Genomic DNA, 72,089 nt, shown 5'->3' with positions numbered 1-72,089 from the left:
TCAGTCAAGCCAATGCTACCTTATTTGGATGGAATTCCAAAAAAATGTCACGGAAAGCACATGCAATTGGTTAAGTCAAAAGAGACAGAAGCAATGCTATATCTTAGTACTGTTTAAAGCTGAGCGGCTGATGACATGCACAAATATAAGGTCACAGTACATTTATCAGCAAATTTAGCATCCATCCACTTTTTGAGACATTATCTTTCAGTGTAGAATCACCATCAGCATTGAGTGGAAGGTGGAAGCCAACCGTTAATAATAATTCTTTGCTTTTATATAGCGCTTTTCTCACTACTGAAAGCACTGAGCGATTGCAGGTTAAGGGCCTTGCTCAGGCACGGTGGTGCAGTTAGGAGATCCGGGTTCACTTCCCGGGTCCTCCCTGCGTAGAGCTTGCATGTTCTCCCTGTGTTTGTGTGGGTTTCCTCCGGGTACTCCAGTTTCCTCCCACAGTCCAAAGATATGCAGGTTAGGTGCATTGGCGATCCTAAATTGTCCCTATTGTGTGTGTGTGTGTGTGTACTGCGGTGGGCTGGCGCCCTGCCCAGGGTTTGTTTCCTGCCTTGCACCCTGTGTTGGCTGGGATTGGCTCCAGCAGACCCCCATGACCCTGTAGTTAGGATTTAGCGGGTTGGATAATGGATGGATGGGCCTGCTCAAGGGCCCGACGGAGCAGATTCACTTTTGGTATTTATGAGATTCGAACCAGCAACCTTCTGATTGCCAGTGCAGATCCCTAGCCTCAGAACCACTGTCCTTCACAGGGCACACTCAGACCGAAACTCATGGATTGTAGGAAGAAAACACTAACAGGCTATGGCGTTCTGAAAATTCAGTTATCAGCAAGGATTTTCTTCTAATTAATCAAATGGGTTTGATCAAAAATCTGCAGCCATTGTGGACCTCTTGGACTGAACTGTAGCACCCTTAATGTAATACTACATTCGACTAAAACTCCTAACTTTGCAATTAACAACCTCTAATTCAGAAAATGCAAAGAAAGTGCACCCCAAACTTGGAGTTATTACTCACTAAGTTGGGTCTGGTGTCTTGAGTCTGAGTTTGTACGATTTCAAATTATGACATCAATCCAATATGGCAGTGTACACAGTGAATATTAAGTACAGTTACATTGTTTATGTTTAATTTGTTTATTACAAGAATTTACTTTAAATTGTCCTCACAGGTGGCGCAGTGGTAGTGCTGCTGCTTTGCAGTAAGGAGACTGTGGAAGATTGTGGGTTCGCTTCCTGGTTCCTCCCTGTGTGGATAGCGCTTTGAGTACTGAGAAAAGTGCTATATAAATGTAATGAATTATTATTATTATTAATTAATATTGAGAAGTTAAACTTTGACATTGCCGGCACTAACGTTAATGGACTAACCGATGTAAGCTTAATGTGCGCTTCTGTTCATACATTGCAATCAATGACTACAATACAATACATGTTTAGATACAATACAACACATACAGTGACTGCTTTGTTCAGCTGTTTTATGTACTGGGAAGACATGGGCCAAAGATAATGAAGTGCAACGTTTTGCTCCTGTTAGTATATGTGGACAGCAGCATGAATTTGTTCGTTGATCTTGTCACACACGTGCAAGTAGGGGACAGTTAAAGGGCCTGAGTAATAGTAATTCCATGTCAGACCAGGGGGCGGCAAGGTGCACTAGCTGTCTTTCTCAATTCCTTGCAGACCATTCTTGGGAAATCCCACACGGTTCCAGTGCCTCTGATGATGTCACTTCCAGTCCCAAAGACATCACTTCTGGGTCCGGCGCTATTGATGTCATCACTTCCGGTCCCAAAGATGTCACTTTCAGTTCTATCCCCGATGATGTCACTTCCTACATGGGCCTTTAAAGCTGCCATCTTGCCTCCACATCAGTTCTGTTTAGGACTCAGTCTTGTGAATATCTCATAATTATTTCAAATCCTTATTTGCAGCAAAAGGCACATTATATGGGAGGCTGCCCTAAAGCTAAACAATTCTTGTGATAATCTATACAGGAAGCATGCCAATAGCATAAAAACCTTTTTTAGCCATGGCAGAATACCTTTTGCGCCTTTCCTGCCCTTCATCCTCTTCTTTGATCCAGACTATGGAGCATTTAGCATTTGTTCCTTTCATTGGAGGCACCCATGTTTACTTTCCCACTTAATTAGCGTAAAACATGTAGAGGTTACAAGTGACAAATTTGCGACTTCCCATTTGCGCCATATGATGAATATAGCATACATACATTGTAGGACTTCAGGGCCTTGGAGAGTGCTGAATGTTTGCCGAGAACATTGAGCAAGTCCCGTTGAGTCCGCTTTGCCTTGGGATTGGCAAAATCATGAAAATAATCAGGAACTTTACAAAATCAGCAAAATGCATTGAATTCAAAGGGGAAGTAGAAACAGAACTACTTTTGAGTGGATTATAATGGTGCAATGGTCTTTACATTGTTACTGAGGACTAAGGAAACTTCTGCCAGCTATGCTTGAATTATTGTGGCCAGCAATGTTACCTGAGCTGAGGCAGCAGTGCTAACCCCTGTGCACTGTGTTACCCTGACATATAATAGAATTATAAATCAGAGCAGCAACCCTTCTTGCAGACTGTGGCAGATAGGAAGCAAGAATTCACTAAGGCTTGCCACCCACAGATTCAATAGCAGGTAGTCACTTCTCTTGAACCAAAACCACATTTTTTTTTTCCCATGTCACACATCTGAATTAAAAGATCACCTTCCAGGTTCATCTGAGGTATGTAGCACCACCCTGGGATGAGAGGATGTGCCGTTGCTAACTGCGTTATCTCCCTTTCCTTTAGTAGTGCTGCCAGTGATGGCCCCTTCTAGTTCGACCCCTATAAATCCCGGGAGCCTCCCAAAGGAAGCATTTGTTTGTGGACCGAGCCCATTGCAGGACATTGTTCCTCTGAAAGATGAGATGACTACTTTAGCCTAAAAGAGGCTACATATTGTTGTTTTCTGTTCAAGCCTTTTTGTGAGCATTAGTTTTTGCTTTAGAGTCCCAGTTGGTTAAATGGGACATCCCAGTTCCAGTTAGCATCCCAACATTTCTTTTTGGGCTATGGAGATTCTTTCACCCGATGACACCTCATACTTTTGCCCATTCACTGCCACTGCTACCAAATAAGCAGAACACTAAGGTACATGGATTCTTTACTCCTTCTGTTTGCATCAACTACACAATACTCTGGGTAATACTATTAAACAGGTATGCTCACGTGTTTATTACACACAGGTCCATAAAAATTAATTTATAAATTAATTAATTAATTTATAAATTTATTTATTTAGTGCTTTGCAGGATGCAGAAAGAGAAAAATGACAAAATATATTAAAAAATAAAATTAAGCAATACTAGTTAACATAGAATAAAGTAAGGTCCAATGGCCAGGGAGGAGAGAAAAAAAAAAAAAACTCCAGACAGCTAGAGAAAAAAAATAAAATCCGCAGGGGTTTCTAAGGCCACGAGACCACCCAGTCTCACCTAGACATTCTACTTAACATAAATGACCTCAATCAGTCCTCATGGTATTCAGGGTTCACATGAAGAACTTAATGATGATAGTCATGTGGACTTCTGGCCTTTAATCCATCAATGTAGCGACATCACGGTGCTTTGATCGGGTTGTGGTGGTGCAGATCAGCACCGTAGAAAACCAGAAAAAGAACTGCAGAGAAAGTAGGAGTTAGTACGGATTTTAGAGCCACCATGAATTACCATATTGATAATTAAGTGCATATACAGAGTATCAGAATTAAACTAAAATGAAACTATCAGAAAGCCATGTTAAAGTAATGTGTTTTCAGCAGTATTTTAAAGTGCTCCACCGTATCAGCCTGGCAAAGTTCTATCGGTAAACTATTCCAGATTTTAGGTGCATAACAGCAGAAGGCCGCCTCACCATTTCTTTTAAGTTTAGCTCTTGGAATTCTAAGCAGACACTCATTTGAAGATCTAAGGTTACGATTTGGGATGTAAGGTGTAAGACATTCTGAAATATAAGATGGAGTGAAATTATTTAAAGCTTTGTAAGCCATAAGCAGGATTATAAAGTCAATTTCTAAATGACACAGCATTTCTCAGCATCTGGCAATGTTGTAAGAGGTCTAACTTTTGCTATATTTCTTAAGTGATACAATGCTGTCCTAGTAATCTCATTAATATGTGATTTAAAATTCAGGTCAGACTCAATAGTTACCCCTAAATTATTTACCTCCATCTTGACTTTTAATCCAGATGCATCAAGTTTATTTCTAATACCCTCATTATATGCATTTTTGCCAATCACTAAAATGTCTGTTTTCTCCTTATTTAGTTTAAGAAAATTACTACTGATCCACTCAGAAACACAAGTAAGACATTGTGTCAGTGAATCAAGAGAGTCGGGGTCATCAGGCGCTATTGATGAATACAGTTGTGTGTCGTCTGCATAGCTCTGGTAGCTTATGTTATGCCCCAAGATAATCTGACCTAATGGAAGCATGTAAATCGAAAAGAGCAGTGAACCTAGGATAGAGCCTTGTGGAACACCATATAGAATATCATGTGTCTTTGAAGTATAATTACTACAACTAACAAAAAAATTTCTACCTGCCAGGTAGGACACAAACCAATTTCAGACCCTGCCAGAGAGGTCCACCCATTGACTATGGTGATTTCTAAGAATATTGTGATCAATGGTATCAAATGCGGCACTCAGATCTAAAAAGGATGAGAACAGATAAACTGCCTCTGTCTGCATTAACCTGCAAGTCATTTACTACTTTAACGAGTGCAGTTTCTGTGCTGTGATTTGTTCTGAAACCCGACTGAAACTTATCAAGAATAGAATGTTTATTGAGATGGTCATTTAGCTGCATAATGGCTGCCTTCTCTTGGATTTTACTTAAGAAAGGCAGGTTAGAAATAGGTCTAAAAGTTTCAAAAGCGGAGGAGTCGAGATTATTTTTCTTGAACAGGGGTTTAACTGCAGCAGTCTTAAGACAGTCTGGGCAGACCCCTGTATCTAATGACGAGTTTGCTATGTCAAGAACACTATCAATTAGCACACCAGATACTTCTTTGAAAAAAAGACAATCCCTTAAACATTTTTTATACTTAAATGTATTTGCAAGTTTCTTGTAGCCCCATACTATCAGTGCTATTTACTTGGAAGCTGTTCATCCAGGCATGGGTTACTATATGCTCTGTGATGTCATGCTGGCCTCAAAAAGCATCATGGAACATTATGAAAAACAAAGTTCCTCTAAACTGGCTGCACAGAAAATATTTGGCAAACAAGGCCACTGGCGAACACAGCATGTTCACTGTGAGCAATGAACGAATTTCTCCGATCAATGCTAGTGACCGATTGCATTTACTCGATTCTGATTTGCTTTATGGCAACTTGTATCATTGCTTTAACTTTCATGAAAAAATAAAGATAATTTATAAATACAGAAAAAAGTTAACTTAATAATGCAAGCATTAACAAAGACATTTTAAACAAAATGAGCCCTCGTATGCGATTTGTTATTTCATTTCTTCTCTTTTACTTTTCAGCACTGGCCTTTTTGTGCTCATCATGTAAAGTTGTTAGTTATGTTAGTGATGGACTTGTGTCCACTCAGCGTTAGTTCTTTCCTAAATCTTTGAGCGATTTTGATATACTTCAGTTTCCCACAGCCTCTTAATGAAAATTGGGATTAAGAAAATCAATAGGTGAGTGGATGATTTGATCAATAGATGAAGGGATAGAAGGATCAATCAGTGGATCAATGGATGGCAAAGAGGACTGTTTGACTTATGTTAGGTAGATTGCCCAGAGGGGACTGGGCGGTCTCGTGGTCTGGAACCCCTACAGATTTTTTTTTTTCTCCAGCTTTTGGAGTTTTTTTTTTTGTTTTGTTTTTTCTGTCCACCCTGGCCATCGGATCTTACTTATTCTATGTTAGTTAATGTTGACTTATGTTTATTTTTTATTGTGTCTTCTATTTTTCTATTCATTTTGTAAATCACTTTGAGCTACATTTTTTTGTATAAATATGTGCTATATAAATAAATGTTGATTGATTGATTGATTGATTGATTGACTGAATGGATATTTTTTCTCCATGCTAGGCAAGGTTATTATCTTTGTAGTAGCACCTAGGACTGGGCCTTTATTTTTAGATGAACCATTTTAGATTGCTTTGTGTTTATTATGGTATAATGTTGGCCCCAGAGCAGCCACCATTGAAGTTATAATAATAATAATAATAATAATAATAATAATTCTTATACTTTGCACAGCCTAATAGATCACAAGTAAACCTGGAGCGCCCAAGGAAAAGTTGGGTTTGTGGTTGAGAAAATGACCCTCTAACTCATAACCAAGGACTTCAGCAGAAAAAGCAGTTTAGTAAAACTTGGAAGGATATTTTTATTCTCCAATCATGAATGGGATTAAACACACAGACTTATGTATCAGTCTTCATTATTAAACAAATTGCATAATTCAAAGACTGACTCATTTTCTAAATACTGTACCATACTTTGCCCAATTAGTATTTTTTTCAGTTTATATATAGTGCAGTACAGTATAAATCATGAAGATGAAGCTCAACAAACTATACTTTATCTGCTCTCTTACACTTTATGTCTTTATCAGTCTGTCACTTCACTACTGCATAAAAAGTAGGTCAGTTGAAGCAAATCAGAAGAGGTGATGTGGGGAAACATTATGACAACATAGTCAAAGAATTAGCAAAGATTTGTACATTCAAACTGTTAAATAGTTGCATGAAAATGCTACATGACTCGTCCCTCAACACGCTATTGCATGACCACACACACGTGAGAAAACTCAAGAAGCAATTGCAAAACCAGATTGGAATGTTTTCTTCATTCACCCTACAGCCCAGTTCTTGATCTTTCAGATTTGCCCCTCTGCAGAGTTCAGAAAGGTGCCTGCCATTCATGTGAAAAGCTTTTGGAGATGATGACAACAAGGTGTGGATGTTAGAGGGCGCTATTGCCCCATGAAACCCAAGAGACAGATGCTCTGGACACAAGGATAAAAGTCAATTTTTAATAATGCCTTCAAAAGACCCCATCAACCAAATACAGTATAAACTAACACAATAAATACAACAAGTTTCTCCTTCTCTCCTTCCAGCAGCTCCATCACACTTCCTTCCAACTCCAGCTCTCTTGCTGGGTCTCCACCAGCCCTTTTTCATAGTCCTTGACCCAGAAGTGCTTCTGTCCTTCTGTCCATGTGATTCATCAGCACTTCCAGGTCAGATGGATAATTGGATTTTCTTCAGCCTGGAAGTACTTCTGTCCTTCCATTCTCATGACTTGGGAGTACTTCCAGGCTATATGGGAAACAGAAATCCTGCAGTGTCACCTGGTGGCACCCAAGGTACTCAGCAGGGCTGTGAATCCAAACTCCATCTCCCATAGTGTCCTGCGGGAATCCGGCGCACCGCAATGGTGCAGGGAAGTCGCCATCTAGTGTCCTGGGTGTTTTGGCCGGGTTGAGCTGCCAGTCGTCCATCACAAACTTTACTGAAGAAGTGAAAATGTGGCTGTGAGTGTGGGATTCAGAAAGGTACAAGAAGGGGCTGCACACTCCTGTATTTCACTTACACAAGTCTGTTTACTTTGACAGATATGATAGAGAAAATCAGATATATACAGTATAGTGCTGTAGTACATGGTATAGTATTGTACAGGATATACTGAATTGTATCTTCCTTGGAGGTCAGCATTTTTATGTTCTACATAAATGTTGGTTTAGACAAGAAAATATTGAAGTTACTCAATATCATATATACTGAATATCCATTGTAATCCAGCTAAATCAGTCATTAAGAAATGGAAAGAATTTGGCAGAGCTGTAAATCTACATAGACCAGGCTGTCCACGAAAACAGTAAGCATGCAAGAAGAAGATTAGTGAGGAAGGTCACCTAGAGACCTAAGAGAACTGTGTACGAGTTGCAGGCTGTAGTGGTTTAGACTGGAGAGACTCTGCAGATAAGAACTGTTGCCCATGTGCTTCACCAGTCATAGCTTCATGAGAGATAAGAATGCACTTGACATATCAGCCGGAGTTTAACAGAAGGCACATGGAAACTCTGAAGTCTACTGGTTCTAGGGTCTGATGAGACCAAAACCAAATGACTAAATGTCATGTCTGAACACTGCGCATTATCAAAAACAAGCCACCATTTCCACCATGAAGCATGGTGTTGGCAGCATCAGACTGTGGGGATGCTTCTGTGCAGTAGACCCTGGAAGACTTGTGAGGGTATAGGAATGTAGCAAAACAAGAGAAATCCTGGAGGAAATCTTGACGCAGTCTACAGGAGACCTACACCTTGGACAAAGGCGAATTCATGTCTGTAAAGACATAATTAAATTTAAATTTAAATTTAAATAAGAAAGTATACTGCAAATTTAAGGTAAGGAAGACAGAGGTTTCAAGACAAGGTGGTTCTACTCAATTATCATGTGGCCACAGAGTGGAATTGTGGCAAGGAGTCAGACGTTACAAGTATTTCATTGTACTTTGTATATGTGACAGTATTACAGCTATTACTATAACTAGTAATTAATAGTAATAATAATAATAATGTACTCTGTATATATATACTGTATATATATAAAATCCTAAGCCTAAAAGTGCAACGATTTTATGTGATGTTTTTTATGTCATTTTTTGTCATTCTTTAAATCGAGCTTATTTTAAAACCTACATACCTGTATATATGTTTGGTATCATTCTTTTCAGAATTTATCAAACTTTAATGTGATGTTGTTAGATTTTTAGATTCTTATTCAGTCAGTCAGTCATTGTCCAACCCGCTATATCCTAACTACAGGGTCACAGGGGTCTGCTGGAGCCAATCCCAGCCAGCACAGGACGCAAGGCAGGAACAAATCCCGGGCAGGGCACCAGCCCACCATAGGGCACACACACATACACACCAAGCACACACTAGGAACAATTCAGGATCGTCAGTGCACCTAACCTGCATGTCTTTGGACTGTGGGAGGAAACCGGAGCACCCGAAGGAAACCCACGCGGACACAGGGAGAACAAGCAAACTCCACGCAGGGTGGACCCGGGAAGTGAACCCTGGTCTCCATACTGCGAGGCAGCAGTGCTGCCACTACGCCCTAGATTCTTATTCCATTTTTAAATTCTAAACTAAAAAATATCAAGAACTCACGTCCCGCGAGACAAGACTTTGTGCCAAGAGATTTAACTATGCCCAGACAACAGACAAAGAGTAGGACAGCTGCTGTACAGGCTTTTAAATATTTGAAGCGCTGTGTGAGATTGAGATCACGCGGCACGGCAGCAGCAGTAACCCAGCAGCTGATTGAGTAAAGAGGAGGTTAAAAAAAAAATGTATTTGTTTCCCATTGTTTAAGAGGGGTTTTCGGAGGAGCCCGACCACGAGGATACGTGAAGTGGCTGGCTCATGCTGGGGGTTGGCAAGCAAAGTGCAGGGGTGAAGCCCTAGTAGCCCAGTAAGTCGAGCTTTCCAGTGACAGGGCTGCCCTTTGTCACGATTCTGAGCAGAGGATAAGGGTCGGTGAAGTGGCTGGCATGTAGTACATGCTGGGGGGTTGGCAAGCAAAGTGAGCAGGGTTGTGAAGCCCTAGTGAGGGAAGAATAATACAGGCGGATCGGTGCAGCGTCCGCGTGATGCAGGCTCTGCATCGGTCTGTCGGGGTGATAAAGGAACTAATAATAATAATAATAATAATCCTAATGGTCATGAGCTATGGGTAGTGACCGAAACACAACTGGAAAGGAACTACATTAGTTTTACTTAATGCTACCAGCCGAATATCGTTAGGCAAGGCGCTTGTCCTTCTCAGGATTGCACATTGAGTTTAGCTGTGCATATCTCAGAATGAATTGAAACGAGGCTCATGAGGATACATTTTATTTATGTTTATTGTACGTCTAGTGTCAAGCAAATAGACAGCATATCAGACAAAAACTATGCCACTCATGTTCTCTGGACAGCTCATTGAATCAACCATTTTATGTGAGAGCTGATTCCAAAGTAACAAATGCATGTTCATTATCCTGTCCGGCAGAAATAACTGTATATCAAAAGCACTAGACAGCGTGATTATTTATGAGTGTGTTTATTGCTGATTGCTTTGATCACGATGGAAATTAAACCATTAACACTTTAAGGCCTGCAGTCATTCCCAGTGCAAAGTAGAGTAGTTAGCCTTTCAGCCTCACAGATCCATGAAGATTCTTGATTAGATTCCCAAATTGGTCACTTGGTTGCCAGGTCCATGTCAGGTTCCTCACAATACAGAAATGGACACATTAGGGTGATACCATTTTTGACTGTAAATCTCCACTGCAGCCCTGTAATAGGATAATGCCATTTGGGGGCATATTTCTTATTTTAGTCAGGAATATATTATTATGACAGTTATATTTGGCTGACACATTTATTCCAGGTGATTTACAAGATAAGGACACATTACATCTGTTTGCAGATATTTTGTTTAAATTGCTGACGCCTGAGCAGGATAAATGACTTGTTTAGAATCATACAGTTAATCACTGGCTGGAAGTGAACTGGCAATCTTGGGTTTGTAACTCAAACAAAAATACAAAAATTCAAATCACTTCCTGAAATCAAACTTTTAAACGGTGATGGACAGCATAATTTTTAAAAATTGTCCAAAAATAGCCCTCTCTTGTTGTCTTTCTCTTACCGTCTCTCCCACTCGCTGGTTGCTTGCTATGTTGGGTTTTTCCTTTTTTTTTTTTTTAATTTTAACTGCTAAATTGGATCAAGAGCTTACAGATTAAATAATCTCTTTTGGAGATAGTATTTCCACGCTGTCATAATCACCACCATCCGAGAGGGCTGATTTAATTTAGGTAGTGGGGCTCCCGGGAAATTGGATTAGAAATGATTCAAGATGACTTGCTCTTCTCAGCTTCTTCAAGCTACAAAACTGACTAAAGATGAGTCTAATTGACCCGTATTACAAAATCCTTAAGTGTTTGGGATTCCACTGTGATATTGACAGGAATGGAGTATCATGAAATTTGAAAAAGAGAACGGGCAGGCACATGCTGTGGCTTCTGGTTTTAGATGGAAATGATCTGCCTCTCTCTTCCCAGTGGGAGGAAGGAGACTTTTCTTTTGCATTTTCCCATTGTGAAGCAAGAGGATACTAAATGTTGTTCAGTATGATTGAAGGTGTTGGGGCTTTCACACTGCCTCCTGGGACCTGGCTTCACAAAATGATGTTGCCACTGCTATGTGGATTATGCACACTCTCCCCATATCCTGGTAGGTTTTCTCCAAATGCTTTAAGATTTTCAAATCATCATGGTGTGTTCTTTTCAGGCCCATTTTAACTCTCACCCCATCTACCCAGGTTTGAAAAACTTGCCTATTATGATACTGTACTTTTCATTACCAATTATGTTAGACCTTTGGAGCTTTGCCATGAACCTCAAGCTATCAGACAGTCCCCTTTTCCAGACGGCCATAAATTATTTGGCAATTATGGTGTAGGTGCCGCTTGGATAATAAAATGGAGAGAATTTATTTCAAGAAGTGGTGGGAATACCTAAGCATGCGTTACAATTGATCTTCATGTTTCTGCCAATCTGGAATGGGAAAGTCTCACAAAGTGGAATGATACACTGTTTGTCATGGGACATTCCATTAGAATGTGACCCAAATAGTCATTTCTCTGGATCCAGAAGTCCTTTTCTTGGCTGTATTTTCCTGAAGTTCAGCAGGTGCACAGGTAGGTAAGAAGGATGCAGCCCCTTGGATTTCATTGACTAAAGGGTGGCATGAGGGACTGTGAAGCAGTCAGCGCTGCTCCTTTCCTCTGTGAGTCCAAAAGTGCACATCTTATTTATTAATGTGTCAACTTTGATTTGGTAAGCTGCTTTACATACAAATGAATGGCTTGCGATTATCTCCAAGAGATTTATGATGCCTTGGCGCTTGCCGGGAGGAGGCTGTCAGCGGCCCGCCGGCCTTGTCAGAGGAAAGGGCTAATAGACCACAGTGTTCAACTGGAGCTGTAATGGGCTCCATTTTGCCATTTGTCATATTCCACTTCCAGACATAAAAACTTGTCTGCCTGCATAAACCTGTAAGATTTACAAACAACAGGGAAGGGTCCTCTCCTGGCTTGTTTTTGGATATTAGTCCATTACAGTGGAGCAGTGAGGCCCTGCAGAAGAAATCTTGGGAGCGATTTAATCATGAAAAGTTACAGCCTGGGCTGCCTTCACAATATATTATAGCACACTGCTGTCCTGCAATATGTGTTTGTAATTGTCTTAGAAATGCCTCTAAACACTCCCATTACAAAAAAGCTTTGAAATATCAGGACCAAGCTTGGTGATGTTGTACAGTTCTCATGGCTGCCACAAAAATATACCTGAACACTTCTTGCTTGGTCAATAAGCCATCCTGTTCACATTTTCTGAAAGAACTACAAAGAATAGATAGATAGATAGATAGATAGATAGATAGATAGATAGATAGATAGATAGATAGATAGATAGATAGATAGATAGATAGATAGATAGATAGATAGATAGATAGATAGATAGATAGATAGATAGATACTTTATTAATCCCAAGGGGAAATTCACAAGAAGTGCTTATTGTCACTTAGTTGGGTGAAAAAGACAAAAAGGGTCTCTCTGGGCATCTGGCAAGCGGGTAAGAATATGGGCCTGTATTGGAAAAGGCAAGCCTTTGCTGCCAAAATTTTGTTTTTGTCCAGATTAAATGCTTCACATAGAGATATATTATACCAGCAAGAATTTCAATACTTAAGAGGAAACAAACTGAGGACATGTGATAATAACTTCTATAACAGAATGCCTAAATTCTTGACAATTTTTATCATCATTGTTCTCAAGCAAACCTAATGGTGCGGGGAGCACTGTAAATTGTGGTGGTGCTGTCCACATTGCATGTCCAACCCCAGCCAGAAGGTGGCATTCCAGTCTGACAAATGCATAACTGTGTACAAAAAGTATAAACTCAAGCCAGACTAAAATTGCATTTTTCTGTGCAAGACATTGAAGATCTACAGATAATGGATGAGTGACAATAATGGGAACAAGAATAAGAAGTAAAGAGTGGGCATGTGTTCAAAGACCAAACTGGATACAGTATAAAATTTGAGATTTTTAAAGTAATTTCTTTATAAGAAACTAGTAGGCTTTGCCCCCTGCTCGCTTTGCTTGCTCCCCTCCCCATCCCCCCCACTGCCAGTGCTACGTGCTGTTGTGAAAAGGGGGGCTGAACATACCCCAAGGAGATGCGGTCGCTCTTCCAAAGCCCCCTCTTAAATGGTGATACAAATAGTTTTTTTTACCTCCTCTTTGCTCTCAGCTGCTGCCGTGCTGCGTGATTTGCATCTCGTGTGGCGCTTTGAACGTTTAAAAGCCAGTACAGCAGCTGTCCTTTTGTTTCACTGCCTTGTCTCTCTTCTCGCCCAGACATCCTCAAACACTATTTAATCTCTTTCCGCTGTTCTGTTATTTCACCGAGTAACATTTTCTGTTTGTTTGCGCTAATGCGATCTTTACTATAATTTCTTTAAGACTTTCAAATTTTCCTACTTCCACTATCTCTAACCTGCTCTGCATGTGTACTGCACCAACATTTTTGAATTCTTTACGACATTCTACTTTGTCTTTTTCCGTCCCCGGGCATGGTTAAATCTCTTGGCACAAAGTCTAGTCTCGCGGGATGGGCTGATTATTACTTTCCTTATTTTCAGAATTTGCACATAGATTATTTTTGTTCTTTTTTGCTTTCTGTTCTGCATTCTTTTCTCTCCAACGCTTTTGGGTCTCTTTTGTGACGCGCTTCTCTTTCTTCTTCACTTAGTCATTGATGTGTCATCTAGAGCGTATAAAATTTTTAAGATCTGAGAGCACAGGAAGTGTGTCCGAGAGGTTAGCTGACCGTGGTCTTGTTTGAAAATGGTTGTAATTAGGGCGTGACTTGCAAAAGTCACCGTCTCACAGGACTTGCTTCCAAAGTTTTTAAGTATGACGTGACTTGACCGTCCCACGGGATGCGAAAGTGTCCCTCTGTCTCTCTTCAAAAGATCTCATCTCGTCGCAGGAAAAAAACGTCTCTTCTCTTCCAAAGATTTTTTTATAATAGAGAGATATCATTAAAGGGTTGATTTATTTTCTTCCGTTAAGGGTTGCCACAGCGAATCATCTTTTTCCATATCTTCCTGTCCTCTGCATTAAGGTAAAAAAAAATATGCAAACTATCACTGAATTAATCAAATTGTGAGAATTAATGGCTAGGTGGATGGATTTTGAAATCCTGGTTATGTTTTTGAATCATCTGGTATGTTATTGTTGTTGATAGGTTTCTGTAAAGACACCCTGACATACTGAAAGTCTGGTTGACTACACCCAGAAATTATCTTATGAACAGTGGCAGCCCATGGTTCCTTTAAGATGACATCATAAAGTCTGGTGACAAGTGGCCTCCATCTTGAGGACTGTCAACAAGTCGCCAATCTTTCCTTAATGTTTAGTCTCTGTTGGTAACTTTAAGGAACAATCTGAAAAGCAGGCTGCTCTCAAAGGTGAATTTCTCTCTGCTGATGTTCTTTGTTTAGCCAACTATTAACATTGTCTTGAGAAATGGTGGGACTTGCGTTGCGCTGAAGGGTACTTTTATAATAATGATGATGTTAATTATTCATCACACCTCCCATAAAAGGCATAGCAAGAGAATGTCTGCAAGCTCTGAGACTATCATTCTGCTTTAAAGACCTGAGGACTGGCCTCGGATGACTACTTACTCTGAAATGTGCCTACCTTTTAATATAAAAAATAGATTTTCTGAGCTAAATTTGCAATTTTATTCCAGCAACACTTCTTCAGCATTAATATATATTAATGACCTGTTTGATCCACTTGGCTTATTATTTCATACAAGGCACATCGAATGCTAACCTGGAATAATTCTACAGTGATAATGTCACTGTCACAAATCGTGAGGAGAACACAATCCAGCAGGGCTACAAAAATGTTACATTGAAGTCCTGGTTGTTAATGTAGTTTACTGCTGCCATTTTGCATGTAAACAAATGTACAGCTCATATATGTTGTGAAAGCTGGCCCGGACACACACAGACGGACATCGTACGTTCACCCAACACACGTTTATTTTGCAAATATTTACAATGCACAAAACCCAGTGCCTCTTGCACCAATCCCCCAAAGTGCAGGCCTCTCAGTCTCTGTGCCTCTCTCTTGGCCACCTCCCGTCCTCCCTCCAGCTCCGTCCTCTTTCACCCGACATCCGCCGATGACTGGAGGGAGGCGGTCCTTTAAATGGGAACCCGGATGGGCTCCAGCTGCTTCCCGGCATTCCTCCGAAGCCACGCCCCAGTGTGGCGGAAGTGCCGGTTGCGCACCCGGAAGCCGTCCGGGTGTCGCCCCATCGTCTTCCCCCCAGCACTTCCTGGTGTGGCGGAAGTGCTGGGCTCCCGGGACATTCAGGCACCGGGGCGCCGCCTGGCGGTGGCCACGGGTCCTTACAGGGCTGGGCTTCCAAGCCCTTCACCCGAAGCCCCCAACATAACCAGGACGGAGGCCCCCTTGCGGTCTAGAGGAGGCATAAGCCCTCCTCCGGTCCTCCTGGCCATCCGGCCGGGGACCACAATGTATATGTATGATGTTTAACCTGCTTTCAGCCCTGCAAGGAGGTCCACCAACCTGCAGGGAAAACTTGGGTGTTGGTGGCAGGTGTCACACACATGCGTTTGCGAGTCAACCAAAGGGACCAGAAGATGCCAATTCCACACAAGGCCAGGGGACAATGGGTTGTACTAAACCTCTCTCTTTTCTATCCACAGATCAAACACGAGAAATCCTACCTGTGTCCAATTACAGTTTGAGGACATCACTTACTGTCCCGGCACTTCTGTCACTTCTGGTTCAGCCCCAATGACATCACTTCCCTTGAACAGCCTTAAAACCCTTCTTCCTCCATGCTTGGACAGTTCTGTTTTGGACTCTAACCTGTACAAATTGTACTTGAATTTAAGCCTTTTGCAGCCAGGAAAACTATACGGGTGGCTGCCCCAAACCTTAATTGAATGTCCAGCTATTTCTTTCTCTCAGGACTGGCACTCCAGCCACTTTAAAAAAAACTCACATTGTTCCAGTGTGGTGCTGAGGTGTCACCTGCTGAACTCAGGTCCCTGTCCAGTTGGTTCATCATGTGGTGGGTGCGGCAACGTGCTATAATCAGCGCATGCAACCAACTTCCTCCTCCTCCTCCTTCATATATTGTTAGAATATTGAATGGGAGGGCAGTGATGAACAACTTTGAGGTGGATATATCAATTTTGGTTTGATTGTTCTAGTTCATTTTTATTTAAGTTGACTCCCACACAAATAAAGTTTTTATTTACATATTTAACAACGTCCATGTTTTTTCCAAATCCTCACCTCAGTATCAAAAGAGATGAAAGTCACAGCAGCCAAGAATTCATCCTCTGATGGTCTTTAATGCTCCTTCCCGGTTCCGTCCAGCTTCTTGCCCCTCCACAGAGCACACAGTGAGAATGATTGAGTTTCTTTCCTTGGGGACAATGCCATCTATCATTTAGTTGTCCCACTTGCTTACCTTCACTGCAACTATGAACAGTTTACTTGCTAGCATTTTATACGATGTCAAGAATCAAAAGCACTCAGTATATTATCATGTTGACGAGTGGCTTGTGTTGATGCCAATCATTTATTTTCTTTTTGTGTTATAAGGCTATATGAAGTACTAGGTTGTTGTACCGTGTTAGCCATTATGAATGAAGGCTATATGAATAGAGATAGACTAGATAAACAAATGTAATTACAGTATATACTCATGGATAGTTCTCCCACAGATAAGTCGGGGCTTGAATTTAACATATAGTTTCTGGTATTTTATAATGTCGGTTGTATAAGTCATATGCGTAAAACACATGCTATTGGTACAAGGGATTATGATATGCTAACGCCCACCTGAGAGAGTAACCACGGAGCACACAGCCTTTTTTTTCTATGTGTTGTGCCTACGTGACCACACGGTAATACCTGAACTATTCGGAAGGGATGTTTCCACTGATTTGTGTTTTTTGTATCTCACACCCTCATAAACTTTTATCATAGAGCAACACTTACCTACAATAGAACGTTCAGTCAGAAGAGAATATGAAGCTTGTTTTAAATTAAACATACTTGAAGTAGCGAAAGAGATTGGAAACTGCGCTGCTGTTTCAAGACCCGACTTATATGTGAGTATATACGGTAGCTAAAATACAATATTATATTATATTTATAGAGCTAAATCAGCTAAACAAATGTAATTAGCTAAAATACAATATATTATTATTACTATTATTATAGTATAACATAAAATCACCATATAATACACTACCATGGCTGTCTGTTTGTCTGTCCAGGATTTTAAATCACCTGTAGCTCGCAAAACGTTTGAACTATTGACCTAAAATTTGGTACACATATACTACGTGATGTCTACTATCTGCATTCGGAGTGATGAACGACCTCCAAGGTTATTTCGCTTTTTTTATTTTCATTTTATTTTATTATAGAATCAACTCTCGGCAGCAGAGCGGTCGTGCAGCCCATGCCTATGGGCGCCGTTCTCATTCCCTACCACCTTCACCGTCACTTCCTCTCCCTCTTCTTATCATAAATCATTCTTGAGGCAGATTGAAGACTTATGTGCTAGCTTTAGTGAAAAATTAAAGAAAACGTACTAAGTAATTACAACACAAACACTGACTTAATCAGTCTTAACACGAAAAGACGCCAGCAAAAGAAGAGAAGAAGTGGACCGCTAGAGTGGAGAAAAGAAGAGCTGCTCCGGAAGCAGCAAGCGCATCAACCTCTGAGCAAGCGAATGCTAAACGTACAGAGAAAGAGGATGAAAGTTAGGAATGCTCAAGTCAAATGTATTCGTGCAGTTACTGGTATAATATATATATATATTGTCAGGGATGCCAGGGGCCATGACCCGGCCGGGACGCCAGGAGGGACCGGAAGAGGGTCAGAGCCCTGCCTGGATCACGTGGGGTTTGCCTTCCGGGTTGCTTTGGGGGCCACGGGTCAAGGGCATGGAAGCCTTTCCCTGTAGGGGCCAGTGGTCACCGCCAGGAGGCGCCCCGATGTCTTGGAGACTTGTTGCCCCAGCACTTCCGCCACACCAGGAAGTGCTGGGGGGAAGATTTATGGCGCGCCGGAGAGCAGCCGGGAGGACAGCTGGCACTTCCGCCACGCTGAGGCGTGGCCATAAGAAGATTGCCGGGAACACCTGGGGCTCATCCGGGTCCTCTATAAAAGGGGCCATCTCCATTCATTCGAGGCGAGAGTCGGGTGGAAGGAGGACGAGGCAAGAGGAACTGTGGAGGCGGCCCGAAGACAAGGCATTGTGGCCAGGACTGAGTGATTGGTTTGGGGTTTTGTGCACGTGACTAAGGTCTGTGTGACCATTGGACTGGGTCTGAGTGACCTTTATTGTAAATAATTGTGTAAAATAAACGTGTGGTGGTTTTAAGACAACATGTCCGCCTGTCTGTGTCCGGGTCAAGTTCATATATATATATATATATATATATATATATATATATATATATATATATATATATATATATATATATATATATATATATATATATATATACAGTTTGAAAGAGACAACATGAGAAAAGAGGGGAAAAGGTGTACGCAGAAAAATGTCTGGTCAGACAAAACTGCCATGTAACTAAATGGATTATCTCCGTGACCCAACCAATAAGAAGGAGCTTTTTGATTTTTTGACAAATAAGATTGAAGAGTTCAAGTGGTCACCAGAAAAAAATATATATGTCACATCAGGACATGCTGTTTCAGTTCTTGGTTCTGGTTCTCCCATGAATGACTGCAACCACGAGGAGGCTAACACTCAGAATGTTGAACATGTACAGTATGCAATGGAAGATGGGTGCAAAAAGTGTCATTGTGCGAACTGTAGACACCGATGTAGTAGTCATCCTTGCAGGGATATTTCATGACCTAGTCATCACACAATCTGCTGCTGCTTTGGCACAGGCAAGAAGCACAGATTTTACCACATTAAAGAAATATGTGCAAGCTTGGGTGAGCCAAAGTCAAGAGCATTGCCTGTGTTCCATGCATACTCCTGCTGCGATACAACTTCAGCTTTCACTTGGTAGAGGTAAGAAGTCAGCTTGGCAGGCACATGATGATGTCACAGAGACATTTTTAAATCTTGCCAAACATCCATTTCAGCAGTTGACTTCTGATTGTATACAATTCAAAACACTTGAAAGACTGACTGTTATCCTGTATGATAAAAACAGCCCTTTGATGTCTGTGAATCAATTAAGAAGACAACTCTTCTGTCATGCAAACTGATCAACGGAGAAACTGCCACCTACACCGGACGCACTACTTCTGCATGTACAAAGGGTTGTATATCAGGCAGGAATCTGGACAACAAGCTTACAAACTGACTAACTGATTCCTTCTCCATTGGACTATGCATGGGTGACAGAATCAGGATCATGGGTGCCACAATGGTCCACTCTCCCTGAAGTCTCCAGGGCCTGCAGTGAGCTGATCAAATGTTCCTGTAAAGGCGATTGCACCAGATGCAAATGCAGTAATGCAAATCTGGACTGCTCGCCACTGTGTAAATGCATGTGCGACAAATAGAATTCATCTGAAAACTATTACATAGTGATGTAATAATTTGTTATTGATTTGGTGACTCCGTCAAAGACTGTTCAGTTTCGAGTTTCGCTTATCTACGTCTGGTTTTTTTAGTGCACGGACAGTACTTTTTGGGTCATTTTGACAACAATTTTCATTGCTATCGGTAAATCTGCAGTTTTGTGGTTTATTCAAGTATTTGTGAATGACTTGGTGATTCTGTCAAAGACTTTAAAGTGTCAAAGTCTGGTTCTTTTAGTGCATGTACGGTCATTTTTGGTCATTTTCGAAACAATTGTCATTGATATCGGTATATCTGCAGTTTTGTGTTTTTTCAAGCAATTTTTTGGGCTCCTAGGCTAAAATTCTTTCATAGACCCTAATGATTAGCCATGCAAAATTTGGTGCTCTTATCTGCTCTGTAACGGTAATCTCACTAAGACACCACACTAATAGAGATAGATTAGCTAAACAAATGAACTTCATGGACTGAATGGTCTACTCTCATCCATCAAGTTTTTTATGTTCCTATGTAAATCCCATCTCCTGTAATAAATGACAACAAATTCCCAGCAATCCCAGTGTCGAATCTGGAGCTCAAGTGTGTTTAACTCACACTGACTGCAGTTTTAGAAGTGATTTCTGACAGATGGTCTTTTCAGTTCCCCAGCAGTGTCATGTCTGGTTTACTTTTGGTGGCACAGTGGTTAGCACTACTCTCTCTTGGATCCACTATGCTCAGTTCAAATTCCATGACTGGTCATTGTCTCCATAGAGTTTACAGGGGCTGCCTGTGTCTGCATGGGTTTTCCCCCAGCATTCAACAGCTTTCCTCCCACCTCTCACAACACACAAGCAAAGTAGGTGAATTAGCAGTTCGAAATTGTCTGCTTCCATTCTTCCACAGTAGGCTCCTGCCCTGTCACAACCCAGAATTTGATTAAATGGGTGTCAGAATGTTATGTCATGTTATATTTTATACTAGGCTATGTGGTCAGCTTACAGCTTTCTCTTCATTTTACCGTAAGTGGGATTTTTATTGGGGTCAGTAAGTTCTACAACTAAATAAAGCAAAGTGGCAGAGAAGAACAAGGGAGCTGAAATATCATGGCCAAATTCAATTTTTACAATGCATAGTGGATGCACTTTGTATAAATATTGTGGGTGCCTATGTGAATAATGTAATAAAAATTTAGGAGAGAAGAGTTTGAATGCAGTGTGGGGCATTGATGGGCCAAGGAATCCAAAATCGAATGCCATTGACCAAATTTGATCCTGACATTTCAGAGCAGCTCCATAGGTGGTAATGCATATCAGACAGATTTTCACAAATGAAGACTTGGCATTATCAGGGACAATAGAAGTTTTACAATACATAGTTATTCATTTTAAGGCTAATATTAATTACTTGGTATGAATCCACTTTATTTTTTTATATTGATAAGGAATTCAAGTTATGTGTCAATATTTAGCCCTTGATTTGTAAGTATTTTCCATCTTAGTCTCTCCTGGCACAACATCAGCTACATTTACTTTCTTAATAGCTATGAACAAAACGTCTCCGCTCAGAAACACAAGACCGGTTTCTCTTTAAATAAATCCATTGAATTCCGCTGGCCTCGGCAATCTGCTTCATCTGTCTCCTGTGCAAACTGCCTGAGCCGCTACAAAGGTGAGACTTGAGCAGAAAGCATTCACTGGAGAATAAATCTGGAATACAAAGCCGGTGGAACAGGAACAATTGAGGCTCACGGTGATGAATAGAGGCTTAAACACTCAACGCTTTGTGAAGAGGCGTGTTGTCTCACTGGAGCGCTGGCTTCTTAGCAAAGCTGTCAAAACTGTATTTATAATCTGCTACCTGGAAAAAACGAGGCACGTCAATTTGAGGAATATTTAATGATGGGATCATATGGCATTAGCCACCACAGTTTAGCTCTGGCATTAGAAGCCAGCTACATTATTATACAGATGTCAAATGTTGAGACTTGTTACTTCTGTTAACAAAGGCAGCCAGCTATAACAATGATCTGTAACATTATATATAGTCAGAGTGAGAGAGCTACAGGAAGGGTCAGTGGCTGAACTGGACGAGGCTAAAGCTTGCTTTGCTCAGATTTACATTAGGAACTGCACGTCAGGGTTAGAGTAACAGTAGTTCTAAACTGGGAGGTGAGAAAGTTGTCAAGTTAGGGTGTTGGGATCTGAACTAAGGGGTAAAGGTACATGATCGATGTCACTCTGGAGGAGTTAGAGTCTGAAGAACCAGCAAACCTTCTCTGAACCACATTTGAGGTTCAAGATCTGAACAAATGGATGAGTTGACATAATCATTGCCACAATGGAAGGGTCCGCGTCTAAACTGGAAGGTGAGGAAAGAGTCAAGCTGGGGTGTTGGGGTCTTAATTGAAAGTTAAGGAAACTATACTGGTATTTCACAGGAGCAACTGAAGGATCAACAAACCTTCTATGACCCACACATGGGGCTCAAAAAGGATGAGGAGACATAATCAGTGTCACAATGAAGGTGATGGGGTCTAAACTGAGGGATGAGGAATCATGATCACTATGCCATGGAGGAGTTATGGTCTGAAGGGTCAGTAAACCTTCTTGGAACCACACTTGCAGCTCAAGGTCTGAACTAAAGGATGAGGAGACATATTCAATGTCACACTAGAGGAGTCAGAAAGGTAAAAAATACAGTGAAAACCAGCAACTAAACTGGGGAAGTCAGAAAACTTCAAAATGGGCGTAGGAGTTTGAAAATGAAGGTGACACAATTTAACTAGAGGCACAATAGGAAGGTGAGATCAGAGTCAAGTTGGGTTGAGGGGGTCTAAGAGAGAGAGAAAAAGAGGTTAGGAGCATGCACTGATACAGCACATTGCTGCACCCACCACATGACAAACTAACTCAGGATTCCAGATTAGGGCCTGAGTGCAGCCATGCAATGGGTGACATCTCAGCACCACACTAGTTCAGATGGAATGTGAGGTTTTGTGCGGTGGCTGAAGTGCCAATTCTGCCACCAACCCCCAGGTTTTTCCCTACAGATTGAAGGGTCTACATGCAGATTAACATCATACCCAGAACGGAGCAATTGCAGGTCAAGGGCCTTCGTTGGCCCAACGAGGCAGAGTCACTTTTGGCATTTACAGGATTCGAATTGGCAACCTTCCAATTGTCAGTGCAAATCTCTAGCCTCAGATCCACCACTCCACCCATCAGGGGGTCTAAACTGAGGGATAAAGATAAATGGTTATTGTCACACTAGAGGGGTTAATATTGGAACAAAGGGATAAGTAGAAATGTTCAGTGTCACACTGTAGGAGTTTGAGTCTGAAGGATCAGCCAACCTTCTCTAAGCCATACTGGGGGCTCAAGGTCTGAACTAAGGGATGAAGATACATAATGTGTGTCACGCCAGAAGGGTCAGGGTCTAATCTGAGGGATGAGGAAACATGTTTAATGTCACACTGAAGGGGACAGGGTCTGAACTAAGGGACTGAGGAGTCATGATTAGTGTCAAACGAGAAGGCACAGGTCCTGAACTGAAGGATGACAAGAGATGATCAGTATCACAATGGAGTGATCTGTGTGTGAATTAGAAAGCAAAAAAAGAGAGTGAGAGCCAGCAACTAAACTGGGAAGTCAAGAGACTCCCTGAGTGTCAGACCGGGGATAGGAGTCTGAAACTGTAGGAGAGACCATCTAACAAGAGGCACATTGAGGAGGTGAAAAGAGAGCCAAGTTGGGGTTTGAAATCTGAAATGAGGATAAAGAGAAATGGTCATTGTCACACTAGAGGGGTCAATATCTGAACTGATGGATGAAAAGAAATGATCAGTATTACTGTGAATGGATCAGGGTCTAAAATGAGAGATGAGGAGACATGATCAGTGTCACACTGAAAGAGTTAGGGTCTGAAGGGTCAGCAGACCTTCTCTAAGCCAGACTGGGGACCCAAGGTCTGAAGGAAGGGATGAAGATACATAATCAGTGTCACATTGGAGGGGTTTGGGTCTGCTCAGAGGGATGAGGAAACATGTCTGATGTCACACTGAAGGGGACAGAGACTGAATTAAGGGAGTGGGAGAACATGTTCAGTGTCAAACAAGGAGGGTCAGGGTCTGAGCTGAAGGATGACAAGAGATGATCAGTGTCACGCTGGAGTGGTCCGTGTCTAAATTAGAAACCAAAAAAAAATACAGTGAGAGACAGCAAATAAAATGAGAATTCGAGAGACTTCCTGAGGGTCAAACCAGGGGTAGGAATCTGAAAATGGAAAAGAGAACATCTAAGTAGAGGCACATTGAGGAGGTGAGATAAGAGTCAAGTTGGGGTGTCGGGATCTAAACTGAGGGATAAGCAGACATGGTCAGTGTTACTGTGGATGGGTTAGTATCACACGCAAAGGGTCAACATCTGAGCTCAATGGTGAAAAAATATAGCTACAGCCAACAGTTGAACTAGTTAAGTAGGAGAACTCACACTCAGGGTAGGAATCTGAATATGGAAGTGAAGAAATCAAAAAAGAAGAACAAGGCGAGGATGCCTGATCAGAGTCACAGTGGTCAGCTGAGGTCTGAAATGGGAGGTGAGAAGAGATTAATCTGAATCGTGTTGGGGTGCCAGGGTCTGAACTGAGGGATGAGTAAACATGATTAGTATCACACTGGAGAGGTCAATGTGTGAAATGGAATTTGTAAAAAGCCAGGAGCTGAACTGGGAAGTCAGGAAGCCTCCACAGAGTCTCACTTTGGGGTGAGTGTGGGAGTCTGAACATGGAGATGAGAAAACATAATCTGAATTGATAAACAAGGAGACATGATCAGTGTCACACTGGAGGGGTCAGGGCCTGACCTGATGGATGAGAAGACATTGTCATTGTCACACTGGAGAAGTCAGGATTAGAAAACCTGCTCTGAGTCACATTAAGAAAGTGAAGGTCTGAAGAGGCAGGTGAGAAAAGCTCATAAAGTTCAACTTAGCATGCCAGTCTACATTAGGGGGTGAGAAAACATGATGGAAGAGACAGCGGGAGTCAGGAGCTAAACTGAATTGGGAGACCAGGACATTTCAATAGAGTCACACTGGACATATAGTGGTAACTGGAAAGGGAGAAGACATGATCAGTGACCTTCCTGGGGGGTCAGGGTCTGAAAAGGGGCACAGGGAACCTGCACACAGTCACAGTTTCAATGATTCAACAATTTTATTTAAGTGCCCATTTTAATCAAAAGTATCTAAAGCACTTTATAATACATAAATGCAAAATAAGCAAAATAATGACAGAGCATAAAATAGGACCATGGTGCTCAAACCAAGAACAAGTCAGGCTATAATAATTTACATGCCAAATCAAATACATATATCTTTCATTTAGATTTAAATAGGTTGAAATGATAGAAATTGTCTAAGTAAAGGAGATAAATATAGTAATTCCAGAGTTTCAGATCAAAATAATTCAAGGCAAGGGCTTCTAAATTTTTATATCTATGAATTGGGATAAACAATAGACGAGCATCAGCAAAGTGAAGGGAATGCCTTTGAATAAAAGGAATAATTAAATCTACTATCATGTTCGCTTCCCGAGTCCTCCCTGCGTGGAGTTTGCATGTTCTCCCCGTGTCTGCGTGGGTTTCCTCCGGGCGCTCTGGTTTCCTCCCACAGTCCAAAGACATGCAGGTTAGGTGGATTGGCGATTCTAAATTGGCCCTAGGGTGTGTTTGATGTGTGTGTGTCCTGCGGTGGGTTGGCACCCTGCCCAGGATTGGTTCCTGCCTTGCGCCCTGTGTTGGCTAGGATTGGCTCCAGCAGACCCCCGTGACCCTGTGTTCGGATTCAGCGGGTTGGAAAATTGATGGCTAACTATCATGTAAAGATTTAAACATCAACATTAAATTTATGAATAGTATGTAATGATCAATGGGAAGCCCGTGCAGATTAGAAAGTAATGGGTTAAAACTCTCGTGTAATCGTGTGTGTCAGTAAGCGAGCTGCTAAATTTGCTGGGATCCAAAGCAGAACATTAGGAGACATTAATTTAGACATACTGGTATTGAGTTCTCAGCTAAGAGATAAGAAAACAAGTTACAATGGCACAGTGTCAGTCAAAGCCTATATGAAGCCCTAGGTAGAATGTCCGAATCGCATGGCCTTTTAGTTACCAAAACGGCATCCCTTGTTGTCTGTAATGTGGACAGGAGGGTCAGGGTGGAGCATACAGGTCCAGAGAACAAGCCATTTTGACTTAAATTATTAGCACCCCTCTGGTTATGGCACCCTGGGCAGTTGCCTATGTCGCCTAATGGATTGATTGGCCCTGCATGGAGCCATGTACAGAGTGACAATGAGACTGAAATAAGAGGTCAGAATTCCTGCAGAAAGTCAGATTTGGGGATGGTGGCTTAACCTTACAGGTCATGAGATGTGAACTGAGTCACAGTGTAGGGATCAGTATTTAAACAGGGAGTTAATAATACCTGCTATGAAGCACACTGGGGGTGTGCAGCCTATGCTGGGAGGTGTAAAAAGCTACATTTAATCAAATTGAGATGCCAGAGTCAGAACTGGAAGTGTGCAAAGGTATGATCAGAGTAACAATGAGAGTCATTGCCTGAACTAGGAGGTGAAGAGACCCTGCTGTAAGTCACATTGAGGATCAGGGTGTGAGCCAACCTGCTCCAAGTCACATCAAAGGTCAGAATATGAGCTGATCTGCTCCAAGTCACATTAAAAATTAAGGTGTGAGCTGATCTGCTCCAAGCTACGTCAAGGGTCTGTGCATGAGCTGATCTGTTTTGAGTCACAGTGAGGGCAAAGGTGGGAGCTGATGTGCTCCGATTTGCACATCAAGCATAAAGGTTTGATCTGATCTTCTCCAAGCCATATTGAGAACCTGTGTGTGAGCTGATCTACTCCAGGTCACATTGAGGGTCAGGGTGTGATCTGCTTTGAACTACACTGAGGGCTAAGGGGTGAGTTGATTTGCTCTAAGCCACATCGAGGGTCAGAGTTTCACCTGATCTGGATCAAGTCACAAAAAAAGCCTGGATGTGAGCGGATCTGCTCCAAGTCACATTGGGGGTCTGTGACGATGTGGGTTCTGGCTCCACGCTCCCTTTGATATTTGGGAACCCTTGAACCCAACACCGTCGATAATGTTACCGAGTGAGCTAGTCAGTGGAGGCAAATAAACACTTGAGCAAGGGGTGGTGCAAAAATGAGTAGTGCTTTTATTTAAAACTGTCCATCAAAGCAAAACACTGTTCCAATAAATAGTGCAGTTCATTCAATATCAATAGAAAAAACAATCCTTTAAAAACCAGAGGTTAAAATCTTCTTATGGAAGCAGTCTTAAAAAAACAACAAACAAATCCGGTGTATCGTTTATTAGCGTCTCACCTGCTTATCCCGTATGGGCCAAGCAGCAGGCAAGACGCTCTCTGCAGCTGCCCTCCTCTACACTTTCACGAGACTGGAGACCTCCCGATCCCTGGCTCCGGTATGGCACTCATCCCAGTCCCGAGACTTGATGTCCACCAATGACCAGGGCGCACATTGGGGACTCCACCACCAAGCCTCCTGACTTCCGCTGCCTTTCCGCGGCTTCTCTGCGGCCCGTCGCTTTCACCTGATCACTCCCGCTACATGGTCGCTCAGCGGGAGCAACCTCAACTCAAGCGCCTGGGTGTCGGCCTAACACCCAGCTTCCTTGCAGCTGCCCATGAACGCTTGATCGCACGCTCACCACATGCACGCTCCACGTGTCTGTCTCTCCTGCACCGCATGCTTCCTCGCTCCCTGTAACCTCCGTCCTCTTTCCTTTCCTTTTTCTCTCCGATCGTTTCTTACACCTCCCCACAACCGACTCGCACTTCTTTTTAAAACGTGAGGGGCCATCACAGCTGTAGCATTAGCCACGGGAGCAATCACGAATGTGGGCAGTTCCTCACCTGTGCACACGGTGAGAAACGCCCACATCGACGACTGCCCCGCGGCTCGCTACAACATCGCCCCCCCCTCACCAAGCCGCCTCGGGTGCGGTAATTATTTAAAATGGCCTTTTCTCAACGAGCTGTGGACCCATAACACCACAGGGTCAGGGTATCAGCTAATGTGGGCTGATCTGCTCTGAATCACATTGAGAGCTAAGGTGTGAGCGGATCTGCTCCAAGTCATATTGAGGGTCAGGGTGTCATCTGCTTTGAACTACACTGAGGGCTAAGGGGTGAGTTGATTTGCTCTAAGCCACATTAAAGGTCAGAGTTTCACCTGATCTGGATCAAGTCACAAAAAAATCCTGGATGTGAGCGGATCTGCTCCAAGTCATATTGAGGGTCAAGATGTGAACTAGCAGGTGTAACCATTTTCTGGATTTATTTCTCTGGCCTATTAATAACTCCACAGGACATTGGACAGAACGGCTCAGAGTCATACAAGATGTCAGTGGGCTGAACAGATAGGTGAGGAGACCTGCACAGAATCACCATGCTGGTAACTGGGTGAACTGGGAGAGAAAGAGTGCTGCTTAAAGTTAGTGATGGTCAGAGTCTAAAGTAGAAGACTGTAGGGTTTATCATCTGAACATGGGAAGTGAGAGGCCTGCTGTGAGTATTGCTGGTAGTTATCTCTATATGTATATAAAATCCAACGTCTGTCTGTCTGTATATCTGTCCGCTTTTCACAAGCAAACTACTTTAAAGATTTAGATCGGGTTTTTTTCTATAATTTGCTAGAACATTCCGGTTGATTTTGTGACTTCTCTCATTGCGCTTTGTGTCATAGTTTGCTTGTAGTACTGATTTATTTCTGTGAATCTGAGACACACGCAGCGGGCCGAGGGAAGGGGGGCAGGGCCCTCCTCACTGACATGCCAACCTCGAGGCGTTCCTTACCTCCACTTAGCTAGCGAATGAGAGAACTACTTAACGGATTTAGAATGCTGTCAAAACAAAACAATGCAATTCCAAATTACCAGATATGACTTCTTCATTTGTCATTTTGTTCCATGTCACTGTGTCCCTTTATTCACTTGTCCAGTTGCATGTGTGACGTGTTTTTTAGTTAGTCAGATGACTGGCACAGCATGGAGTCAACAAGAGAGGCAAGTGTCTGGTGGAGTGGTTCACTCTTATGGAGTCCTTTAAATGTTCGTCTGTCAGTCTTGTTCTGAACTTTGACTTCATGACATTCATGTCAGACTCACAGAGTTATGGAGAACCAAACAAAGCAGACATTTTCAGAGCTGCTTGGTGAAGATTCTTATAGTTATCTGGCTCTGCTAAGCTCCAGAAATGCTGAGAATGCTGTTGAGACACATTATTTTGAAAGTTTACTAAAATATAATATATGAAGTCCAATGTCTGTCTGTCTGTCCGCTTTTCATGAGAGATTTCGCGACTTCTATCATTTCACTATGTATCATAGTTTGCTTGCGGTACCAATTTATTTGCTCCTAACCAAGAAACACGCAGCGGGCCGAGGTGGGTGGAGGGGATGGGGGAACGGGGGTTACCCTTCCTCACTCACTCTCCAGCTTCGGGGCGTGTTCCTTAACTCCGTTTAGCTAGCAAACGAGAGGACAATTGAATTCAACTTTGTTTGATATTTAAAATAAAGTGTTACTTAGCTCTTGATGAGTTTGAGTCCGGATATTCTCTTAAGTGTATGCCACATTGAAAAGATATATTGCAATTCAGATTATGGATCGTGATATTTTTGAAAGATCGCCAACCCCGAATTTAACTAATCCAGTTTTCAAATTAATGATTTGATTCATTAACCCTTTGGCGAGCTACTTGGAAAGGGGTTGCGCTCGCAAGCGACTGTTTGGAGACCCCTGGTCTAGACAGTCTCAAGCAAGAAACAAATTCCCTATCCAAGGAGCAGATCTGCAGATGCGGTCTCAGTTACAGAGGCGGGAGGTGAGCAGGCTTTCTCAGGATCTCACAGAGAATCGGAGACTGGGATGGAACGCCTGCTGTATTAAATCCCCGGTCTTACTGGGAATTTTAAAGCAGTTTAAGTGTATACAAGGCAAAGTTTGCACTAGATTAGAGGCGGCTTGTCAGTCTTTTAAGCAGTATATTACTTGTTGCCGCTGAGCATAAGGAAGAGATTCTTGACTTCCTGCTGTTCTTCAGTAACAGAAGCAGGGTTGCTAGTGTCGCGGGCACAAACAGTTTTCAGCTATTGTGTTTGGCGTATTAAACAGCTCTTTCTGGAGAAGTGAGCTGATAGTACCGTAAAAGCTGTTTCCTGGGAAAAAAAATGTATGTTTCATTGTCGAGTCATTAAAATAATTGTGCGTCTTTCTGCAGACAGCAGAATAGATTCCACTGGGATGGCAGAATACTTGGCCTTGGCCTTGGCCTCGGAGCTCATCCGTGGTCACTAGTGGAGGTCGATGCTCTCATTGCCAGGCAGCGTGTGCGAGTTTTGTTCTCGCCATGAGGCCAACGGCGCTACCGTCAGAATCGCAGACAGGGTGAAAGTATCCTGCTCTCTGCACATCTCCCCACAGGCTGTACTCCTTTGTACAGAAGAAGTTAATGAAGCATTTGAGGAACATGTGAGCAGTGACCTGCAGTTGAGCAAAAAGAAAATGTGAACAGCTGTTATTGTTTCCAGTTTCTGGAGTTCAGCATATGGGTTTTAAAAGATACTCTTAGCCTGGAGTTTAGCCAAGACTGCAAAACTGCTTAAGTGTCGGTGTCTGTTAGCCGCATTTAACTTGTAAATTGCAACTGGGGGCTACATATTGAGTAACAGCGAGCCGTTGAAGGACTTCAGGATGAGAAAAATGACTTGAGGTCACAGCTTCATTCTGCAGGCCACTTTCTGCCAGATAGAGTTGGACATAATAGCCTTGACTTGAGAGGCATTTAAACAAAGATGAACTTTAACAATTTTAATCCACTGGCCCACCGACCATTCATTCATTTTCTTAAATGTCTCAGTAATAAGGAGCAGCACTGGAGCGTAACCAGTCTGAAGTGGGCATAAGGTGGCTGCATAATTTAAACGGGATAAAACAAAATCCCAAAGAATGCCAGCACAGCCAGAGAAACGCAAGACAAAATGTGACCCATCAGCTCACCACAGAAAACTGGAATCCATAGGGAAATGATAAAGAGAATGTGCAAGTTGATAGTAAACTAGATCGACATAAGCAGAGTGTTGTAGGTGTTTAAAGCTGTGGACTTCAAACGTTGAAGCTGTGGGTTCAAATCATACTACTGACATGTGTGACCATGAGCAAGTCACTTCACCTCACCATGCTCTAACTGGGAAAAAAAATAAAAGAAATGTAACCAATTGTATATAAGATGTTGTACACTGCATTGAATAAAAGTGTCAGTCGAATAAGTAACTTGAAATCTGGAATGAAAGCTGTGGGCTAACTGCTGTGAGGTACCACTAGAGTAGACTATCTGAAGAAGCGATTTTTGTTATGTGGGGCTTTCATAAGAAAAGGTACAGTCTCCATATTGAATAAGGTGCAGGCTTCTCCTCCTTTCCCTTGGTAGAAATTTTGGAGTTGGCATGGAGGGTTTGTAACTAATATGAAAGGAGAGACAGGAAGATGAGCACTGTGTTTAGGGACAAGGCAAGCTGCTCTGCAGATTTGTCAGGACTTTAGTTTTCACTCATCACGTCTTGTGGCTGAGTCTGAGATGAGCCCAACACACACAGGTACAATATTTTCTATTGCCTCTCATTTTTTATTCTGGAAATTGAGTCTTGTTCAAAGCCGCCAATATATGGGACCTTAAATCACTGCAACCTATTGCCTCCATGTGTGGTACAAATTAACACACCAGGGGGTTTTAAATAGCAATATAAAAATAACAAGCCGTAATAAACCAAGCTGAATGACCTGTTCTCATTAAAACATTTTGTTCTGTTCTTGTGTTTAGAGAGAGGCCACTGCTGGAAATTCTGCACTACACTATAGTCGGCTTGTTTTGCAAAATACAACTCTGGCTCAAAACACAACATATAGAAAAACGTTGATTAGTCAAAAGAAAGAAAGAAAGAAAGAAAGAAAGAAAGAAAGAAAGAAAGAAAGAAAGAAAGAGGGTCATATGCTTTGCTATGAAGGGCACGACATCAGCCGTGAGCAGCGGGTCCAGATATCCAGAAGGACGCTGATGTCAGCTTTAAACTCTCATTTATCATTGGAACTGCCTCCGTTTTGGCACCTCGGCACATTACACATTTGGCATGGCTTTCCAGATGATTTCTCTAAATAATGAGGCGCTCGTGAATAGCATGCTGCCGCGATTGCCTCACCGATTTGTTACGTGTCACTTGCTTGGGCTGGAGCGTCGATTTCATACGCGCTCTCGACTCTCGTCCAGATGGCAGAGGCGGTTAAGCGCGTCTCTGCTCGTGTGTGCCCGTCAACCTGTCCTGACGTCTAAAGATGAGGGTGCGCGCACGTTGAAGAACGTAGGAGGTTTGACAGACGACAGGAAACTATATCCAGTCCGTTAAGCTCGTTTGTTTAACTAATATATAAGACGTCTCAATATCTCATCCAGATCTTTCTTTAAGGTTGTCATGCTTTATGATTCAACTACATGACTCGGCAGTTTGTTCTAAATTTCCATAGAAATACTTTGCATATTTTTACGGGTGTCTCATCGTGTCATTCTGTGCGACTGTGGGACGGTATATTATGAGTGAGTGCGCTGCTCTTGAACCTTTACTTCTGGGTCGTTATGAATGAATTGGTTGGTCCAAACTTGCGCAAAATCCTGTCGGTATAGCTCCTCACGACCGTACACATTGTGTTAGAGTTGGCCAATGGATGGCCGGCATTTTATAGATTAATGTGCTCATGTGACCCCAGATGTGAGCACTTGGAATGCGCTGATTTATGAAATGGCTTTGTGCGGAAGTGCGCACTCAATGTGCAAACCTCAAATCAGCTGATGCTTACGTAGCTATTGTATTCAATTACAAAACGCATTCACCTTCATATTTGTGTTAAATACGATCACTATCTGTTTCTGATAACTGCCGAATATGGTCCATTGCCCTTTTTTGTAATATGGTTAAGTGCATCGTGAGCAGTGAAAGCGTACCCATGTTAATGCCAAGTGTAGAGCAGGTCATTGTTTTACGTGGCATCTCTTTAGCCTGGTAAGACGTACCGTCCAAGGCACTCATTCATGGCACTCTCATGATCACCCCATTTAGTATCTGCTGTAGGATTTCTGGCTCCCTAGGGATGGCTATAAATGGCACTTCCAAACCTTCTATACACAGTATCTTGGAGTTTTGAGGGCACTGTTCTATATTTTACGTGGGGATCCTGGGGTTGGTGGAATGTGTGTGTATAGTATGTGTGTATGTGCATATGTGTGGCAGGGGTCCCCCTTGATGTTTCCAGCCAGCCAGGTGTATGTATAAGGAACAGCAGGCTGATTCGGAGGGGTGTTGGTCCTTACTTTCATTTACAGTGCACTGAGAAATGTATATTACATTAAGCGGTTGAGGTCTCCTATATGAAGTTTGGGCATTTTTACGTTAGGTATGCAATGTTTGAAAAAACGCTGCTCCCCTAAAACTTTTGCCTCCCTAGGCAACCCACCTACTTCAACTAAATGGTACATAACACTCTGAAACCTGAACATCCCTGTTTCACATCACTTTGTGGGAAAGAAGCTTATATGTTGACAGCACTTGGCACAAGGCATAGAATGAAAAATACCTGGACTGGGTGCCAGTCTACTGCATGACCCACTCATGTACCAGGGGCCAACTTAGAATTGCCACTTTACTTAACCTACTTCCCCCAGGGATGTGAACTACAGTACACTCTTCAAGAGAATACAAGTATAGCTCTTTCATGGCACTTTACTGGGTTGTGTAGTTCCTTATGCTGTAGACGTACTGATTGGCAAAAAAAAAACATTTAATTCTGGGAAGTATCCTTTGAAAATGACATTATTTCATAAGGGTTTAAAACAGGTTACTTAGATAGATAGATAGATAGATAGATAGATAGATAGATAGATAGATAGATAGATAGATAGATAGATAGATAGATAGATAGATAGATAGATAGATAGATAGATAGATAGATAGATAGATAGATAGATAGATAGATAGATACTTTATTAATCCCCAAGGGGAAATTCACATACTTCAGAAGCAGCATACTGATAAAAAACAATACTAAATTAAAGAGTGATAAAAATGCAGGCATAACAGACAGTAACTTTATATAATGTTAACGTTTACCCCCCACGGATGGAACTGAAGAGTAGGATAGTGTGGGGTCTCCTCAGTCTGTCAGTGGAGCAGGACGGTGACAGCAGTCTGTCGCTGAAGCTGCTCCTCTGTCTGGAGATGATCCTGTTCAGTGGATGCATTGGATTCTCCATGATTGACAGGAGTCTGCTCAGCGCCCGTCGCTCTGCCACAGATGTCAGACTGTCCAGCTCCGTGCCTACAATAGAGCCTGCCTTCCTAACAAGTTTGTCCAGGTGTGAGACGTCTTTCTTCTTTATGCTGCCTCCCCAGTACACCTCCGCGTAGAAGAGGGCGCCACAACCGTCTGATAGAACATCTGCAGCATCTTATTGCAGATATTGAAGGACACCAGTCTTCTGAGGAAGTATAGTCGGCTCTGTCCTCTCTTACACAGAGCAACAGTATTGGCAGTCCAGTCCAATTTATCATCCAGCTGCACTCCCAGGTATTTATAGGTCTGCACCCTCTGCACACAGTCTCCTCTGATGATCACGGGGTCCATGAGGGGCCTCCTAAAATCCACCACCAGCTCCTTGGTTTTCTGGTGTTCAGGTGTAGGTGGTTTGAGTCGCACCATTTAGCAAAGTCCTTGATAAAAATGTTTAAAGTCTTTTATAAATGTTGACAAAACAGACATCTTTAATATATAGTTAGTGATCTATCAGGATATAACAGGTTCTATAGAACATATCAGGAAAGTTTGAACTCACCCTGTGTTACTGTATATGGCAAGTCATATTAAAATCACAAATGCATTGGTATTTCACAAATCCATTATCATGGCTCCTTATGAACCTGTGAGTGATGTAAATTAATAAGGGTTCTCTCTAGAACCTTCATGTGGATGAATCTTCTGGGAGCCACAAATGGTTCTTCTAAGACAGGGGTCTCCAGCTCTAGTCCTGGAGGGCCGCAGTGGCTGCAGGCGTTTATTCTAACCCATTTCTTAAATTAATGACCAAATTTTCTGTTAATTAACTTCTTTTGCCTTAATTTTAATTGACTTAAGACTCAGTCCCCTTAATTATTTCTTTTTTACTTTATTAGCAGCCAAACAATAATGAGATACAAAATGAGCCAACACATGACTAGCACCCTGTGTCCATCAAAGAAAGGAGAAGGTCTCAATAATGTTGATCTGCTCATATCAGAAAAAATATTATGACAGTGTTCTTAGGAAAAAGAAAATCAAGATTGGGAAATGACTTCTGTGGCAGAATGAGAACACCCGAAAGCCATGGAATTAAATAACCGGTGTAATTAACAAGAAGAATCGACCTCTAATGAAGAGACAGGTTGGTGTCTGAAGCCCCAACTTAGATGGTCATCTGTTGGCTCACCTTGCATCTAATTTCTATTTGGGTGCCAAAAATGAAGAGTCTTAAAAAAAATAAGTCAACTAAAGTGATGGAAAAAGAAGTCAAGTAGCAGCAAAAACGAGTCACTGATTAAGAAAAGAGAATGAAGACCTGCAGCCACAGTAGCGCTCGGGGACTGGAGTTGAAGACCTCTGCTCTAAGACACCACTATGAGGCACTAGTTTGGCACCTTTATTTTTACGAGTGTAACTGGTTTATAAAAACCAAGTGAAAACATGTCAAACACACCCCGACAATGTCTGGGAGAAGAATTTGAGTCGAGGGCTCCATAAAAATGAAGTAGCAGGGCTAGTAATACTCCTAATAGAATGATCATATTCTTCAGGGATTTGCAATCCTTACTAATTTCTACTTTTCTTTGCTTTTTTTCATGTCTTCTGTGCACCACTTCCACGTGTCCGAGGCTCAGTGTAGCCGCCTGTGATGTCCAAATAAACACAAGGCACTTAACAGCATCAAATTCTCCAGGATGGAGCCTGGAAACGATGAGGAATGACTTAAGTATGGGCAGAATGACCATGGGGTTTAGGTGGGTGGAACCTCTGCTGATTTTGCTTTTTTTTTCTTCAGCTTATCTGGATTTTTTTTTTTTCTGATCCCCTGGCCATCTGACCTTATCACTGAACTTATTTCTAGAGACTTCCATCCATTTTCTAACCTGCTGAATCCGAACACAGGGTCACGGGGGTCTGCTGGAGCCAATCCCAGCCAACACAGGGCACAAGGCAGGAACCAATCCAGGGCAGGGTGCCAACCCACCACAGGACACACACAAACACACCCACACACCAAGGCCAATTTTAGAATCGCCAATCCACCTAACCTGCATGTCTTTGGATTGTGGAGTGCCCGGAGGAAACCCATGCAGACACGGGGAGAACATGCAAACTCCACACAGGGAGGACCCGGGAAGCGAACCCAGGTCTCCTAACTGCGAGGCAGCAGCGCTACCACTGCGCCACCGTGCCACCCTTCTAGAGACTTACAATACAATATTATATATGACCAGTAACGGCGCACTGCACGATAACATGCAGTGAATTCACTTGACTTGAGCATTCCCAGTTTTCATCCTCTTTTTCTATATGTTTAGCGTTCATTTGCTCAGAGGTTGATGTGCTTGCTGCTTCCTGAGCAGCTCTTCTTTTCTCCACCCTAGCGGCCCGCTGCTACTCTTCTTTCGTCGGCATCTTTTCGCGTTAAAACTGATTGTCAGTTTTTGTGTTGCAATTACGTTTTTTCTTAATTTTTCACTTAAGATGGCACTTAAGTCTTCAATCTGCCTCAAGAATGATTTAAGATATGAGGAGTTAGGGGAAGTGACGGTGAAGGTGGTAGGGATGAGAACGGCACCTGTACACATTGCCACACAGCTGCCCTGCTGGCCACTGCCGAGAGCTGATTCTACAATAAAGAGGAATAACCTTGAAGGTCAATCATTAACTTGAAAGCAGATAGTAGACGTCATGTAGTAAATGTGTACCAAATTTCAGGTCAATAGTTAAAACGGTTTGCGAGCTACAGGTGATTTAAAATCCTGGACAGACAAATGAACGGCGATAGCGTATTATATATAAAGATAACTGTACTTTTCTACTAATTATTTATCTATGTATGTTATGTAAGCTCATACTTATTTGTTTTTTATTTGTTACTCATTATTATTATTATGATTATTATTACCTAGTTTAGTTTATTTTTCTTTTCTTGTAATTATTTCCTTGACAGCTTGTAATGCACTTTGAAATACATCCTGTGCTATCAAAGTGCATACATGTTGTTGTTTTGCTGTTTCTGGTGCGATTAGGACAGGCTCCAGCTCCCCATGACCCTGTAATCAATTACCTGCTCTTAGAAAAGCTGTGGCGGACTGACATAATGACCACAGCAAAATATCTGTTGCTTACACACAGCACATTCTCCCCGCGTCCGCGTCGCCTTTTCTCCAGCACTGCGGTTTCCTTCTCACAGGCGCAGGGTAAGGAGGCTTTGCGACAACACGTCATTCCAGTGGGCGTGTCCGTGAGTGTATGTGGGTGTGTCCTGTGAGGGACTGGCATCTCCAAACTCCTGTGTCTGTGCTGAAGAAAGTAGGGCATGGTTTCTATAACATCTGCACAATTAATTCATCACATACACATTTGAAATGACTAATAAGAAATATCATTTCAAATGTGACAGAAACATCCTCTGAAGCAGGCACATCCGGGAGGAAATATTCCCCAAATAAGTACCCAATAAAATAATATTTGCACTCAACTTGTTAAAAGTTACTTACATTTATTTATTTATTTAGACAGTTAGTTAATTCATTCACAAATTTTGGCACTAGCTTGGAGTAGCCAATCCAGGAAAGGCACAACACAAAAAAGCAAGCCAGACAGGACGTCAATTTATCGTAAGCTCACTCCAGCGCAACTAGCAATCTTAAAAATAACGGCTCTAAAATCGCACATTACTGGGTTTTTGCTTCCTTGCAGATTCATTGCTTGACAAAAAATCACTTCATTTTGGGACGAGTTTTCTGCAAATGAAATTGGTTCTTTTGGGGTTTGAAAAAGTACCCAATAATATATCGTATTCGAGGCTACCTTAGCAGGATGCTAACAAATCAAGGAAATCTGAACTTCGCCTGCATTATTGTATGCAGAAGAAATCCTTTTAAATTGAGGAACCCATTGATATTTCTCAATTATTTAACCCCTTATGGAAAATGTTACGGATCAGAATAATAAAGATTCTTTCTGAAGCCTCTGTGCAGTTATTTTGGGAACCAAAAATGGCACCTTTATTTTTAAGTGTATGGGGTCGAAAGCTTTCGTGAACGCGAAAAAAAGCAAGTATAAAAACCAGAGGTGGGTAACTGTGCTGCAGGCGGCATTTATTATTATTGTCATTATTATTATTTGGACAGTTTATAGTTGGAATCCTTCTGATCGGCTCATTGTTTTAAAAGCAGGCATTCCTTTATAGTGCCTCACCTCAGAGATCATGGAAGTGCTTTGCGGTAAATGTATTCCCAGTTTGGGACTTTCACGGCTTCTGGACGGGGCTAATTTGGTTTAATGCCAAATAGATTAATATGTATGTGCACAAATCTGAGATTACAAGGGTTCGCCGAGCTCCACCACAGCCCCCCTTACTGTCCTCTTCGCAGTCCAAGTATCTGGGTGGTCGTGTCCCAGGTGAATTGGCACGTGCCCATCCGAGTGTATTCTTCCTGTCATTTCCAATCTCGATTAATCCAATCGCAGTTTTGCGGGGCTCGCCGTCTACTCTGTTTGTACAGGATGCTAAGCAGGAACTCAGCTGAGACGTGGCCTCAGGGTACACTCTTAAAAAAATCAACACGTATTCCCTATACCGCCATGCCAGTTTGGAGTAAAGTGAGCAGAAACACGGCATTCCGGGACAAAGCCGGAATTCGAACCCAGTCACTCGTTTCTCAGCTTTCACTTTTTATGTAGACTATAAACCCCGTGGACCTCGATCGCCATTGCTGTTTCCAATGTGACGAAGATACTGGTCCCAAGTGGAATTTAAAACTCCTTTAGATTTAGCACAAGCGCATATGGGGCCGGGATTGTTTCCGATCTCTTCGCGCTTGCTAGCGCATCGGATAAGGGTGAGGTTACTCGAGGACATAGATTTTATTTTAGATTTTAAATTTTAAAGCCAGACAATATATACATGCTTATACTGAAATAAATAAATAAACAACAAGAAGAAACTTTTAACAGAATCAAAAATATTGCGCCTGCTTCTGTAGCTTTAACCTCAAGGACCTTTTCTATGGCAATGTCGCCCCCTGTTGAAAGTCACGCGCGCTATCTACGAAGTGCATTAGCCTTATGGAGGAACGAGAAAGAAAATGTTACTGTGAAAAATAATGGCAACACAACAAGCATTTGCGAGGTGTCGTGTTGCTTTTAAAATCCTACCAATAAAAATGAAAGAAAGGGAAAGAATTCATCAGTAACCACAGGAAGCTCTGCGCTCAGTGCCTCCAATACAGAATTTAAAACAAACCCAGCAATCCCCTAGTTTTTTGCTTTTGGACATTTCGATTCTCCGTTCCTACAGACACATAGCATTCATAACTGCAACCTCATTCTAATCAATAGTTTAAATGCAACTTTTTTTTTTTTTTTTTTGGCGGGCAGCTCGGAAGTCCTGTGTGACAGATTCAGTGTCCTGGGTTCAAATTTTACACCAATTGCTGTTTATGCAGATTTAGCTCTTTTTCTGGTGTTCTACCATCACAAAGACGTGTGTTAAGTTAGCTGGCCCAATGTGTGTAAATGTGTTCTGTATTAGACTGACACTTCATCCAGGGTTGCGTCCTGCTTTGCTCCTGATGCTTTCAGGATAGGATCCAGTGGAAGTGAGAATGTTATTTTATTTCTTTTGCAGCATTGCATGAAATATACCGCTATGTTTGGATTGGATGGAGTATACAGTGGTGTGAAAAACTATTTGCCCCCTTCCTGATTTCTTATTCTTTTGCATGTTTGTCACACAAAATGTTTCTGATCATCAAACACATTTAACCATTAGTCAAATATAACACAAGTAAACACAAAATGCAGTTTTTAAATGATGGTTTTATTATTTAGGGAGAAAAAATCCAAACCTACATGGCCCTGTGTGAAAAAGTAATTGCCCCCTGAACCTAATAACTGGTTGGGCCACCCTTAGCAGCAATAACTGCAATCAAGCGTTTGCGATAACTTGCAATGAGTCTTTTAGCGCTCTGGAGGAATTTTGGCCCACTCATCTTTGCAGAATTGTTGTAATTCAGCTTTATTTGAGGGTTTTCTAGCATGAACCGCCTTTTTAAGGTCATGCCATAGCATCTCAATTGGATTCAGGTCAGGACTTTGACTAGGCCACTCCAAAGTCTTCATTTTGTTTTTCTTAAGCCATTCAGAGGTGGATTTGCTGGTGTGTTTTGGGTCATTGTCCTGTTGCAGCACCCAAGATCGCTTCAGCTTGAGTTGACGAACAGATGGCGGACATTCTCCTTCAGGATTTTTTGGTAGACAGTAGAATTCATGGTTCCATCTATCACAGCAAGCCTTCCAGGTCCTGAAGCAGCTTCCTGGGAAGGTTCACCACTGTTCCATGTTTTTGCCATTTGTGGATAATGGCTCTCACTGTGGTTCGCTGGAGTCCCAAAGCTTTAGAAATGGCTTTATAACCTTTACCAGACTGATAGATCTCAATTACTTCTGTTCTCATTTGTTCCTGAATTTCTTTGGATCTTGGCATGATGTCTAGCTTTTGAGGTGCTTTTGGTCTACTTCTCTGTGTCAGGCAGCTCCTATTTAAGTGATTTCTTGATTGAAACAGCTGTGGCAGTAATCAGGCCTGGGGGTGGCTACGGAAATTGAACTCAGGTGTGATACACCGCAGTTAGGTTATTTTTTAACAAGGGGGCAATTACTTTTTCACACAGGGCCATGTAGGTTTGGATTTTTTTTCTCCCTAAATAATAAAACCATAATTTAAAACTGCATTTTGTGTTTACTTGTGTTATATTTGACTAATGGTTAAATGTGTTTGATGATCAGAAACAATTTGTGTGACAAACATGCAAAAGAATAAGAAATCAGGAGGGGGACAAATAGTTTTTCACACCACTGTATATAACTAACATGTCTATTATAACTTATAAATTGGTGGCTTTTTGACTCTTACTGTCTCCAAATGTGATTCACATTGGATCTCCTCATAACTCAGTTTCACTGGCCTTATCATGCTTCATTTCAGATTCCATCTCCCACTGAGACCCATATTTGGTCTGCTCATAACACACTTTAGTCCCTTATTGACTCTGATTAAGCCTTCTGTCCTCCCAGTTCAGTCACAGCTACTCTGAGCAGATCTTCTAAACTCACACATTAGTCAAAGTATTCCAGTATGACTTTCTTCAAGTCTTACCATAATCCAGTTTTACCCCAAAAAAATAAAAAACTCTGATTAGGTCTCCTGGACCCGTAGTTTATCTGCCTACTTCATGCATGGCTCTAATTGCGACATCTTTTCTTCCAAATCCCTAAATGATCCAGGGTATTAACCTGAGGAGGTCTCCTCAGCGCCCAATCTGGTCAGCACACATTCTTAAAAATAACGGCTCTCTAATGGAACTTAACATCATTGAACCATTTTGTTCTGTGATGGGTTCTTTGCATATTAATTTGGTTCTTTGGGGTTTAGAAAATTTTTTCATTTGTGGAGAAAACAGAAACTTTAATGTCTAGTAGATGACTTAGCAGGATACAGAAGTTTTGTTTCTTTTTAATGTTCTTGCTCTACAGTCATTCTGGTGTGTGTTCAGACCAAAGTGTGTGTATATATTTATTTGTTTGTTAACTTTTATTTATTTTAAAAGCTTCTGTAAAAAGCTACATTTTTCTGAGGGGACAAATACAGTTTTATCTGTCTATCTATCTATCTGTCTGTCTATCTATCTATATATCTATCTATCTATCTATCTATCTATGATATAGTGCCTTTCACATATCTATCTATCTATCTATCTATCTATCTATCTATCTATCTATCTATCTATCTATCTATCTATCTATCTATCTATCTATCTATCTATCTATCTATCTATCTATCTATCATATAGTGCCTTTCACATATCTATCTATCTATCTATCTATCTATCTATCTATCTATCTATCTATCTTCCTTCCTGTTTTCTATCTACTTCCTTCCTGTTTTTCGCTGTGCATGCTGGGTGTTTGCTCTGGTGGGAGTGTCTGTGTTGGACTCTGAGTGGGGTGAGTGTTGTTTTCCTAATCTTTATCTATTTTTTCATTCCTTTTTTTCACTATTCTGTCATGCTTTTGAGTTATTATTGAAAGGTTTTCAGCGTTGTTTTTTACTGAGTGGCATTTTGGCCACTGCAGCCGGTATGGCTGCGAATTTAGAGACCTTGAGCTGCCACCATGGGATAAAACTTCTGTTAGAGGAGTTTGTCCCGTTGGAGACGGCGGTCAGTTGTGAGAATATTAAATCGGCTTCCAGAATGAACGGCTGTATTGTTTTATTCTTAAGTTCAGTAGATCTGGTCTCAATAGTGGTGGAAAGAGGTGTCGTTATTGATGGATCTTTTGTACAGGTAACCCCGCTGGGCACCCCAGCACGCAAAGTAATTATTTCAAATGTACCGCCATTTATAAAGAATGAAACTATTGAAAAAGAGCTGGAGCGCCATGGCAGACTTGTTTCTAAAATTCGTTTTACTCCATTGGGGTGTAAATCCCAGGCGTTAAAACATGTTCTGTCTTTCCGAAAACAAGTTTACATGGTTTTGAATAGAATGAATGAAAATCTAAATATTGCAATTAAATTTAAAGTTGATGGATTTGATTATGTAATCTTTGTGTCTTCGGATGAAATGAAATGTTTATGGTGCGGGAGTGAACAACATCTGATTAAACATTGTCCCGAGAAAGAAAAAGAAAAACGAGGCAATGAACCTGAAGTTCAGGAGAGGTTGGAAGGTGAAGTTCAAAGCCGTCCTGTAGCAGCTGGGAGCCGAGAGATCGTAGACGAGGTGGAGGCAATGCCTCAGGGGGATGAGGGAAAAGGTAATCCAGATGAGAATGAAAGTGGTTTAAATACGGAGACTTCTTTAACAGTACATGGCAGATCATTGGGAGATGTGGAAGAGGAGGACGGAAATATTGATATTGAGAAAGACGGCGAGTTTAGACGCCCAGGGCAGAAGAGGCATGGGATAGAAGACGGTGGTACAACAAAAAAAGCGGATGAACACGAGTCGGGGATCGGGCGGAGATGCCGCTGATCCTCTGTTTAATGCTAAGGGGTTTTTGCAGTTCTCGCAGAGACGGTTGATGACGGTTCTACCGTGGTGAGCGCAGGGGAGGAGGGTGATGGAGAAATGTCAGACAGTTCAACCATCTCGGACTCCCAGGATTTAAGTGGCAGAGGTGGTTACAGCGCCCAGAGCGTTAAACAGTTTTTACAGGCGACGGAGGGCAGGAGAAAGGTGAATGTGGTGGATTTTTTCCCCCGATGTGAATCTGTTTATATCGTCAGTGGGTAGTTTGAGAAAAGACAAAACCATGGCCACAATATTTAACATCAAGGAGCTCGTGAGATTAAAGAATATCACGAGTAGGTTAAGGAAACAGGTTAAAAACTGAAAAGTGTAATGGATAACAATTTTAGGAATTTCCACCATTGTATCTGTGGTGATCACTTGGTTTGGTGCTGAGTTGCTGTTTACATTTAATCAGTATGGCGAACTTGAAATGAAGGAATCCAAGCAAGAGACTGACGCTCTTTGAGTTTCTAAACCAAAACAAATCTGACAGTCGCCTTTCTACAGGAAACCCACATAGATGAGACAAACCAGTGGGAGTGGAGCAGGGACTGGAAGGGGGGCTGCTTCTTCAGCAATGGGACACATGTCAGTGCAGGGGTGGCGGTCTTGTTTTGCAGTGGTTTTCGAATGGAGGATCATAATGTGCATGAGGTGGTGAAAGGGAGGCTACTGAAAGTAAAAACAAAAGTAAATGGCTGTTGGTTCACTTTTATTAATGTATATGCACCAAATAATGGGAATGAAAAACTTGATTTTTATAAAGTATTGGCAGATGTTTTAAGTCAGTGTGACCCTGAGGAAGTGGTGTGTTTTAATTTGGGAAAATGGTTCAAGGGGTTCTTTAGAGTAAGTGGGCAAAAATCAGAGAGAAGAGGTCCGATACTTCAGTAAAATTTACTTATTCAATTATAACATATAAATACATATGAATAGTATAATGCAGTAACAATAGATTATAGAAACAAATATATGCTTACAGTAATATATTTAAAGAAACAAACTTATGCTTACAGTAATATCAAAAGACACAAACTTATGCTTACAGTAATATCAAAAGACCCAGAGCCATCATCCTAGACTAGTAGACTGAGGGAGCCCACATGTCAGTCTCGTCAGAGGATCGGCTCGTGTGCCCGGTCCCAAATACCGGGCGGTGTGCACTTTCTCCACGGTTGAGCTTCCAAAGAAACTGAGGGCGGAACCTTCCCTTATATACTAATTGAGTGTCCTTGCCCCAAAAGCGGCTTACGTGCAAGCAGTGTATACAGAAGTGATCAGTTTCAGTACACACCCTTCCACAGGACACGGTGTTGTTTTTCCTCTACTTGGCCTTGACCGATACGGTGCCTAGTACCAGAAGACATAATGAAGGCCCTCGAAGTGAAAAACAACTCCTTACATAGCCTTGGCTGTATCTTTAGAACATTCCCGGATGTTTTTCCCAAAACATTAGTCTTTGCAGCTGGCTTTGCACTGACGCGACCAACGCCCATCTGCTCTCCTGATTTCCTTCCTCTCTTTATTTTACCTTTGCTTTTTACAGAGAAAAATCCTTCGATTACATGGTGATATTGGGTGGAGATTTTAATTGTACCCTTGACCCTCAGAGGGACAGAAATAACAGCCTGGAGCCACACCCCCAATTTGCACGGGAATGGGGAAGGATAGTGGGGGAGACGGGGCTGGTGGATGTGTGGAAGAGTAAACATGGAGACAGCAGCAGGCAGTACACATGGGGAAAGATAACTAGTGAGACCCTTTCAATGGCTATGCTCGATAGATTTTACACCTCTAAGCACCTCTTGGGTCTATTTAAGGAATGCTCCATTGTCCACTGGTTTCTCAGACCACAGTCTAGTGGTTTGTACGGTTCTATCGAGCACCTACAGGCCTCGCAGCGCATACTGGCATTTTAATGTACTCCTACTGCAAGATCAACGATTTAAAGACATTTTTAATTATTTTGGAGAGGTTGGTGGGGTTCGAGGAAGGAGTACACCAGCTTACAGCATTGGTGGGAAATGGGGAAGAACCACATTTGATCTTTGTGTCAGCAATATACAAGAAATGTCACACGGTTGCTACAGTCAGAAATGACACAACTGGAAGGCAGAATATCTCAGATTGAACAGCTATTAGGGAATGGCTCAGATGAAAACCTTACAGAGACTCTCAAAGCAACAAAGAGGGGACTTTTACATTTACTAGACACAAAAGCTCAGGGGGCTCTAGTAAGAGCTCGCTTCCAGCAGTTAACACAAATGGATACACCAACACAATATTTTTTTGGCCTGGAAAAGAAGAATTCTCAAAGTAAAATTCTACACTATGTGACTAAAGCTAATGGTGAAAAGACACAGGACTTGGGTGAGATAAGAACAGAAGTCCGAGTGTTTTATGAAAATCTGTTTTCTGCTGAAGGATGTGGTAGTGACGAAAACTTACAGTCCTTTTTAGAGGACTTACCACTGCTTCCTGTAACAGATGCCACCGAGCTGAATAAAGAGCTCACTATGGCAGAAATTTCAGCAGCAGTGAATGAACTTCATAATGGAAAAGTCCCTCCAACTGAATTTTATAAAGAATTTTGGGATGTTACCGGCCAGGATTTGTTAGAAGTGTTCAAACACAGTGTTAAATCAGGTATGCTACCTCAGAGCTGTAGAAGGGCAGTGATCACACTTCTGCCTAAAAAAGGTGACTTGTGCCATATTAAGAACCAGAGGCCTGTGTCTTTACTTTGCGCAGATTATAAAATCCTGTCAAAAGCCTTGGCTAACAGAATGCGCACAGTGTTAGTGAAACTGGTGCATCCAGACCAGAGCTATTGTATCCCTGAGAGATCCATTTTTAATAACATTTTCTTAGTTAGAGATATTATTGCTGCAGCAAAACTGTTCAATTTTAGAACAGGATTTATTTCAATTGACCAAGAAAAAGCCTTTGATAGAGTCGGACACTCGTATCTATGGAACACTCTCAAGGCCTTTGGATTTGGGGAACAATTTATAAAGTACATTCAGCTGTTGTATTGTGACATTTCTGGTATAGTTAAGGTCAATGGTGGTTTATGTGCGCCTGTCAGCGTCCAAAGAGGAGTCCAACAAGGCTGTTCGCTATCAGGGATGCTGTACGCCCTCGCCTTAGAGCCATTCTTAGTCAACCTGAGAAAAGTACTGACTGGTCTCTCCATTCCTCACTGCACTGGGAATCCTGTAATGGTCACGGCCTACGCAGACAACATTGTTGTTTTTATCGCAAATCAAGAAGACTTTGATAATGTCACGAACTGTCAAAAGAAATATGAACTGATTTCCAATGCTAAAACAAACTGGAGTAAAAGCAGTGCTTTGTTAGTTGGAGACTGGGTTGGATATAAGACGCCGAGTTTACAAGGAGAGCTGCAGTGGAGCACTGAAGGGATTCTCTACCTGGGAGTACATCTAGGAGATGATCACTATGTCCAGAAGAACTGGGATGGACTCATGGAAAAAGTGGTAGCTCGGTTGGCCAGATGGAAATGGATACTATCCCAAATGTTGTACAGAGGTCGGATGCTAGTAATTAACAATCTGTTGACTTCGAGTCTGTGGCATCGGTGTATCTGTCTGGAGCCTCCACCACATGTAATTCAAAAGATTCAAGAGAACGTTGTTAACTTTTTTTGGGATGGTCTTCACTGGTTGAGGAGGGGCGTATTATACTTGCCACTTGATGAAGGTGGGCAAGGCATTATGGACATTGAAAGCAGAATTATTGCCTTCCGCCTTCAGACCATGCAAAAACTGTTATACTCCACAATGCCAAGCCCTGGATGAATCTAGCACTGCCAAGTGGGACAAATGAGATTGGGCAAAAGCTTAATATGGTGTCGTCTTGAGAAACCTGAGACCTTACAAGTACCAGACTTTTACAGGAGTCTTTTTAAAGCTTGGCAGTTTTTATCAATTCAAAGAGACTGTGATGACCTCTCATTGTTTTGGATTCTAGAAGAGCCCATTGTGTTTAATCCCAATATCTGCACCACAATAGGACAGTCTGCAAGTTTTATTTATAATATTCCACAATTAAAACATTTAATCAACTGGGAGGATTTTAATTGGAAAAGTCCAGAAACTGTAGCAGCAGAGACAGAAGTGCACTCAGTCCGGCTTGTGGGGAATTTCTTAACACAAGTTAAAGCATCTCTAGGAAGTGAAGTAAGGACACTCCTGCAGGACACCTTTAAAGACCAGTTGAAGCCACCCGAAGATCCGACTTTCACTACACTTGTGGTGTCTCCAGTAGGAGATTGGGACAATATTGACACCAACAGACTACTTGTGACAAAAGATCTGACAGACTTGCCCTTAAACATCATCAAAGGAAAACAGCTCTACAGGATCTGCGTAAAAGTAAAGAATCAGGATCAACTGAAAGCACTGAAGGCCGACACACCATGGAGGAAGAAGATTGTCATTCCTGAAGGAACCCTGCCAGCCTGGAGAGCGCTATATAGACCACCATTGACCACTAGGATAGGGGATTTACAGTGGAGGATATTGCACGGTATAGTAGCTGTGAACTCCTTTTTATCAGTTATTTGTCCAGGGGTTTCAGATACCTGCCCTTTCTGTGGGTTGAGGGAGACTGTATGTCACTGTTTTATGTTTTGTGAGAGATTGGAGGCTTTTTATAAAATGATAAAGCAGCCGATTGAGGGTCTGGGGGTCTGTTATAATAGGATGGTGTTTGTGTTTGGAGTAAAGAGCTCAAAAAAAAAAACAAATACAAATATTAACTTGGTTAACTTTATTTTAGGACAGGCGAAACTGGGAATATGGACAATCCGGAAAAATAAGGTTAAGGGAGCAGGCAGCACAGACCCCACAGTATTATTTAAAATGACTTGTAAAAGTAGAATAGAAGTAAATCTCAATTTTTATAAATCTACTAGAAATCTTTCACAGTTTAAGGATAAGTGGTGTGTAAATAATGTTTTGTGTAATTATGACAATGACGAAGTTCACTTTGCATTCTAATTTTATTATTAATAGAATATGTATGAGCAGAAATCTATAGAGTATTGTAATAAATGAGTGGAATTGTGGGAATGGAAGGGATGAATGAAGGGGCAAGGGTTTGGGTGGGTATTTATGAAATGAATAAGGGATGGACTGGTGATATTTAGAAGTTTAAAATGTGATTTTATTATGTTTTGTTTTTTTCTGTGGTTAGATTTTGTGTTTTTAATGAATTTCATACTGAATTTAATAAAGTTGTTTTTAAAAATAAAAAATTATCTATCTATCTATCTATCTATCTATCTATCTATCTATCTATCTATCTATCTATCTATCTATCTATCTATCTATCTAATAGTTCTTTAACAATCCACTGATATTCACAAATCTACTCATGGAGTCCTTCTCGGACCTTTGTGTGAGCGGTTCTTTTTTAAAGCCCTTTGCATTGTTCTAAAGAGCCCCTTTTTTAATTTTTAAAGTGCACCTCCCAGTTCAGACTCCTGGCCCCAGTGTGCCACTAAGATGGACGTCTCACCGCCTAGTTTCCTCTGGACACTCTTTATGACTCTCTGATTAGGCCTTCTCACAAACCCAGTTCATGTACTCAGCCCCAGTGTGACTTTGAACTGGTTTTTGCAGCTCCCAGTCTGCCTGTGGACACTTTCTAGTAACCCTAAATAAATGGCAGCCCATGTTCTAACACACCTTTTATCTGTCCTCACCACCAGAGTGAAGTTCAGTTTTCCAATCTGGTGTCCCACTTGCCTTCTTTATATTTATTTTTGAGTTTTTGTTTTTCTTCTTTATTGCTTCCTGGGCTGCAGTTGCCTTTTCATAAGTAGGACTCATACCCCAGCTGTCTCAGTTGCCCCTCTAATACAGTTTAGAGTGCACCACTTGATGGTGGTGAGGGACTCAGGGAGACAAGTGGTGACCTGCCTTGTAAAGAAAGGGCTGCTGCCCCCACATCTCCACAAGGCTGTGTGAAAGACCACTGGAGGGGACTTGTGGATACCCACTGCATGGAGTCTAGCGTCCTAAAGACCCTTTTCCCAGGATTTGTGCACTCAGGAGATGGGCTATGTGCCATCTTTATGTTCATGGTTGATTTTATTTGTTTCATTTTTTTATAAGTGGATTTTGATTGGTCTAGAATGACAGTGGCCTGACTTTGCTTTCAGAGGTATTGCCTGGGCTTTTAAAGTAATTGTGTGTCCCATCGCCGTAGGTAGTATCCTGGTTTTATTTGTGCTGCTTTTAAACTGGTGAAGGTGAAATTATAAGCATGAAGGAGAGAGGAAAATAATCACTTTCTCCCAACTGCTGTGGTATCTCACTAGGCTCTCTTGTGAAGTGTCTGTTTATTTAGAACAAGAAGGGTCTCCGAGACCATTTGGTATTGATCAGGGAGTGCAGTGCTGAATCCCAAGTCCTTGCAGAGATTGATGTTGGATATTTTACATTTTTGATTCTTCCTCCAACACCTCACTGTCTCCCTTTGTCTCAGATGGTACAGTGTGCTGTCCATTCACTTTGTACTTTAATGATACTGCAGTAATTCATTTGTACATCTCTGCATTCAGAATGGATGAATAATGAAAAGACCAAGTAGGCCAACACCTAAGAGAGAGAACACCATCTTGTAGACATTTGATTTAAGGCAGCTGCAGGTGACTGATGCACAGTATGGAAATACACCTTGTGAGGCAAGGCAGAAAGGGGGGGAAAGCAGTTCGTTAGGTTAAGAAATGCACCCATAATAATAATAACAACAATAATAGGTATCTGCGGTGGGCTGGCACTCTGCTCGGGGCTTGTTTCCTGCCTTGTGCCCTGTGTTGGCTGGGATTGGCTCCAGCAGACCCCCGTGACCCTGTGTTCGGATTCAGCGGGTTAGAAAATGGATGGATGGATGGATGGATAATAGTTATTATTATTATTATTATTATACAGTGTGTCCATAAAGTCCATGTGCAATTTAAAATAGTTGTATCCTTGTAAGTATATGTGATAGAAAGAATCTGTAAAAAGGATTAGAAAGAAGAAACACTTACATTTTTTATTGTTCTTGTTAATTTTCATCCTGTCCACCATCTTTACTATTACAAAGGGTAATACGATTCTGTAGTTCTCAGAAAACATTTTCAAGCTGATTTTCAGTAACACCAGTAATCACATCAGTTATCCTCGCTTGCAAGTCTTCTAAAGATCGAGGTCTGGTTGAATAAACATTCGTTTTCACATGTCCTTAAAAAAAGAAATCCAATGGAGTCAAATCTGGCGAACTCTTCCAATCCATCTGTTAGGGAATTTCTCATGTAGAAACTGTCTAACATGCAAAGCAAAGTGACAAGAGGCACCATCTTTTTGAAACACTGTATTCTCTATCAGTTCTAATTGTTCAAGTTGAGGAATAAAGTCATTTTGCAGCATTTCTAAATAGCTATCACCATCAACAACACGCCCTTCAAAAAAAAATGGCCCTATGACACACATTATCTTTGGGAGAATCTTCTTCATGTTCAACGGATTTTCAGTTCCCCAAATACAGCAAAAATAAAACTTCTAAAAACAAAAAAACCCAACAAATTAGATACATCAAACTTCTAATCCTTTGTACAAATTCTTTCTGTCACATATACTTACAAAGTATCACAAACGTGCGAATAGGAGGACATATGGCCCAAGTGAAGGTAATACCTCACCAGGCCAGGGGGTGCCGAGGTGCACTAAATCTTCTCTTGTTATCTCTACAGACCAGCCACGGGAAAACCTATCTGACTCAAACTTGAAGATGTCACTTCCGGTCTGACTATTTAAAACCAACATCTTTGCAACTCAACTCAGTTCTGTTTTGGACTCAGTCTTGTGAACATCTCTGTTCCTTTCGAAAGCTTTTTGCAGCCAGGGATATTACATGGTGGGTGGCGCAGTGGTAGCGCTGCTGCCTCGCAGTAAGGAGACCTGGGTTCACTTCCCGGGTCCCCCATGTGTGGAGTTTGCATGTTCTTCCTGTATCTGCATGGGTTTCGTCTGCATTGGTGATCCTAAATTGTGCTTGGTGTGTGTGCCCTGTGGTGTGCTGGCGCCCTGGGATTGGCTCCAGCAGACCCCTGTGACCCTGTGTTTGGATATAGCAGGATGGATAATACACGCTTGGCTGCCCCAAACCTTTTTAAGTGTGTTGAGTCTGATCATTTTACAAAAGTTACAACTATTTTAAATTGCACACAGACTTTATGGACACCCTGTATTATTAATGCCACTGCCTCAAAGGCACAGCATACTTTGCTTCAATCCTGTGCTTGGCTGTTGTCCGTGTGGAGTCTGCATGTTGTCCCCTTGTCTGTGTGTAGAATTCTCCTGGTGTTCTGATTTCTTGCTCACATCCTCAAATTGTTTTTGTTAGATTAACTGGACATTGTAGAGTGTATGAATGGGGTTTTAAGTAGGATGTGCTGCTTCTACAGGATGCAGTCTACCCTAGATTTCACTGTTTGAGCATGTTGTTGAGACAGCAGTGGTGATAAGAAGTCACCTTGGAATATTTCTTGTTCTAAAAGACTTGATTCAACTTCCATTGTAATGGGGTTACATATCAGTTTTCCACTCCATTATTATTATTATTAACATTGATTGCTTCTAATCTTCTGACAGGTATTTTCAGAGCCTCTATAATTCAGGTCCTAATGTAAGATTTTGGAATCTTAAATATATATTTGGGAAGCTAAGAGATATGGGTAGAGTGGTGGCTCTGAGGCTAGGGGTCGGTTCGAATCCCGTAAAAACACTAAAAGTGGCTCTACTCTGTTGGGCCCCTGAGCAAGGCCCTTAACCTACAATTTCTCTGTTAATCTGCATCCAGCTCTGCCTGTAAGCATGAAGACCAACCTGGGAGTTGGTGGCAGAACTGGCATTCCAGGCACCATAAAAAACCTCACAGTGCTCAACTCCATCTGAACTAGTGTGGTGCATGGCTGCACTCGGGTCCTAATCTGGGATCCTGAGTTGCTTTGTCATGTGGTGCGTGCGGCAATGAGCTGTATCAGCGTTTGCTCCTAACCTCCTCCTAAGAGATATGCAGGTGGGTGAGCCAATGGTGTCCTGTGTAATGGACAATCCGTCAGGCAGACCACAGTTTGTGAGACTCAAGGACTGAGTGTCTGATTTGGATGTGAGTGACACTGGAGCACTACAAGGATCAATCCTGTCGCCTTTTCCATTTACTCTGTAAACATTAGACTATAAATATAACACCAGAGGCCTCATGCATAACACCGTGTGTAGAATTTGCATTATAACATGACGTAAGCACAAAATCCGAAATGTGCTTACGCACAGAAAAATACAGATGCAGGAATCTGTGCGTACTCCAACTTCCACATTCTTCCGCTACATAAATCCCAGTCAGCGTGAAAAGTAACGCACGTGCACACGCCTTCTGTTCCGCCCCCAACTCCTCCCAGAATTATGCCGCTCTGAATATGCAAATCAATATAAATCGCCCTTAAGCTCCACGTTCTGTGAAAAGACAATGGAAAAAGCATAGGGGAAAATATAAGAATTTCAGCGAATACCAAGTGGAGGCAAAGGAAAAGCATACTATTTGTTGATTTAAACCATTGTATAATCAACAAAAGGAAGTTGATCGAGTGACATAGAGTGTTGGAGAAACTTGAAAGCTCAAGTTCGCAAAGTCGCACAGTGCCGGAAATAAAAAAGAAGTCACATATCAAAGTCGCTGTGAAAAGGTGAGTCGTAGCCCACCGTCTGAGTGTCGTATGAAAGCTTATTAGGGTACGGAGAAAAAAAAATAGGCACACAGTGGGGAAAAAGCACGAAATGTCAACTTTAATCTCAAAATTTTCACTGTAATCACGTAGTTTATTTTGTCATTAAAGTAGAACATCATAAACTTCATCTTAAAATCGTTTAAGTTACTAGTTTCTCAAATCCCATCGTAAGTAAAGTAGCCTGTTAAATGCTTTGTTTTGTATTTGATCTTCAATGTGCTCTATGTGTGTGAATCACTACGTGCTTCCGTTCTTTCTCTTTCTCCAACTGGACACAGAATCCATTACATTCGTGATATTACAGCTCTCTGAATAATTAAAATACTGAGATGTATACATGATATCATTTTCATGATGATTGGAATGAAAGCATGTTATTAAACAGGAGAACACGGTGGTGCAGTGATTGTTCATGTCTCACACAAGATGCTGCTGCGCCATACGCGACCTTCGATGAAATCATTTGTTGTAGCAGTACTGTCTCTTTCAAACATACTAACCTCCAATTCCTGTCCTTACTTTTTTTTCTCCAAATATCTAATCGCCACACAATCAGCTCTGTAATAGACGTTAAACAACCTGTAATCTTACAACGACAATTCTTCAAAACTTTTAAAGAACATTGAAATATATTCATAGTACGTGTTTAATTATTCTATCCGTGTGCGAGGCAGGAACAATACACGAACTTGTTAGCACTGCGGCACTGTGTTCTCACATGTTTAATTATTAACAATACAGATTATTTAAATGAAGTTAAAGTTTTATCTGTATAATCAACATATTTTGCTGCATTTCATCTTAAAATGATATCGTCATCATATGTAAATACACTCTTTTTAAAGTGGCGCAGGTTGTGCAATATTATTACTGTAGTGCAAGTTTACAGTGGGGTAATTGCACTTATAAGTGCAAACAGTTCTACAAGGAGCAATTGATTGAGTGCGTTTATAGTTCTTGGGATGAAACTGTTTCTGAACCGCGAGGTCCGTACAAGAAAGGCTTTTAAACATTTTGCCGTGGCTGAGGCAGCGTGTGCTTGATGCGGTACACCCATAATTCTCTTTCTGATCAGCTGCTGCTGTGATTCCCCATTCAGATACAGTGATATAAATACTCCGAGTGGTGCAGTGAGACTAATATGGAAAAAGATGATCCGCTGTGGCAACCCTTAACAGGAGCAGCTGAAAGAAGAAAAAGAAGGTGCAGTGAGAGTAAAGCAGTTATGGTATTTGTTATACTATGGCTATTCCCTGGACTATTATATTGTTACATGTTAATTACAATCAGATGCATTACACCTATAAAATGCAGTTAGTTTCAGTGTATTTATAAAGCCACGTCAGGAATGTGGATCAAAGAAAGAAAGGATAACCACACAGGAACAGTAGCACTGCTTTGACGCTGGGTGCCGCCAGTCTGCAAAACCGAGCGGAGAACTTGCATACGACAGGGTATGAGGTACCGTGGAAATGTGCGTGGCTTTACGCCAAGTTTAGGTTTTATACATCGCAATTTGAACGTGGAAACGTTCTTACACAACATTTCTGTGCGTATGCACCGTTTATACATGAGGCCCCTGGTCAGCACAATTGCAGACATTCTCATAAATCTCTGCACTAATAGTGTGTATTGATAAAGGGGATTAAACAGAGTATAGGCATCAGGTGGAGAACGTTTAGGGCTGCAGCTCAACATTGACAAAACCAAGGAACTGGTTATTGACTTTGGATATATCAAAGATACACTAGTACTATTTAGGGCAGAAGTGAATTTGGAGGTGGTGCACTGCTACAAGTACCTGTACATGGGTGTCCACAACAATCATAGACTGGGCTGGTCTTGGAACAAAGAGGAACCATATAAGAAAGAGCAGATTCTGGTCTCCTTTATGTGGGTAGATAGATAGATAGATACTTTATTAATCCCAATCGGAAATTCACATAATCCAGCAGCAGTATACTGATACAAAGAAACAATATTAAATTAAATAGTAATAAAAATGAAAAAAATAAAAATAAAATGAATGTTAGCATTTACTCCCCCGGGTGGAATTGAAGAGTCGCATAGTGTGGGGGAGGAACGATCTCCTCAGTCTGTCACTGACGCTACTCCTCTGCCTGGAGATGACACTGTTCAGTGGATGCAGTGGATTCTTCATGATTGACAGGAGTTTGCTTAATGCCCGTCGCTCTGCCACAGATGTTAAACCGTCCAACTTTACTCCTACAATAGAGCCTGCCTTCTTAACAAGTTTGTCCAGGCGTGAGGCGTCTTTCATCTTTATGCTGCCTCCCCAGCACACCACTGCGTAGAAGAGGGCACTCGCCACAACCGTCTGGTAGAACATCTGCAGCATCTTACTGCAGATGTTGAAGGATGCCAACCTTCTCTGACCTTTCTTACACAGAGCATCAGTATTGGCAGTCCAGTCCAATTTGTCATCCAGCCGCACTCCCAGATATTTAAAGGTCTGCACCCTCTGCACACAGTCTCCTCTGATGATCACAGGGTCCATGAGGGGCCTAGGCCTCCTAAAACCCACCACCAGCTCCTTGGTCTTTCTGGTGTTAAGGTGTAAGTGGTTTGAGTCGCACCATTTAACAAAGTCTTTGATTAACTTTCTGTACTTCTCCTCCTGCCCACACCTAATGCAGCCCACAATAGCAGTGTCATCAGTGAACTTTTGCACGTGGCAGGACTCCGAGTCATATTGGAAGTCTGATGTATATTATAGATTATATATATATATATATATATATATATATATATATATATATATATATATATATAATATAGATTGAACAGGACTGGAGAAAGTACAGTCCCCTGCGGCGCCCCTGTATTGCTGAACACAATGTCAGACCTGCAGTTCCCAAGACGGGTAGTAATATCCTGTACATTTTCTCTGACTCTGTGATGGCCAGTGTGTTTTTTCTATCCTGTGGTGTGCTGGAATAGTAACATCGCTTCAAGATAGGCCCACTGAATCAACATGCTGAAAAAGAAAGCAGGCTCTGGTATGGGACGCGCTCTCAACCCCTGGAGGTGGCAGTGTAGACGAGGATGAAAGCAAAACTGATGGACGTTGCGAACAACGCTGCACATCCTCATTCTGATACATTAGCACTGACGGCTTTTAGCAGACAAGTTATTCAGCAGAAGTGTATTAAAGTGCTTCTCTGGCTCCTTAATACCTATGGCAATACATCTACGATTGTGGATGCTCTTTTAATCTTCATTCAAGTCAGAAGCTTCCTTCTTTTGTGTAATTCTTTGTGTATATTTGAGGGAGGCAGTTGTTTGTAATAATATTTCTTGAGTTTCTGTAAAAAGCTAAACTTCCCCTTGGGACATCTAAAGTACTATCTACAGTATCTGCTTGTGCAGGATTTGTGCTCTGCTTAGTAGATGTACTTTCTGCAGCTGGCTTGGTGTTATCTTAACTTTTTTAGGGCTGATGTCGACTTTTGTCAAAAGGAGGAGTTAACGATGGTAATCGATTGTAAACTGTGACAAAACCAACTGTTATGTTTTAGTTGGACTCTCATTGCTAGAAGGAAAGTTAGATTCATTGGTATGACCGAGATCTCCTGCGCTCGCGTGAGTAACAAGGCGCAAACAGCGGCAGAAATGGCACTGACATCTGGCAAGAGATCAAAACGGATGCGTAAAGCAAAATACTGTGTGGACGACATTTTGCCTGTTCTCTCTGAACTGGACTATAACTTGTCGGACTACGAATTTGATACAAGTGATTGAAAACAAATGTGAGGTTCTGGCTTCAGCTGATTGGTCCCCAGCTAATCGTTGTACTGACATTGTTCACCAGGGAGGACTGCCACTTAACAATGATAAGAGGTAGAAACCAGATTGCAATGCACTGCGACTTTGTCCCAGCCTCGCAAAGACAGCCTGCCGCACATTCTTGGCAAACTGGCAGCCACAGCATGCAGCAACAGATGTTTTATGTTGATTTCTGTGTGAAACCATTGCGTTTCAGAAACTGTTTTTTTGAAAACATATTCAACTCTCAAAGAGTTAAGCAGCTCCAGTGTCCTCAGGGCTTTCTTAAGGCCTTTGAGAATTGGTCAATTGCTATTGGTACCACAGTGGCTGTCTTCTGCCATAATCACTCAACTTCAGTTTTCAGGTCTTGATATCTAACACTTTTCCACTTCTTTCTTTTCTCTCTGACTGTCTGTCAGCCACACTTCGGTTTGTTCCACCATTCCCATGTGTAGTATATTGTGTTGCAGTTGTTTGTCTGTCTGGATCTCAAAGTCCCAGAAAATCTTGGTATCATCCTTCTGCAGCACTTTCACTACTTCCTCTTCCCACCACTTATCAGCAGCTGTCAAGGTGCGTTTCTTACACAGGTTTCAGTGTAGCACTTCTGCCATTTTCTTTTCTCTTGGTTTAGACAGTCTGTGCAGTTGTAGCTCTTTTAGGGCAGATGTTGACAGGAGGGGTTGAGGGCGAATAAAGGTGATGATTAACTGCTCTTAAGTCTCTTCTTGTAGAGATGATACTTGCTGTCTTCTCCGGTGTTGTTGATTCTTGTCTTGATGACTTTATTATTATTATTATTATTATTATTATGAATATTATTAGGGGGCTTACTGCCGGCTCGCTACGCACCAGCCACTTTGCATCTCTGCCACTCATGTTGTGAAGAGGGGGACTGAACGCAGTCGCTCCTCCAAAACCCCCTCTTAAACGGTGATACCTCCTCTTTGCTTGTTCAGCTGCTGGCTTGCTGCTGCTGCTGTGCCGAGTGTTCTGCATCTCGCATGGCACTTCGAACATTTAAAAGCCTGTACAGCAGCTGTCCTACTCTTTTTATTTTATTTCCGGCCCCAGGCACGGCTAAATGTCTTGGCACAAAGTTTCCTCTTGTCGGTATGTGAGTTCTTGATATTTTTTAGTTTAGAATTTAAAAACGGAGTAAGAATCTGAAAATCTAACAACATCACATGAAAGTTCGATAAATTCAATAAGAATGATACCAAACATATATATGTAGGTTTTAAAATAAGCGCAAATTAAAGCATGACAAAAAAGTGACATAAAAACGTCACATAAAACCATTGCACAAAATCGTCGCACTTTTAGACTTAGGATTTCATATACCGTATTTACGTGTGTACCGCACGCACATTTTTTCCCGGAAATTATCATTAGATATATCAGGTGCGTGTCATACACAAGGAAATGTAATTCTGTAATGTTTACTTCTTCTGCTTGGGCGCGCTCGCTCGCTCTCTCTCTCGCTTGCTTGCTCGCACACTCGTGCTCTCGCTCTCTCTCTCGCTTGCTTGCGCTCTCGTGCTGTCTCTCGATCATGCTCTCTCTCTCTCTCTAAACACTTCCTATACAATCACAACACACGTCGTACACGGGGCAAAATGATTTTCGCGATTTTCTTTGTAAAAATTAGGGTGCGTGTCTTACACGAGGGCGCGTGGTACATGAGTAAATACGGTATATATATATATATATATATATATATATATATATATATATATATATATATATATAGAGAGAGAGAGAGAGAGTAGATTAATTACTGTTGTTGTTGCTGTAGTTGTAGTTTATTTGCTGGGTAAGATAACCCAGTTGTGTATAACACTGTTGCCTCACGGCTCCTGCGTGCAGAGTTTGATTCTTTGTCTGAGTACAGTCTACTATCAATGTAGAGTTTTTGTTCTCCCTGTGTCTACATCTCCAGTAACTGAGATTTCTTAAAAGCATTCATAGGTTAATCAGGTATACTATATAGGCCATGTGGTGAGTGTGGGTTTGGATGTGTGCATGAAAGGGCCACATCCAAGATCAGTTCCTGCCTTGTTCCTGATGTTTCCAGGATGGGTTCCTGCTCACAATGACCCTGCATTGGATTGGCACTTCTTTACTTTGAGCGTATTCCTGTAAAGCCTGCTTCTCAGACCCTGTCACTAGTTTAATGGGGTCTTTCTCACCTCCTGTCCAGGTTTATACTTTCTGTCTTGAAGGCAATTGTCTCAGCGTGTCCCTTTACTCCTCCTTGTGCATCTCACACTCACACTTTCTCACACTTTCTCTTTCATTACATCAGGAAAGCTAAACTAACCAATCGAAATGCTCCAAGGGACTGGACAGTAGATAATAATCTATACAGTAGATGACCATGATGATTATTGTTATTGTTGTTATGCTTATTTTTTTATCCTTTGGCCTGTTTTTGGCCTTTTCTGATTAATGCTGATACCAACAAGAGATCAAAATCATTCATCCAAGCAAATTTCTGAGGATGCGTGTAGTGACCATGAGTGTGATATTACTATTATTATTATTCTTCTTATTATTTTACTTCATATTTACTGGTTCCTAAAAGCCTACACACATTCGTTTAAAATCAGAGTTAAAGAATAAAAAGATTAAAATAAAGTTTCTTTCTCACTCTTTTAAAACCATTTTTCCGAAAGCTCGCTGTAGGGATGAGGTCTTCACACCTCTAATTGGAATGCTGAGGATCATTTCTTACTTTTAAATCCACATTAAGTAAGACTGTTATAGTCTAGATTTTATTGAATGTTCTATTTTACATGTTTCATGGTTATTTTTCATATTTCTCATTGAATTAGAGGCATATCTCAGTAGGTTAGCTAATACCCAACCCTTGATGGCAACCTGGACCCTTCCTGGGCACACCCTGTGGGTTAATTTAAAGTCCTTAGTCGACCTAACAAAGTCTCCTTAGACTGCAGACTCCCCAGAGAGAAAATTTACAGGAATACATGGAGAACATGTGAACTCCAAGGAAAAGGTATACGAATTGGGACATACATGCTGTCAGTTGGTATAATCAGCATGAGTTCAGAGAGTATCAAAGGACATGTTAACACTGAGGAGAAGGCAGCCAAACATGGAGCTCCAAGGAAGATCACTGGATAAGAGACAAAGGTGCCGTATTTTCAGTGACCCAGACTGCCTTCAGCAAGCGTGAGATCTCCAAAAGTTAGCAAGTCAGTTAGAGTGAAGACTTCTTATCATGACTCCCCAGACATGCAGAAAAACAGCAATCCCTGCGTCATAGTGCTCTTTGATGTGCTAAATCCTGAATGCTGGAGCCACTTGACCTGGTGCTCCTTGACCACCACATTTACTTCAGCTTGACACTGCCTGACTGCTTTGTGTATAATTCTTAGAGGACTTAATCCCCCCAAACCCCTTCTTCTAATCATTTGCTGAGCTTCAGAGTACAAGACTGCCCTTTGCTTACATAACCATTTTTCTCTCAGCTTGAGGTGTCACCTTTAAACTTAATAGTTAACAAAAGTGGTTTGGAGGATAATTTTGAAATCCTATAACTCATGTTGCTCTCCTGTTTCGATGGAAGATTCCTTTTTTATTCTGTATTACCGAATGTGCTTCTCCAAAATAAGACATGGAGAAATCAACCTATTCTTGTTTTCAGGATCCAGACTTGACCAGGTTTCGAATCCTTCCAAGGGAAGGGCGATTTGTGAATGATTTGTTCTTTTTTGAACGACTCTTTTCAGTGAGCCATGTGAATTGATTCACGAGCACAAACAAATCAATTTAGCGGAGCTCAACAGGAGAGCTGTAGCACATGCATGGTGTTGTCAGCATCTTTAGTTTTGAGAACTCTGTCACGGATGATTCTCTCATTTATCATACAACTACAGTACAGTAACAATATATAATATGCTTTGTACAAGTTTTTATTGGTCTCATTTTGAAGAGAACGTATGGTATACGAAGTGAGACACAAAAATAACTGGACTGGTGAAAATAATATTTATTGATGATTTACAGTATTCTAAACATTGTCACCTTCTATATACTCCCCCTCCCGATCTCTACCCCGCTCCATATGTATCTTCCATTGATTGAAACAGTGCTGGAAGTCTTCTTGCATGAGGCTCTTCAACAGGCTTGCCGTTTTTGTCTGCACTTCATCCATTGAAGAAAAATGCGTTCCCTTCAGGTCACTTTTGAATTTCAGGAACAAGCAAAAATCACGGAGCTAAATAAAATTTGTCTGCGAGGCAAACTGTTATCACTGTACACTGTTTTTATCATTTCATAAGTTTCTGTGGCCATTTATTTTCAATTTTGCGAGAAATTTGATGTTGATTCGCTATTCCATTTTTTCATCCGACATTATAGTGGCAACTCATGTAGCAATTGTTGTGCAAATACTGACTGGGCAATTCACAGATATACCTAGCCGGTCTGTGGTTTGAAAGGGCGTGTAGGAGGGGATATACAGTAGTTCTATGATTTACGTCCGGCCGACCTGCAGACCGTTTTCCAGGAAAGCCCCAAGCCCAGTCCGGTTATTTTGTTGTGTCTCACCCCATATATACTAATACATTATGTTCCTTTGTACAATCAACAAATCAGATACACAAAATTAAACCTTATAAAAATGTCCCAATTTAAAATAATTATTTGCTTTCAACTTTATTTGATTGCCCACTTTTTTAAGGCTTGTTGACTCCATTGGGCATATGTCACATGCGAAAGGCACTACATAAATAAAATGTATTATTACTATTATTATTATTATTATTCACCAATTCTTTTGTGATCTACTCTGCGTCTCATGATTCTTGTTCTTTTGACTCGCAAACTGAATCTACACCCAAGAATGATTCAAATGATTCTCATTCATTTAGTTTGCATACTTAATAAGTACCTTCAAATGAGTTGCACAATTCTTGTTCATTTGCTTTCTGATCTGAATATTAGCACGGAACAAGTCACATGATTCTCTCACATTGAATTTGCAAACTTAATCAATACCCATGAAAAGGTTGCATAAATCTCTTTCATTTGATTCACAAACTGAATCATCAGCCAAGAATGAGTCACATGATGCTGTTTCATTTCATTTACAAACTTAATCATTACCCATAAATGAGTTACACATTTCTTGTTAATGTGATTATGTAAACGCAATCATTACCTGAGAATGAGGCACATGATTCTCATTCAGTTAATTTGTAAACTTAATCATTACCTGTGAATGAGTTGTACAATTCTCATTCATTTGATTCTAGAGCTGAATCATTAGCCAAGAACGAGTTGCACAATTCTCATTCATTTAAATTACAAGCTAAATCATTACCCGAGAATGAGTCAAATGATTCTCTTTTATTTAATCTGCAAACTTAATCATCACCCATGAATGAGTTGAACAATTTTCATTCATTTGATTCTAGAGATGAATCATTAGCTGAGAGTAAATCAAATGGTTCTCTTTTATTTTGTTTGCAAACGTAATCAATACTCACAAATGAGCTGCACAATGCTTATTCATTTGATTAGTCAACTGATCATTACCCAAGATTGAGTTGCACAATTCTCTTTCACATGATTCTCTGACGTATTGTCTCATTTTAGTGATGCATTTTAACTATGCTGACATGCTTTGTGCTTTCAAACAGGATGAATTATAAGCATATATAATCTGTAATTTATTTATTATTATATATAATATGTAATGTAATTTATTTATCTTATATATAAATGTCTACGTGTGGAAATGTGTCTGTCTGTCTGTCTGTCCAGACCGGAAGTAAGAGGTGGAGTCAGGGTAAGGGCTCCACCTCAGAGGAAACAGAAAAGTTCCTTAGCCGTTAATAACACAAGCGAGGTGAGCATGTCGGGAAAACGAAACCTCAGAAGAAAGACAAAGTCGCTTAGCTGCTACCATCGGCAAAATGGTATTCCTTTTACTTTTCCTCCCGCCGCTAATGCACAAATGAGATTAGCATGTCGGCAAAACAAAACTTCCGAAGAAAGACAAAGTCGCTTAGCCGCTAATACACAAGCAAGGAAACGAAACCTCCTAGGAAAGAGATGCCCAGAGCAGTTCCTTTCGATTACCTGACATCTCTACATTTCAATGTTTTTTCTGATGATTTCAATAGGACCCCGGGCGTTTTACAGCATGCACTAACACAGCTAATTATATATAATTATAGATACATTATTTTATATATTTCCAATGCAAGTCATTTAGAGGGGACTGCCCAAAATGATTTTCTTTAACAGCCCCAGGCTCTGTTGATGAATGAAATTAATCGAATTAATCACTGTACTTAAACAGTTAGTTCAAAAGAACCAAATCAGTAAAGTAATCGAAATACCCATCACTGTACTCAATCATGCAGGACCATTTCAGAGTCACAATGTGACCTTGCATGCATTTCTATGGGATATTTAACATGAAAACTCCTTTTATCTTACTCCAATCAGCCTAAACAGTGTCTTTGAGCTGTGGAAGGAAACTGGATTACCTGGAAAGTCTGCACAGCCTTGGGGACAATATGAAGCTGTGAGGTAGCAGTGTTCACCAGTGTGCCACCCCGCTGCCGCATGGATTGTTAAGAAAGCATATTTCAGAAATGCCTTACTTCCAGCCTTACAGCAGCATGTGGCACATAGCTAAAAGATTCTAACAGTTCAAACTATGAACCTACCAGTAAAAATTAGTGGAGGTTAGTGAGGTTTTAGAAAACTGGACATACAAGTAAGTTTAGTATGGCCAAATAACATCTGCCACTTGGCCAGTGAATTTAAAAAAAAAATTATTTTACTATAAGAAAACCTACACTACTATATGAAGAAAAACAGCCCAATAAATAAAATCAGCATGACATATCAGGGAAATATACGTTAATCACAATCATCACTTAACCTCCTGATCAAAGACAGCAGACAAGCATCTAAAATGCTGCCCTGCTGAGTGGTTAGTTCCCTTCACTGTTTATCATTTTGGTGTTGGTCTTGATGTGAACTTTTATTGGCAGCTTCAGAAGGAGTCATGTTGGTTCACAGCACGCTGCTCAGTCAATGCTAAGGAGTGGCCCAGAGCTTGATCTGAAGAAAAAGGAGGGCAGCACAATCAAACGAGCAAGTGGTCCATTTCCCATATCACACATTTCCTTATCAAACAAGCCAAGAGAGGACAAACATCCTGACAGCTGTTCCCCTGGTGGCGTACTTGTCTGTTGCAGCATCTTCTGGCACTGTATTTATTAATAATTTTTGTTCTGTATATAAAGGGAGAAAAAAGTTTGAAATCTCAGATGTCAACCCAATGACCAAAGATTAATGGATGTGGGACTACCTGCCCATACTTCGAAATGAGAATGCACACAGTGAAGCCGTCAGGTGGCAGTTCTCCTGCTGGCAAGCGTGGAGCAGAGAGACACTGCACTACCCACCATTCGGTAGGGGTTAGCTCACCATTTGCAACAAAATAAATATATATTTTTAGAAGAATATGTGAGGAAGCAGGCATAGTAAGGGAAATGATTAATTTAATCCAACCCGAAATCTAAAACAACAAAAGTCCACAATTCAACCAGAAGAACACACATAGAAATGGAAAACAAACAAAGGTTAACATTTTCATTTTCCAAATTGTAAAGATAAAGCAGAATCTAAACTCCAGTTCAAGCAAAAAAAAAAAATCACTATGCAAACTCAAAATCCCCCAAAAATGAAGAACAGATCAGTGTTCTAGAACAGGAGTTCTAGATCAGTGTTCCTCAACTGGGTTATGGGCTGCCACAGGTGGGTCACAAGGTGACATTGTTTATAATGGTAGTGGGTCGCCGCTCTATCATGTAACTACGGTGTGAAATTCTCTGCCATGCAACACACCCAGATGATGGGCCCTGGCTCATAAGGCAGGTGGACACCAGATCTAGTGGTGAGGTCAAAAGACAATGGTTGACATGTACGGTATATTATTGGAGCAGGTACAGTACGCAGTGAGCCTGTGCTGATTGAAAGCTCTATAAAAGTACCATTTGCCTTCAATACATATCTGCTCCTGGTTGTCTTATCAGCTTCTGCGTTTGTGTAATTGTTAATCATGAAAAAATGTCTTCATGTACATAATATAATCCATTATTTCTATTTCTATTACTCAAGTGCCCATAAACAACACCTAAACAGTCATTATTCTTCAATTCAAAAGTACTTAATCATTCTTTCCAAAAGAAACAATGCAACATTCATATTGTGGCCTCCACCTCTGATTGGAGCACATCATTCAAGCAGGACTTATACTCGACTAAATACCAATACATCTTTACTGCTTTCACACTCTTTAATCTGGCATGGATGCAGTCACAGCTCTTCCAGCTTTGATGTACAGGGTGGTCCAGATCTAATTATGCAATTATGAAAAAGCGAACACATCGCACCCGCTGTTCGACTGACAACCGTCTCCCCGCCATTTTGGAATGCAGGGCAGGTGCTGCTGTCTATCGGCAACAAAAATCATTTTTTGTGAATTCTCTATGTAATAAGCTTAATAAGTTATAGCGTAATGAAAATTGCATAATTAGATCTGGACCACCCTATAGTTATGATTTGGGTTTACATCAGTAAGGAGGGCAAAGCATCCCAAAAATGATAATAGCCTAATTGGTTTATTGGTTATTTACCTGGACAAGTCAATTAATTTTTAACCACTCAGAACTATCCACAAAGATCAAGCCGTACAAAAAGCTAGGATACAAAAATACAGTGGAACTTCAGTTTGTGAGTAACTTGGTTTACGAGTGTTTTGCAAGACAAGCTAAAATTTTTAATACATTTTAACTTGATAAACGAGCGAGGTCTTGCAATACGAGTAGTATGGATACGCTTTGTCTGCTGAGCATCATGTGATCACAACTGAGCTGATGGTTTTTCTCTCTCTCTTTCTCTCTCTCTTGCGTGTGTGTGTGTGTGAGTGTGTGCGTGTGTGTGCGTGCATGCCTGCCTGCCTGTCTGTCTGTCTGTCTCTCGTGTGTGTGTGTGTGTCTGTCTGTCTGTCTGTCTCTCGCGTGTGTGTGTCTCTCTCTCTCTCTCTCTCTTGCGTGCGCGTGTATGTGTCTGTCTCTGTCTCTCTCTCTCGTGTGTGTGTGTCTGTCTCTCTCTCGCATGTGTGTGTCTGTCTCTCTCTCGCATGTGTGTGTCTGTCTCTCTCTCTCTCTCTCTTGCGCGCGTATGCGTCTGTCTCTCTCTCTCTCTCTCTCTCGCGTGCGCGTCCATCTGTCTCTCTCTCTCTCTCTCTCTCACGTGCGCGTGTGTCTGTCTCTCTCTTGCGCATGTATGTGTGTGTGTCTCTCCTGTGCGCTTGTGTGTGTGTGAGTCTCTGTCTCGCATGTGTGTGCGTCTGTCTCTCTCTCTCTCGTGTTCTGTCTCTCTCTCTCTCGCGTGCGCGTGTATGTGTCTGTCTCTCTCTCTCTCTCGCGTGCGCGTGTATGTGTCTGTCTCTCTCTCTCGCGCACGTGTATGTGTCTCTCTCTCTCTCTCTCTCGTGTGCACACGTGTGTGTGTGTGTCTGTCTCTCTCTTGCGCATGTATGTGTGTGTGTCTCTCTTGTGCGCTTGTGTGTGTGTGAGTCTCTGTCTCGCATGTGTGTGCGTCTGTCTCTCTCTCTCTCTCTCTCGCGTGTGCGTCTGTCTCTCTCTCTCTCGCGTGCGCGTGTATGTGTCTGTCTCTCTCTCTCACGCACGTGTATGTGTCTCTCTCTCTCTCTCTCAGCCATGATTCTTTTCAAAGGTAATGTGTAGGTTAATTTGTTTTATGTATTTTTACTTTATATTTTTTATTAATCGTTTTTATATGAATAGTTTTGAGTTGTGGAACGAATAATCTGAGTTTCCATTATTTCTTATGGGGAAATTCACTTTGATATACGAGTGCTTTGGACTGCGAGCACGTTTCCGGAACAAATTATGCTCGCAAACCAAGGTTCCACTGTATATCTCTTTTAAAGACGAGACTATTGCAAAGAGATTTTTTCAACCACGCCCATGGTCCTCTCACCTCTCATTCGTGTCAATGCTTTTGTCAGACACAGAGCTCTCAGCTCTTAAAAATTTTTACATTTTCTTCACTTTAAATTCCCAATAAAAGACGACTTATTATGTCCAAATCTTATTGAACAATTTCATCCCGAAGCATTATCAACAGAAGAAATGAGTACATGGGCAATCCTAGCTCTGAGAAACAATGAAGTCAAAAAAATTCAATCGATTACACGTCAAATTGGTTAAATGCGTATCAGTAGTAGAGTAGTTGGTGGTGATGGTGCGGAAGATGAAAACATCAACTTACAATATCCCGTAGAATATCTACAACTGTTAACTCTGTCCGTTCTTCCACTGACCAAATTACTATTGAAAGAAGGATGTGTCATAATGTTATTGTATAATTTATGTCTGAGTGATGGGCTATGCAATAGGACAAGATTAGTTGTCGAACAGGAGACAAGAAAGGTAGTACATATTTTGTGGATAACATTAGACACCAAAGGAGATCTTGATATGCCATTCATATTAAAACATTTACAGTTTCCTATTAGAATAACTTTTGCTATGACAATTAACAAATCACAGGAACAAACATTTGAAAATGTCGATTTATTTATTTGAGAGAAACAAACGAAATTCACTCACGGGCAGTTATACTGTACATTGCGTTGTCACGATGTAAGTCTAAACACAGAATTCAATGCAATATTTAAGAAACGTTAATTCCAAATATTGTTTTATACTGAAGTTTTACAGTAAAAGTGTAACTTTAAAAAGTATTTGCGTGTTAACTTCAAAGCCAAACAGAACAAAAACATATAACGTAAGAAATACCTCTAACGTAACATGAAACATAATTTTCTTTCAATTTATTACGTTTTACTATTTTTTACTATGGTTAATCAATTGCTGTAACGTAAAATAGTTAGTTCTATTATGCATGTAACAATTCCTATAAAAATAACAATCTGTTTAAATTGTACATTCGCTTCCTGGGAAACCTGTACTTCCGCCACACCTGGGCAGGTGGAGGAAGAACTGTCCAGGGACACCCGGAGTGCTTCCGGGTGCTCGTACGGCACTTCTGCCACTCCAGGAAGTGCTGCCAGAAGATTATCAATGAGTACCTGGAGCACATCTGGGTGGATATAAAAGAGTCCGCCTACCTACATTCGAGGATCGAAAGTCGAGAGCTGGAGGTGGAAGACGCTCCAGCGACAGGGTAAAGAAAGGCAGTCCATGGACGTTATAGTGGTCCGTGGTTGGGATTGTTTGGAGCTGGATGCACTGTGTGCTGTGTGGACTTTATTATAAGAATAAACGTGTGTTTTGTACTTGTGCTGGTGTCTGTCTGATGGTGTTTGGACCAGTTCTCACAGTGGCAACCCAGATGGGACTCTCCGCCTGATAGATAGATAGATAGACAGATAGATAGATATGTATGTATTATCTAATAGATTGATTGCATTATATATACGCACCAGTGGATCACCCTGCAGGCTCATCAGAATTATGTAATACCATTCTGGGATGAGAGGGGGCACTGGTACTAATCATATTCTCTTCCATTCTTTTCAAAGCTCTGCAAAAATGTTCATTGAAGGCAGCTGCAATGCATCCCCAACCGGGTTGGCGCCCCATCATTTATCACTTGGACTTGTCATTCTTCTTCAGCCACAATCAATATATAGATTGATAGTATTTTATTTGTCCCAAACGGGGAATTTAGCTTTTTACAGAATCTCAAGAAATATTATGACAAACAACAATACCCCAATACCCCCTCCTCCCAAATACGCACAATGAATTACAAAAAAATAAAATATCAGACTTGGCAGAAGGTAAAAAGAGCAATTACAGTGAGGCATTATGCAGGTGTATTGCCATTGTTATAAAGGAGCCCCAGTAGCATTTATTGACGCACTTCTGCAGAAGAATTTGTTGACTACAAGTAGTTAATGATAGTGTGTCATGAAGGGGATGTGCAGCATTCATTGTTTATATAGTTTGACTTCCTCAGAAGCAATGAGATTCAGTAACTGCAGTCATTTTATTGGACATGTCTACTAACTAGAGACAGAGTCAAGTCGTGTGTTGTGTTGCTGGCTTACCTTACCTAACATCAGAGCAATTTGAACATCAGGCTCTAATGCTGCATTCGACTAAAACTTGGAACTCGTAATTTCCAATCTTCGATTCAGATAATGGATATTAAATGCACCCTAAACTCTGAACTCACAAACTTTGGACTGGTCTCTAAAATCTGAATTTGCTCCCACTTCAGATTATGACATCAATCCACAATGGCAACGCACACTGCAGCTAGGAAGTACAGTAACATTTTGCAAATTTAAATTTGTTTATTAGAAGAACACACCTGAAATGAATCAACTCAGTCCATAATACTGGAAAAATGAGAAGGCAAAGGTTAACTTTACCTGAATGAACACTAGCGAACTAACAGATGTTAGCTTGATACATTATACTCTTCATACATTGCATTTAATGGTTGCTTTGTGCAGTTTTTGAACTACAGCTTCCAAGCAGAAATAGTATAGTTTATTGTGGCTAAGAACATAAAAATCTTTTTTTAGATGCAACAACATACTTTTTGCACCATGTCTTGTTGATCAGTTTGTCCTTCAATCCAGACTATAGAACTATTTAGTTAACGGGAATCCATATTTACTTTGTCAGTTGGGTAGCGCAAATGCTTGGAGGTTTGCAAATGACAAAGTTGTGACTTCCAAATTCCCAGCTCCACAGTATGACAAACGCAGCATAAATTGACCTGTTATGAGTGAGTGTGCTCTGTGATAAAAGAGGTTCCTGCTTTGTGCTTATGTTGCTTTGAATGAATTAATGAACAAATGGAATACCGCGATAATAACAAAATCCTGAGATTACAATACTCAAACATTTACTCTACACCAATGGCCATGAGAAGCTATTAAGTCTGTATGAGAACCAACGCTTACTTACCTGTCTGTCTGAGAAAATCAGTCTTTAGGAATACTGATACAGCAAAGGCCAGTAAGTTAAGGTTAAATTTATAGAAGCACTGATTTTGTTTAGTTATGATAAAATGTCTTGTGTTATGTAGCTGCATGGAATGCATAGTTAAATAGATAATACGAGGTTCTACCTCACCTCTTACCATCAAACATGTAAATGGCCTGTTCCAGCACATTCCCATGCTTATAGTACTGATGGAACAGTAAAACTGATTCTATTTGTTTGTGAACATAAGACATGAGAGTTATACAACTTTCTCATTACAGCTGTAATCTTGCAGGCATGCAGCAACATAGCAGGCAGCAGCATAAGGTGACGTAAACGACTGAAACATTATAGAGAAGAAATTTGTTATGTGTTATAATGAGAAGTGAAGCAAAATGACACCTTGTATTGGCTAACTGAAGAAATTACAATATGTAAGCTTTTGAGGCAGCTCAGTACCCTTCTTTAGGCAAGTAGTACTCTGAAACTGATATATTATACTAGAGACTGGGAGCCTGATCGAATTGGGCTACAAATTCTACATTTGTGAAATCCATACTTTCTCTGCAAAGAATTATTAGTTTTTTTAAGATCTTGAAATTATTTTGTTATCATGGCACTGATTTGTGCTTAAAATAGACCTTTTCGGCCAATGTAATGAAGAGCTTCCTGTTTAAAAGGGGCTTCAAGACGTGAACTCAGCTCTTCGGCGCACCTCATTTGATTTTTTCCGGCAAACAAATTTTCAAAACAAACCATATTTTACAACTCTAATCAGAGTCAGAGTAATAATTATGTTTGTGTGGTCATTTTAGAACTGAGATTGACTAAAATTTAAACAATGGCCGTTGTTAATACCCAGCCATTATTACTCAGTTTGCCAATAGATGTCAGAAAGACGGATGCCAAAACCGAACTGCCCAAAGATAGATTTCGACGTACCAAGCAAATGGCGATATGTTCTAAATTACTTACGGTTCCGGAGCTGTCGAAAGGTTTAAGTCAGTCGACGATGTTAGTCCTGGAAATTACGCCCCATAAAACCAACGTTCCAAAAACCGACCGAACTTACTGTTATCTGCTCGAACCAACACCGACTTGCTGTACTCGGCCATCCAGCGGCATCACTGAAACATTCGAACATTCTTCTCCAATCATGCAATACTGCGTTATGTTCTAAGAGTCCCATTGTATTGACGCGAACACCATACATACAGATAGTATCAAATTATATATAAGGATTATATTATATTATATTATATCTATAATAATAAAAGGCAAAGCCCTGACTCACTGACTCACTGACTCATCACTAATTCTCCAACTTCCCATGTAGGTAGAAGGCTGAAATTTGGCAGGCTCATTCCTTACAGCTTACTTACAAAAGTTGTGCAGGTTTCATTTCGAAATTCTACACGTAACGGTCGACAACGTCCGCCATGTTGAACTTTCTTATTTTTGCCCCCATCTTCACGAAATTTGGTAGGTGGCTTCCCTGCACTAACCAAAACCGATGTACATACTTATTTCAGTGGTATGACGCCACTGTCGGCCGCCATATTGAACTTTCCAACGTCACTAATTCTCCAACTTCCCGTGTAGGTAGAAGGCTGAAATTTGGCAGGCTCATTCCTTACAGCTTACTTACAAAAGTTAAGCAGGGTTCATTTCAAAATTCTACGCGTACTGGTCATAACGGTCAACAACGTCTGCCATGTTGAACTTTCTTATTTATTGCCCCATCTTCTTGAAATTTGGTAGGCGGCTTCCCTGAACTAACCGAACTTGTTTCGGTGGTATGATGCCACTGTCGGCCGCCATATTGAACTTTTCAACAGTCTTTGTTACTTATGGGCCCATCTTCAAGAAATTTGGTACATGGGTTCCCAACGCTAACTGAATCCTACTTATGTACATATATACGTCCATAGCCTGCACCTCGGTCACCGTGTGAGGTGGGGTTGGGTCCCCCATCCCAACGCTTCCCACGTTGTTGGCTGCCTGCCTATATAAGGCCATCCGTCGCTCCGATCTCTACATTCCCTTCCTTGCTTCACCACGGGATTCACGTCTCCCTACTGATAACTACAGCCTTTTTGTTTAATCCACGGCTTGTCCGCTGTTTTATTGTTTGTTTATTACAATTATAGTTATT

Source organism: Polypterus senegalus, chromosome 14 (assembly GCF_016835505.1).
Source record: "Polypterus senegalus isolate Bchr_013 chromosome 14, ASM1683550v1, whole genome shotgun sequence".
NCBI lineage: Eukaryota > Metazoa > Chordata > Cladistia > Polypteriformes > Polypteridae > Polypterus > Polypterus senegalus.
This window is presented reverse-complemented; position numbering follows the sequence as displayed.